This window comes from Coenobita brevimanus, chromosome 46 (genome assembly GCF_032717465.1).
Source record: "Coenobita brevimanus isolate Jiangsu-jjx chromosome 46, ASM3271746v2, whole genome shotgun sequence".
In the NCBI taxonomy this organism is placed as follows: Eukaryota; Metazoa; Arthropoda; class Malacostraca; order Decapoda; family Coenobitidae; genus Coenobita; species Coenobita brevimanus.
In genome coordinates, this window is record NC_136999.1 from 25,840,800 (window position 1) to 25,912,888 (window position 72,089).

A 72,089-nucleotide genomic window follows, 5' to 3' on the forward strand; every position below is an offset into this window, starting at 1 on the left:
GTAGGTGTGAGGGTTACAGCTACCAATGTTTGATGTTATTCTGCTCAAAGCCAGCTAAAAGTTAGTGTTGTTACGTTGAACATCAGATGTACGCCAACAAAACTAAGGGTTCTACATTATTCATGGCCTTATAAAGAAGATGGGTTGGAAAAAAAAAAATAGTACTCAAATGTATGTTCTACTCCTGTCTATCAGGCGATTTCTAGGGACGTATTAAAGAGGGTTTACGTGGAAAAATTGCCTTTATGCATATATAAAGACGGTGAATAATTCGATTACGGGTAATAGGATTTCTGTTTAAAAAAAAAAAACAATTATGAAAGATATGGATAAATTCGCCATGCAACATTTCCACTCGGTACTCGGCTCTTCCACACGTACGATTGTAAACAAACACGAGACTGACGAGGTGCTTCGGTGATGGGATGACTTGGTTCCATGACTTTGACAAAAAGAACAGTTAGCAAAATTAAGAACTTTGCGCTGTGGCTGACTGCAAATCAGATTCAACTTTCAACACTGACCAGCACCCATTCATGAAACACGTGAAAGGATGGGCCAGGTTTCCATCAAAGATGGACGCCAAACGTCGTGAGATGTGGGGGACGCCATGTAGAAGAGGTGTTGAGTGCAGGGTTGCCAGGCTTTCCTCAGAGAAAAAAAGCCAACTTTAGCCCAGATGTGACTAAAAAAAGCCAACTACTTCGGCAAAAAAGCCAAAGTAATGGGTTAAAAAAGCCAACCTTCTCCATCACTTGCCTCCTTCACCCAGAGGAACGTTGTTTCTCATTCATTTCTGTATTTTCTGCAGGACTCCTATGAACATTTCCACTTCTTAGGCATGGGGTTTTCCCCTTGAGAATATTGATCCACTTCTAAAAAAATAAAAACAAATAAATAAAGCCTGTCAGATCTCAAAAGGCTAAGTACTGAACTGACATTCACACACTAACAATGACAAACATTAAAAGCCATAGGCCTACAAAATAAAGCTCCAAGATGGTTCAGACGTGATTACAGACATGACATTATATCAGTTCATAGGCATAAATTGTCAAGGCATCAGACCTGAAAACAAGAAGACAAATTTTACAAAGGCAACAGAAGTTACACAAAAGCTATCTTTTGTAGAACAGACAGAGGATCCTACTGAAACTCAACAAATATACATGCAACTACAGGTTTCATAGCCTAGGCTAAGTCCAGTGGTAGACTTGGATGTAGAGTCACAACTTAAAATACAACACATGCCAGACAAGCATCAACATATTTAAGTATTCCTACGTCAAAGTTTCTCCAATCCTTAATTTCGCTGCACAGAACCCGAGAGCCAAGGATCAGCCTTTTCCCCCCGGTGCCTTGAATCAAAATAATCAGTATGATATACAGGGCTAGGCCTAAGTTTTTTATACTAACATCCCCACATCCCATTTAGGAGACACCCTTTCTGAAATAGTAGCAGTTGGATAATGTAGTCTAATAGGCTTAGGGCTTAATAACCTAGATTTAATTCTTTATATTTTATTTTATTATTGATTTCGCCTAATTGTATAATTTTTCCTAGGAGTTTTTACAGAAGGATAGAGGCATACTATGACGTGAGAAGGAACCTTTAAATAATATAGACAAAATGTAGTACTGTACATGCCAGAGACAGTACCTGAGAGTTCGTTGTATTCTGATTTTAGTCGCTTTTACACAGAGTTGATTACAGTATAAAGAAAACGGAATATTACATTTTCTCTAACTTATTGTATGGGGAACTATATTATTTCTAACTTCAATTCGTAGTTTTATAATCAGCATCATATTTCACTAAGAAAATATTGAAACAAAACACTTATCAGAGAAAAACAGCCCAAAAGAAGCCAAACTTTAAAAAAAAAGGTCAACCACTTAAAAAAAAAAGCCAAAAAGAAGCCAAACTTAAAAAAAAGCGAACCAGCTATTTTCTCAAGCCAAGTACTTACAGCAACAACAACAACAAAAAAAAGCCAAATTTGAGGAAGTTGGCTTTAAAAAGCCAACCTGGAAACCCTGGTTGAGTGGAGAGCAACCAGGAGAATATGTCGTACATTGCTCCGGCAGCAAATTTTAAAATATGGCAAAATTTGTGCATAAAAGCATTTCTCCATATATTTATCATGTTAGTGTCTCACACCAATTATATGGGATGTTTACTGAATAGTAAATTGTATGCAGAAGTTAATTCCATGGAGATGATGATTCCTGCTTTACGAGTTATTATTTTTTTTTCTTCTAGTTCCACTTACCAATAACATGACTGTCAAAGGCATTTGAAAAATTTTGTGATCTGAGGAAACTACATCAAAGCACAAAGAAAAATTTATCTTTGAAACCCGCAAAACGTATATCTGAAAGAAGTTCACAGACTCCCACCAGATGGCAGGACCACTCAGTGCACTGGACCATGCTACAAACTTGCATCCTTTCCACGGCACTTTTTCATGACTAGTAACATATACTGGCGTTATTTTCTTATTACACCTCAGCATTCAAGATGATGAGGTGGAATTTTTAGGCCAAGATAGAGTAAAAAAAAAAATTGTATAGCAACAATATTCCCATCTCCAGATCACTTTAATCTCATAGAAGGTGTTAGATATGATATTCAGCATAACTTTCAGCATCAGGAGACTCCCAAGTTGAATATAATGTCTGACAGCAGCAACATTACTGAAAGATGGTCTAAAATTTATGTGTAATTATACTGTGTCATTTTAACCCTGAATTCTTCTGTCCTTGCATGTCAGTTGTATTATATCCTTGCTATCTGACGATTTTTTTCTTTTAGCCCAGAAACAGTTTTCGAATTCCGAAACTCACATACAGCATTTTCAAAATCCCCTTACTACGTTAAGTGATTCTGAATGTGATAATAATCGTCCGGAAGTAACAAAACTACGGTAACATTATTATGTCCCTAAAGCTGGATCTCTCTCTCTCTCTCTCTCTCTCTCTCTCTCTCTCGTTTATCGAGCCTCTGTGGTGCAGTGGTAGAGTGTGCATTTTCGTACACTGAAGAACGAGGGTTCAAGCCCCGCCAGGGTAATAAACTTTGGGAGAGTTCTTCAGGCCACATACTGCATTGGCAGACACAAGGGGTGCTGTGATTGAACCAGTGTTACATGCTATAAAGTATGCTTGCACCCAGTCGGCTTGTGTGGGCCGATTACACTTGCTTCACAGACTACACACACGTCCAAAGCCACCCCAACACTACAATTACATTTATAAGCACTTCTCACCCTACATATAATCTCTACTAGACAGCCTAAACCACTTGGTAGAGACACATTGACTGTACCGTCCCGACTTCGGTCGGGATAGGCCGGTCCTGCAGTGGACACACAAACGGCTGAAGAGATTATATATATATATATATATATATCGTCCCCGTTTCGGTAGGGATAGGCCAGTCCTGCAGTGGACACACAAACGGCTGATGAGATATACAGTGTATATATATATATATATATATATATATATATATATATATATATATATATATATATAATCTCATCAGCTGTTTGAGTGTCCACTGCAGGACCGACCTATCCCTACCGAAGTGTGGATGATACAGCCAATGTATCTCTACCAAGTGGCTTAGGCTGTCTAGTAGAGACTGTATGTAGGGTGAGAAGTGCTTGTAAGTGTAATTGTTGTGTTGGAGTGGCTTTGGATGAGTGTGTAGTCTGTGAACCAAGTGTAATCAGCCCACGCAAGCTGACTAGGTGAAATGATACTTTAGCATGCGACACTGGTTCAACCACAGCACCCCTTGTGTCCGCCAATGCAGTACGTGACCAGAAGAACGCTCCTATAGTTTATTACCCTGGCAGGGTTCGCTCTTCAGTGTATGAAAACGCACACTTTACCACTGTACCACAGAGGCCCCTATATATATATATATATATATATAAAATGATAACAGCAGAAGACATGATAACAGCGGAAGATGACATGACACCCCCAGGAGGCAACAACAGAGGGGTAGGTGCAGTGTATGGGGTGTCTGTACCATATTGGCACAAGTCCTGGGTAGCAGTGTGCCCCTACTCCCCAGAACCTACCCGACCTGTACACCTCAGCTTTAGAGATGGGCTCAAGCCGCTCCACTACTGAGATGGCCTCAAGCCGCTCCACACATGAGATGGCTTCCAGACGCTCCACATTCGAGATGGCCTCAAGCTGCCCAACTAAAGAGATGGCCTGAAGCCACTCCTTCACTAACGAGACAGCCTCAAGCTGCTCGACTATTGAGACGGCCTCAAGCCACTCCACAAGGACTACCCACAGAGTCAGTAGTGGTCCTGAGGACAAGATACCGGCAACGGCCTCCAGCCGCTCTATGCAAGCACGTCGTCCTCCCGTGTCCACCTGCCGTAGTACCAGTCTCCAGCCAAAGAGTTCACAACTGACAGCCTGGTGGCACGGCCCTGTAATGTCTCCGGGGCTATTCTCCCTGCAGCCAGCCCCTGAGGAGGACCTGCCCCTGATGGACCTCTCCCCAGAACTACGCCGCAGCTCCCTCCTGACAGTGAAGCTCCCCGGAGTGGACTGCAGCCCTCAGGTCCCCGACGGCGCTCTCTGCTCCCCAGGGAGAGAACCACCCCACTCCCAGCCTAGACGACGTGGACCCTCCACCCAGTGGCTCAGAAGGCATATGGAAGAGTTGTTTGGCCCTTACCCCACAAGCCAGACCTCTGTCCTCAGCCCCCAGCACCCAGGACCCTTCATCATGCCCACAGGGAGCAACATCGACCTGCCCAGACTGTAAAGTGATTCAAGTGCGTAACAGGACGAGGACATATAGTGAAAGTGCCAACAGTGAAATCATTAAGTGACCGTGATCAGACAGTGACTTGAAGTGCAGTGTGATAGGAGTAAGGCTCCCGTACCCAAAGTAGTGACATAAAGATTCAACAAACTTCCCCTCCCCCTCCTGCACTTGTGCCAACCTAGATTCTTCCCCCCCCCCCTCTGTGTGCTCCCTGCAACAGTCAAATCAGTGCTCCCCCCCTCAGTGAACATCATAATGTTGGACTTATGGACTCTCATGTAACCCGGAGCCAGTGTTCCTAGTGACTGAATATAAATAAATATCCCGAGGCACCTAGAACCACACTGTGAACTGTAACACCCAATACTGTGAACTGTACTGTGAACTGCATCACCCTATACTGTGAACTGTACTGTGGACTGGATCACCCTACACTGTGAACTGCGCTGTGAATTGTGCCACCCTGAATCGTGAACTGTGTCTGTCATGTATCCTGCGAGATACACTAGCCCCAGAATTGATGAGTCAATAATATTGTGAGACATCTTATTGCCCTTGTAGACCCTTAGTGAATATATGTGTAAGGTGTTGCCTTGAGTTTTTATGCCCTGTTCCTCCTATATTTGTAGTTTCGCCCCAGTCTTGAAAAGAACCCAATACTAGGCCAGGCGTTCTTAGGACGAGAACTTTGGGGGATGAAGTACGTGAAAGGGTACAGCAGGGAAGAAAGGTTGTTGGTACACTGAAAGCAGTGAAGAGAAATAGGGAGGTGAGTATGGAAGTTAAGAAGTCACTGCATGATGGTATTGTGATCCCTACCCTGACGTATGGAAGCGAGGTGTGGACCTTGCAAGAGGGGAACAAGTCAAGAGTGAGAGCAGTGGAAATGAGTTACTTGAGAGGAGCATGTGGAGTGACGTGGAGGGACAGGTTGACGAATGAAGAAGCGAAGGAACGTTGTGGGGTAGATGTGGATGTGGTTGAGAAGATTAGGAGAAATACACTGAGGTGGTTTGGACATGTGGAGAGAATGGAGAATGAAAGACTGACTAAAAGGGTGTATGTAGGTGAGGTGGAGGGAGGGAGAGGGAGGGGTAGACTGAGGATGAGGTGGAGGGATGGAGTTGAGAGGTATATGAGGGAGGGGGGGGTGAGTTGGGGGGAGGGTAGTCAAATGGTGGGTGACAGAGTGACTTGGAGGCGTTTTGTGTGCGGCCACCCTTTGCTGGATTAGGGCGTTGGGATATATATATATATATTTTTTTTTTTTTTTTTTTTTATGTGTCCGACTCTGGGCACAGGCTTCACAGCCTGCTATCAAGGCCCAGCAGTCCTCCTACATACCATACACCGCTACATGTCACCACTTCGGCGCTAACACCCACCGTCCATATTGAATACATGCTAGGGCTGTCTCATACAGGACTGTGTGTTGGTATTAGCGGGGGTATTTTTACGACATGACGGCGGGTCTTCTGGTAGATCAGTAAAGCCTGATTTTAATGAAATTCAAATCCTTAAAATGTTCCCTGCCCCAGCCGGGATTCGAACCTGGGTCCGGTGGGACTGCAGGCCACCTCTCTACCGATTGAGCCACCGCCTCCCCCAATATATATATATATAGATAGATAGATAGATAGATAGATATATTAAATATATATATATATATATATATATATATATATATATATATATATATATATATATATATATATATAATCTCATTAGCCATTTCTGTGTCCACTGCAGGACCGGCCTATCCCGACCGAACTGGGCATGATACAGCCAATGTATCTCTACCAAGTGGCTTAGGCTGTCTAGTAGAGATTGTATGTAGGGTGAGAAGTGCTTGTAAGTGTAATTGTAGTGTTGGAGTGGCTTTGGATATGTGTGTGTAGTCTGTGAACCAAGTGTAATTGGCCCACGCAAGCCGACTGGGTGCAAGCATACTTTATAGTATGCAACACTGGTTCAACCACAGCCCCCTTTGTGTCCGCCAATGTAGTATGTGGCCTGAAGAGCGCTCACAAAGTTTATTACCCTGGCGGGGCGCGACCCTCGTTCTTCAGTGTACGAAAACACACACTTTACAATTGTACTGCACAGGCTCCATATAATATATATATATATATATATATATATATATATATATATATACATACTGTCTTGCTTCCCAATATGCGGGATATTAGTAATCAAACCAAATGAGAACTCGACTCAGGAAAAAAATAAAATTTTAAATATAAGAAACATGATTATAAAATACGAATCCATCGTCTGAAAGCAAGGGAAAAACGGTGTTCTCGCTCAAAATGCAAGTATCTAAAGCCACCACCTGTTGACTGATCGGCTTCCCACCCTTTCCCTCCCTCACGGTGTCTCTCAGTTCAAGTCTCAAGACTCTTAGTCCGTATCTGGCCGCGCCACACTCATATATTGTGGTGTTTTTTTGCAATGTACAAGACCCTCTCTTGCCCACCTGTTACGTCATGGCCCCATCACTTAATTTCAAGAATATGAGGATTGCTTTGGAGCTGAATATGAAGGTAATAGAGTTGAATAAGCATGATAAAATAGACTCAGACACGGGACGTGAATTTGGCTTAAATGAATCGACAGTGAGGAGCATTCTCAATATCATGGAGCAGTTTTATGAACCGTCAAGACTTAAGGAGGCCAGCAAGTGGACGGGCGCAGTAACTTTGCTAATTGTGCAATAATACAAATGAAGCGCTACCCTGCATACTACATTCTCAATTCTGTTATCTCCTTTTGAGCAAAAGTCTTTTATAAAATGATTGTCAATAATGGGGAAGTACTGTAAATGACAAAGATAGGGTGAGGTGTCGACCATATACATTTTCGATTAATTCACTGGTTTCTAATATCTGAAATTTCCAATATGCGGGGCATTTTGTCGACAATATTCTCGCATAATAGAAGACCTCCCCCCCCCCTCTCTCTCTGAAGTATTATGTCATCATCATCATCATTATCATCATCCTGACCTCCTTTTCCATCCTAGGGCAGGGTGAGGAGTAGCAACGTCCAGACAGCCCAAATTTGCCCAGTTCAATGGGCCACGCCTCCATTCACTCACCATTCAAGCCCCTGTAATCATGGCTCTATCTTATACACCAAAAACATTCACCACGTACTGTAACTTCACATAAACGTATCCGATAGAGTCAATCCGGACTCTGTCACGTTAAAAAAGGGGTGTTAAATCCCTGATCATGTGCTTCTAATTACAATATTCATCCAGCCAGCTCGATCTCTGGTCAGTCCCCTAGACTCATCGCCTTCCAAACCTCTCTCCCTCACACACTCATCCACGATATCCCTCCACCTTCTCCTTGGCCTATCTCGCCTCCTCTCTCCTTCCAGATCTGTCCGCCATACCTTTTTTCACCACTCATTTGTTATCCATTCTCTCCACATGACCATGCCATCTTAGTACACTCTCTTCGAGTTTGGTGTCCACAGACTTCCCCACTCTACATCTTTCATGAATCACATTATTTCGTATCCTATCCCCTTTCTGTACTCCACATACATTCCTCAGCAGTCCCATCTCCTCTGCTATCACTCTTGACTTTTCATTTTCATGCCACACCATAGTCTCACATCCATATATTAAAGTTAACACAAACACTCCTTCATGTAAGCCTCGTGCAGCTGCAACACTCAAGCCTCTGTTTCTTATCAAGGCTCTCATTGCACCAGTTACTTTGCTTCCTTGTATCACTCTTTACTTCTGCACATTATCCTCTCTTTTCTATCACTGTACCCAGGTATTTGAATTCTCTCACCAAATCCAGTATCTCTCCATTCATTGTAACATCACACTGGGAGTCACGTTCTCTCTACTGTATATAACAATTACTTTACTCTTTTCTACATATACTGTCAGTGCACGGCGCTCACGGACATCAGCAAAATTCTGCACTCATCCAGCAAGTTCTTGTCCGGTATTTGCAAGTAGTACTGCATCATCAGCATACAACAAGTTTGAGATATTTCATTCATCACCATTCATTACCAACGTCATCCCCGTTTCCATTACTCGTGTTTTTACTTCTCTCATCACCCCATCCCCATATATATATATATATATATATATATATATATATATATATATATATATATATATATATATATATATTTCATATACATAAATAAATATATATATATATATATATATATATATATATATATATATATACATATATATATATATATATATATATATATATATATATATATATATTTCATATACATAAATATATATATATATATATATATATATATATATATATATATATATATATATTTCATATACATAAATATATATATATATATATATATTTCATATACATAAATATATATATATATATATATATATATATATATATATATATATATATATATATATATACATATATATATATATATATATATATATATATATATATATATATATATATTTCATATACATAAATATATATATATATATATATATATATATATATATATATTTCATATACATAAATATATATATATATATATATATATATATATATATATATATATATATATATATATATATATATTATATATATATATATATATATATATATATATATATATATATATATATATATATATATATATATATATATATATATATATATATATATATTTCATATACATAAATATATATATATATATATATTTCATATACATAAATATATATATATATATATATATATATATATATATATATATATATATATATATATATATATATATATATATATATATATATATATATATATATATATATTGAACAACCATGGGGACATCACTTAACCTTGTTGCACGCCCACACAGATAGTGAACCATTCACTTGGATGCCCATTTACCTTTGCACCTGTTTCACTACCATCAAAAAAACTTTTGACAGCACCTGGCAGATTGCCATCTACACCGCACATGCTCAAACCCTTCCACAATCCTTCTCTGTCTACTTTGTCGTATACATTTTCCAGATCCATGAATGTCATGAGTACTTCATAGTCCTTCTCACAAGCCTACTTCACTATCAGTTTCACTGCAGATATTTGATACACATCCTCTGCCACTCCTAAAGCCACCTTGTTCATCACTCACTAGGACTTCTGATATCTCTCTTATTTTCTCTTTAACATTCTTCCATATACCTCCCCTACTACACTCATTAAACTTATGCCACGATAATTCTTCCACTCACATGGCTCGCCTTTATTTTTGTACTGGGGTACAGTCACAGCATTTTTCCACTCTGCTGGCACAGTTTCACTCATCCATGCTTTCTTACAAATCTCCAAAAAGGACTTCATTCCGGTCTCTCCACTACACTTAAACATCTCTGGATACACCTCATCAACCCCAGCTGCCTTCCCATTTTTCAGCCACTTCACATTGTTCTTCACCTGTGCGATTATCACATTTACTGGCACTGCATTCCTTCTCTGTACACCCCCCAAACCAAACATGTTTACAGTGGCTTTGGTTTCTCTATTCACATACATCAGGCTTTCAAAATATTCTTTCCATGTGATCCTTACTTCATCTCCATGGAAATGTACAAGTGAAAGTGGAAAGAAATGTGAAAGTGTGAAGGATGTAAGTGTTAGATTATTAATCTAACACTTACATCCTTCACACTTTCACATTTCTTTCCACTTTCACTTGTACATTTCCGCACCTCTTTCCCGAATAACTTCCAATTTTCAGAGTAATTTGCATTCATTTTTCTTTCTAGATCTTCATTTACTTTCTTCTTTCTCTTCTTTATTCACTTTATGTGCTTCTTGTCCACAATGTATTCAGCTCTTATTTAAATTGAACCCCTGTCCAGTAATCACTCTAGCCACTTTTTACTCTTTTCCTCCACTGCTCTCTTAACCTTCTCATCTCACCATGCCGTACCTCTCTTCTTTGTTGTTACTCTTGCCACACCACACACCGCATTTCTAACTATGCAATCCCAATATGCATTCCACAGGCTGTTCAGATCAATTTCATTCCAGTTCACTGATTCTAACTCCTCCCTTACTTTGGTCCTGTATTCATCTGTCATTTCTTTGATCTTCAGCTTCTAGACTTTCAGTTTTTCTCCCTCACTGCTGCTCTCTCTTCTGGTCCACTTCACTACTCGCAGCTTGATCTTGCATGCCACAATCATATGATCTGACAGACCTCCACATCGTCCTCTCACGGCCCTCATATCAGCAACCATTCCGAGCAATAACCTCTCACCGAGCACATAATCAATTAGGCTCCTTTCAACACGAAAGCCGTTCCCTCTATACCATGTACAGTACTTTTATGTGCTTCTTTGAGTTTGAAATGTGAGTTAGAGATGCACAACGTCCTTTCCTGACACATATCCTTCAGTCGCTTACATTATCATTTTCTCCAGGTAGTCCATTACAACCCATTATATCATCCGCAGGACCAGTGCCTAATCTTCCATTCATATTGCCCATTACGATCACTGTGTAGCTTCTGAGAGTTTCTCCCACTGCTTCATCCAGCTCGTCCCAACACCTGTGTTTCTCTCTCCCACACACTCCTGTCACCACACGGTCCATACCCTACAATTACAGCCACTTTCACCTTCTCAAACTAGAACTTGACATACATACATTTCCAGCTGACACATTTGTAATCTCTCATTCCACACTGCCACACTTCATTCATCAACAAAGCAACATCTTCCTTGAATCTTCCTCGACCTTTCATGCCCGACCTCAAACACTTTACACCCTTCCACTCCACTTCATACCCTTCTTTCTTTGTTTCACACAATGCCATCACGGGATGTCTCGCTCTCTTGAACACATTCACCACTTCCACCTTCATGTTCTCCTCATTCACACCTCTCACATTCCACATGGCCATGCGAATCTGCCCATTTGGTTAGGGCCCTGGGCAGGTATTGGGCCCTCCGAGGCTCTCTGGAACATTTCCCATGAATAAGTGATTTTAGATAGGTGAATCTGGGGTACACTTAGGCCGGCCAAAAACCCCGGTTATATAGTTATCACCCAGCACAGTAAATGTTTCCTGGCTACAGGAAACCATTTGGCTTGATACTCAGTGTAGAGACCATAAGGCATCCCTACAATGAGTGGGTAAATTATGGGCTCCCCCATATACGACATGGTAAGCGGGGGCGTCATTTCAATTTTCCTTGGGGAGGGGGGCATAGGCTATTTAGGAGGACCCCCTACTCCCACCTCCCCACATGAGGGAGGTGTCCAGCAAGCACTTTGAAGCCACATGCAAAGCTATATTTAGAGAATTAAATCAGTAAACAAATGTATATACTGTATATAATTAATCATTAAACCAATTACTTCCTGACACACACACAAATCAATATTCTAGCATTGGCAGTATTTCTAAGTGAAGCTGAATATGTAATCTAAAGTGCATGGTAAAATACGTATAGTTGCATTATATACTAATGAACTTGGCCAATAGACCAAATAACAATTAAAGTATTATTATTGGTGAAAGCTTAAACTGACTTCATTCTTATGGCCTAATGAAAAGATAATGAATAAAAAACTGAAAATGAAAAGTTGTAAACTTGTAACTGAATTAAAAATGTAAAGCTTTTAGCTTACTAGCACCAAAATACCATGAACCATATAAATTAATGTGCTAAAGTAAGCTCTACACTAAGAGGTGGGAGATGATGGTTTCTAAATCTGGAAGACGCCCAGGTAAGAATAGTATATTAATTTAAGAATTCATTAGAGGAAATTGAAAACTAAACTACGTATATTTATTGCATTGAATAATGAATTAAGTACTGCAACAGTGGATATCTCCGTGATCTCTGCTTTGCAAAGTTATTTGTAGTGCCCTTAGTGGGCTACGTGCCATGGTGAATAATGCCGTATATTCTACCTAAAGCAGCTTTATACTGTACCAATTCCAAGAGATTATTATACTTCCATGGCAAGATATCATACATTAATTTAGCATGTGAGGTGGTGTGTGGGGAGAAGAGAAGACGAAAGGGGATCCAAGGAACAGCACGGTGGAATGAAGAGGTGAGAAAGGCTGTGGCACAAAAGAAGAAAGCATATAGTGAGTGGATGAGAAACAGGGGTTTGGCAGAAGTTGACAGACGGATGAGAGAGTTATATATAGAGAGGAAGAGAGAGGTAAAAAGATTGGTAAGAGAGAGTAAGAAGAGAGTGGATGAGGAATTTGGAAGGAATTTGAGTGTAAAGTGGAGGGAACGTAAGAAAATGTTCTGGAAAGAGGTAAAGAGAGTTAGACAGGGTGTCAAAGGAGTTAGTTAGAGAGTGAAAAATAAAAATGGTAGATTACTGGTGGAGAAGGGAGAAAAAGTGAGGAGATGGAGGGAACACTTTAGGGTATTGTTGAATGTAAAGAATGAAAGCAATGCAAGTGTAAGTGGCTGGGGCATGGCTGGGAGAACGAGGGATGTGAGAGAAGAGAGGAAGAAATCAGTAGGATGGAAGTTGTGGAAGCACAGAAGAAAGTTAAAATGGGGAAGGCCCCAGGAATTGATGGAATCTTCTGTGAAATGCTGAAGCATAGGGGAAAAGATAGTAGTAGAATGGATGTGGTAGATGTACAGATTAGCCTGGGAGGAAGGTAGAGTCCCGGAGGATAGGAAGTCAGGTATAATTATTCCCCTGTACAAAGGAAATGGGGAAAAAGAAGTATGTGGTAATCATAGGGATATTTGTCTTCTTAGTGAAATAGGAAATGTATATGGTAGGATACATACTGACAGAGTTAGGGAAATAACAGAGGAATTAGTTGGAAAAGAACAGGGAGGTTTTAGAAAGGATGAGTTTATAGTAGATTAGATATTCATTCTTAGCTCTTCAGAAGAAAAGTTTCTAGAGAAGGGTGTCACGGGGTGTTGTGAATTTATGAACTAATATAATAATTATATGTTGCTTAAAAATGGAGACAATGAATTGACTTGTGAAATCAAGCAGTAAGTTTTACTTTATGCTGGCTTACTTCGCCAATTCTCTGAAGACGAGAATTTTATAAGCCTTCTCAACATTACACAGCCGAGACTAATCACACACGAATGCTGTTTGTTAGTATTGTTAGCCTCTAGAGAGTGTGACTCCACCCCTGACAATCAATAAATAATGCTATTAATGATAAACAGATGAGAAATAGGGGCGTGGAAGAAGTTGAGAGGCGGAAGAGAGAGTTATATGTGGAAAGGAAGAGAGAGGTGAAAAGATTAGTAAGAGAGACTAAGAAGAGAGTGGATGAGGAATTTGGAAGGAATTTGAGTGTAAAGTGGAGGGAGTGTAAGAAAATGTTCTGGAGAGAAGTGAAAAGAGTAAGACAGGGTGGAAGTGAAGTTAGCAGGGGAGTGAAAAATAAAAATGGTAGATTACTAGTGGAGAAGAGAGAAAAAGTGAGCAGATGGAGAGAAACTGTTGAACGTAGAGGATGGAAGTAATGCGAGTATAAGTGGCTGGGGAATGGCTGGGAGAAGGAGGGAGGTGAGAAGACAGGAAGAAATCAGTAGGATAGAAGTTGTGGAAGCAATGAAGAAAGTTAAATCGGGGAAAGCCCCAGGAATTGATGGAGTGTGTGGTGAAATGCTGAAGCATGGGGGAGAGATAGTAGTAGAATGGATGTGTAAGATGTGCAGATTGGCCTGGGAGGAAGGTAGAGTCCCGGAGGATTGGAAGTCAGGTATAATTATTCCCTTGTACAAAGGAAAAGGGGAAAAAGAAGTGTGTGGTAATCATAGGGGCATTTGTCTTCTTAGTATAATAGGAAAAGTGTATGGTAGGATACTTACAGACAGAGTTAGAGAAAGAACAGAGAAATTAGTTGGAGAAGAACAGGGAGGCTTTAGGAAGGGAAGAGGTTGTGTAGATCAGATATTCATTCTTAGATCTTTAGTGGAAAAGTTTCTAGAGAAGGGAAAGAAGTTGTATGCGGCTTTCATGGATTTGGAGAAAGCATATGACAGGGTGGATAGACAAGGATTGTGGATAGTGTTAAGAATATATGGAGTAGATGGGAAGTTGTTGAATGCTGTGAAGAGTATGTACGATGGTGCGAAGGCTGCAGTGCATGTGGATGGTGAACTATGTGAATTTTTCTCTTTGAAAGTTGGGTTGAAACAGGGATGTGTCATGTCTCCATGGTTGTTCAATCTGTACATGGATGGGGTAATAAAAGAGGTACAAGGTAGGGTAGTGGATGTTGGAGTGGCCCTGGTGAGAGAGGATAGTGTTTGGAAACTCCCTGTACCGTTGGTTGCAGATGATACTGTGTTGTTGAGTGAAGACGAAGGGGAGCTGCAAGGCTTGGTGGATGAGTTTGAGAGAGTGTGTAAGAAACGGAACCTAAAGGTGAATGTAGGGAAGAGTAAAGTGATGGTCTTTGAGAGAGGTGAAGTCAGTGAATGTGCAGCGAGGTTGGATGGTGAGGAATTGGAAAATGTGAGTACGTTTAAGTATTTGGGTAGTGTGATGAGTAAGGATGGAGGTTTGGAGGGTGAAGTGCTTGAAAGGGTACAGCAGGGAAGAAAGGTTGCTGGTTCCTTGAAAGCAGTGATAAGAAACAGGGAAGTGAACATGGAAGTGAAAAAGTTACTACATGACAGGATTGCGATACCAACTCTAACGTACGGAAGTGAAGCTTGGACATTGTTGGAAGGACACAAGTCAAGAGTGAGAGCAGTGGAAATGAGTTATTTAAGAGGAGCCTGTGGAGTCACGTGGAGAGACAGGCTGACGAATGAGGATATAAAGGAGCGTTGTGGTGTGGATGTGGATGTGATAGGAAGCATTATGAGGAACACACTGAGGTGGTTTGGCCATGTGGAGAGGATGGAGGGTGAAAGACTGACAAAGAGAGTGTATGTGAGTGAGGTGGAGGGGGGAGGAGGGAATGGGAGGCCGAGGATGAGATGGAGGGATGGGGTGGAGAGGTATATGAGAGAGGGGGGTGTGAGTTGGGAGCAGGACAGTGAAATGGCGGGGGACAGGGCGACCTGGAGGCGATTTGTTTGTGGCCACCCCAAACGGGATTGAGGCGTCTGGCAATAGATAGATAGATAGATAGATTCTTGCTGGTGCATTAACTCCTGGCTGGCACAAAGGATTTAAGCTTGATACAAAAGAACTGGCCTGTACCAATTATGAATAATACAAAGTGTTGTGCAAACTAGGAGCGGTAACTAAAATAAGCTAAATGTGGAGGAATGAAACATGAGTTTGACTACATTAAGCTTAAAGAAAAGAACTGTAAATTTATTGGTTATAGTTTAAAAAATTTACGTTATATGAATCTCAAAAATGAATTCAAAATAACAAGAATACACTCACTCCCTCACTCAAAAGCTAAACTCTTAACCTAGGAAAATGAAAGGGAATACTGGTCAGTGGATGGGGCTAGGCGGAAAGACTGCGTGCCAGTGCAGGACGGACACTGCAATATGCTAAACCTCTTCGCCGATTCACCGTCTAGGTGGAGATTTCAGGAACTCACTGTACACGGCGGCGCTGCTGCACGCTGGGCACAACGAACCTGCTCTCACGACGATCCAGTCCTGACTAAATTCGAATTATGAAAGTGGACGAGGGCCGGCGTGTTTGCTTCAACTGTCAACGGAAAGGAAGTGAGCGATATACGCTCACAATAAATCACTCAGTGAGGGCGCTAATGTCGCACGCAAAGATGATCACTTATGAAACAGTGAAAAATATTCTGAAAACCGACCCAACCAAGTGAACGCGAGGATGGTTGATCTGAGCGATATGCAGTGGGAACTCCACCATTCGTGGTTTTCCCACTGATGAAAAAAATATCATGAAATTATGAATACGCTCGCGCGAACTCATGACAAAGGGAAAGAAGTTGTGTACGGCCTTCATGGATTTGGAGAAAGCATATGACAGGGTGGATAGACAAGGATTGTGGAAAGTATTAAGAATCTATGGAGTAGATGGGAAGATGCTGAATGCCATGAAGAGTATATACGAGGGTGCTAAGGCTGCAGTGCGTGTGGATGGTGAACTGAGTGAATTTTTCTATTTGAAGGTTGCATTGAAACAGGGATGTGTCATGTCTCCATGGTTGGTCAATCTGTTTATGGAGGGGGTAATAAAAGAGATACAAGGTAGGGCAGTGGATGTTGGAGCGGCCCTAGTGAGAGGGGGCAGTGTTTGGAAACTCCGTGTACTGTTGTTTGCAGATGATACTGTGTTAAGTGAAGACGAAGGGGAGCTACAAGGCTTGGTGGAAGAGTTTGAGAGAGTGTGTAAGAAGCGGAATCTAAATGTGAATGTAGGGAAGAGTATAGTTATGGTCTTCGAGAGAGATGAAGTCATTGAATTTAGAGTGGGGTTGTATGAGGAGGAAATGGAAAATGTGAGTGCATTTAAGTATTTGGGTAATGTGATGAGTAAGGATGGAAGTTTGGCAGGTGGAGTGCTTGAAAGCGTACAACAAGGAAGAAAGTTTGCTGGTTCCTAGAAAGCAGTGATAAGAAACAGGGAAATGAGCATGGAAGTGACAAGTTACTACATGACAGTATTGTGATACCATCTGTAACCTATGGAAGTGAAGCTTGGACCTTGTTGGAGGGACAGAAGTCAAGAGTGTGAGCAGTAGAAATGAGTTATTTGAGAGGAGCATGTGGAGTCACATGGAGAGACAGGCTGACAAATGAGGAAGTGAAGGAGCGTTGTGGTGTGGATGTGGATGTGATAGGAAGCATTAGGAGAAATACACTGAGGTGGTTTGGTCATGTGGAGAAGATGGAGAGTGAGAGACTGACGAGGGGAGTGTGAGTGAGGTGGGGGGGAGAGCGAGGGGGAGGCCATTGATGAGATGGAGGGATGGAGTGGAGGTATATGAGAGAGGGTGTGTGTGAGCTGCGAGCAGGGCAGTGAAATGGAGGGGGACAGGACGACATGGAGGGGATTTGTTTGTGGCCACTCCTTACGGGATTAAGGCGTCTGGCAAGAGATAGGTAGATAGAACTGTGTTCATACGTACTTTATCAGCCCTTACAGAATGAACTCCCCACGGTGTCTGCTGTCTGATTTGGCTGGCCGCTGGTTTGTGGTGCCTATCTTGTCCAGACCATGTTACCAAGATACAAAGAATACATTCGAACTTTTAATTCCAACGTCGAACCACAAAATAAAATAAAACCTTGCTTTCTTGTATAATTCTGTTTTTATTTTTTTGTAAAGCATACATGTCACATAAGTGTTTGTATCTAAGAATTTGTCATATAGATTTTGTAAAAAAAAAAAAAAAAAAATGCTTACTTGGTTCTGATACCACCCTGCCGCCCCCCCCCCCATACCGTCCCCTTTTTCCCTCACGGTCCCATGGTACTTCACAGTTCCTCTGGATTCCACCTCCCACTTTGGGAACCACTGATCTAAATGAACTCTTAAGACTCCTACCTACAGGTACGTTCTTCCTAAGATGAAGAAAAACTTTTAATGATAGCCAGAATGCAATAAAAAAGGCAGCTCGATACTGAAGTTAACTGAACAAGGGGCTAGGAACATATTTACATTGACATCCTTTAATATACCTAATAAATTATTGTGATTATTACACACACACACACACACACACACACACACACACACACACACACACACACACACACACACAAGATATATTTCACTCAAAACGTACTGAGGCTAAATACAAATTATTTTTAATTTCATGATGTTAACTTTGTATTTTTTTTATTAATTGTAGTTGATTTGGAGGCCCCCTCAGAAAGCTTGGGGGGGGCAAGCGCCCCTCACTGCCCCCCCCCCAAATGACGCCCCTGATGGTAAGTATATAAAGCTTATATATACAACAGGTTCCCAGTCATCACACAACACACTTTATGCTGTACTGTGTGGCAGTGTAGTGGTATTGTAGTCAGGTGGTGTGATAGTGTGTTTGCGTGGTGTGGTGTGACAGTGTAGTGTTGTGGTGATGTGGTAACGTGATGGTTTGGCAGTGTGGTGGTGTGACAGTGTGGTGGTTTGGCAGTGTGGTAGTGTGGTGGTATAGTACTGTAGCTTGGCTGTATGGAAGTGTTGTGATGTGGCAGTATTGTTAGGTGCATAGTTAAAACCCCACCAAAACTAAATGGAAGAATCTATGCATCAGTGTTAATACTCACTCCTGCAGAGGAAAATTGGTTTTAATTATGTGCCTAACAGTGTGTAATACTTTTAAGAGATCATCAAAAGTTCAGGAAACACAACCAAGAATGATTAAAGGTCATTAATCATCATAAACCTCACACTTACAAATTTTTAACCCCTTCACTCTGATGATATACTATATTAAATTCTTGCTGCTACCAAATTATTTTAATATGAAAGGCTTCTTATAATGTAGGGATAATAAAGCCAGTATCTAACTCCTACAAGCTTATCCCGAGCTGAATAAAACTGTCATATGGGAGGAAAAATGTGAAATAAACATTTACGTGCATATATATATATATATATATATATATATATACACACACACACACACACACACACACACACACACACACAGTAGGTACCCACAGTACGCGAGTATATGGGCGGCAGAGGAAGTCACATACTAGGAATTCACGTACTCTGAGTACATAAACTTACAGGAAAATTACATATGGGCGGCACCCCCTTTCATTGGCAACCCTTGAGACTCCTTTCAGACCTAAGTATTGTACTGTACAGGGAAACTAAGACATATTACCTAAGATAAAATAAACCAACAAGATTATGGCTTTACTAAATCAACAAGGATATGGCTTAACTAAACCAACAAGAATATGGCTGCGCACCTTAACCCAAGAGGACAACAGGTTTAATGGAGGTAAGAAGGGGATCCAAGGCAGGGTGAGGGACCTAGCATGGGTTTCGGGAGAATTCAGCATCAAGTCAATTTGCCATCACAAAAAGACAATTCGCCGTCATTAATGATGACAGCTATAGGTAACGCTAGAATATGTATGCAAAGGAGACTACAGCGAGGAAGAAACAAGTTAATTATTGTCTGACGATGAATTGACTTGATGGCGAATTTTCTCGGAACCCTGGCATGCACTTGCATCACCTGCCATACCACCTGACACACCACTTTCGTCACCAGCACTTTCAACACTTTCACTAGCTAATACACTCACTTCGTTCATAAACCCTTCAAAGTGAAGTCATCACTTCCTCCACTCGCAACTGACTGTGTTCGATGTTCTTGAATTCTTCCTGGAATTTAACTAGGGCACACAGTACCCGGCTGAGCTCCATCATCGGCAAGTCTCCACTCTCCATCACTGGTGGTTGGCGTTTCTTGGGGCAGCAATGTCACGTGCTCAGGGTAAACCCCAGATTTGGGCCACTCTTCGCTGCCGTCTCGCCTACAACGAGTTCAGTTCACGTACTATTAAAAAATACACTAAAATTCGGGAAAAAAAATAGGTCCTCACGTACAATGAGGATCGTGTACTCTGAACTCACGTACTGTGGGTACCTACTGTATATATATATATATATATATATACATATCTGAATGTGTGTGTGTGTGTGTGTGTGTGTGTGTACGTAAATGATGCAGTGCTTCTTGTAAATACCGGAAAAGAGTCTAATAGACTAGTGCAGAGTTTTGTATATGTCTGTGTGCCTCTTGCCATGAGAGTAAATGTAGAAAAGAATAAAATGATGGTTATTGAGAAAGAAGGTGACTCCCAGTATGACGTTGCAGTGAATGGAGAGGGACTGGTAATTGGTGAGAGAGTTCAAATACCTGGGTACAGTGATAGAAAAGAGAGGAAGATGTGCAAAAGAAGTGGAAAGTAGAGTGACACAAGGAAGGAAAGAAGCTGGTGCTATGAAGGCCTTGATGAAAAACAGAGGCTTGAGTGCTGCATCTACACGAGGCTTACAAGGAGTGGTAGTACCAACGTTAATATACGGATGTGAGACTATGGTGTGACATGATAATGAAAAGTCAAGAGTAAGAGCAGTGGAGATGGGACTGCTGAGAAATGCATGTGGAGTAGAGAGAGTGGATAGGATATGGAACAATGTGATACGTGAAAGATACGGAGTGAGCAAGTCTTCGGACATTAGAATCGGAGAGAGTGTACTGAGTTTGTTTGGTCATGTGGAGAGAATGGATGACAACAGAGCGGTGAAAAAGGTATATCTGAGCGAATTTGAAGGAGGGAGGAGGCGAGATAGGCCAAGAGGAAGGTGGAGGGATATGGTGGATGAGTGTTTGAAGATGTGAGGTATGAAAGTTGGTGAGGCTAAAGGACTGACAAGAGACCGAGCTGGTTGGATAAATTTTGTGCGAAGTGCATGATCAGGGAATTGGCACCCCTTTTTAACGTGGCAGCGTTCGGATTGACTCTATCAGAGAGATATATGTAAAGCTACAGAATGTGATTTTTTTTTTCGGGGGGGGGGGGCTATCTGATGGAGCCAGGATTCCGTGGGCTTGAATGATCAGTGAATGGAAGCGTGGCCCATTGAATTGGGCAAACTTAGGTTGTCTGGACGTTGCTACTCCTCACCCTACCCTAAGGTGGGAAAGGAGATCGGGATTATTATGATGATGGTGATGATGATGACGATGATGTCAATAGGAAAGATAAAGAGTTATCAAGTTAGCCAGGTATATAGGTTAAATTGGTTAAAACCAGTTTAGATAATGTGGATCATGTGGGGAATAGTTGTCCATATAGAGTCGTGAGGCATTGGATACCTCATTGTGGGTTTAGGTGTTTTCTCTATCTCTCTTGCCTCTCTCTCTCTCTCTTATATCGTAGGTGAGGGATAGACACTCCCGGGTTACAGGGCTTTATTGTGACACAGTTATATCGTGGTGTACTGGATAGAGTAGCGTAGCGTGACGGTAAAACCTCCTCCTCTATCGAATCTCCTTGGCTTCCTTCTGCCTTCTATCGTTCTTTTTGGCTGTCTGACTATGCCCTCCGATTTCTGAGAATATATACTGCTTAGTGGGTCTCAGTGGGCGTGTGTATAATGTATTTTCCCGTCACATGGGCTAACCTGCTTGCGGCAGTTACCCTACCTGTTTGCTGCATAATGGAATTGTCGATCATCTGGAATATGTTTGCAATACATTCAGTGTATGCACTGTGGCTAGAGAATGTGTACATCTTTATATCTACACTGTACGTTGCGAGTGCAAGTGCTACATATTGTGCAATGATAATTATTTACTAATGTCTATAATTATTACACGACACATTAATGCATATTTATCGCTCGGTCATGTCAAACTGTCGCACCTACGATCTCTGTTGATATTACTATGTATACACTATACAGTATAGAGATATCGTACATTGCAATTTATCTACTTGTGAAACAATCAGGTTAATGTGCAGTAAATACATGGTATCTGTTATAATATTGTAAATCTGAATATAGTAACATAATTGCAGGGACATAGCAACATTTTGTAATAACATAATTGTAATATTATATATATATATATATATATATATATATATATATATATATATATATATATATATATATATATATATATGTGGTGGAAGGTGGTGGCGACCATCAACCACTCACTTGATGTAGTGGTGCCTACTTCTTCCTTAGCCTTTATCATTCTTTTTCTGTGCCTGCCCTCCTCTCTTCCTGTTCTTCCCATCTTTCCTGTCACTTCTTATTTCTTTCTTTCCTTTACAGGTGGCTTTACATTGAGTGACAAACGAAATGGTTTCCTGTAAGCCAAGAAAGCATTTACAACGCTGGGTGGTAACAATATATTCAAACCATACGAGCTTCCTACGTGTCAGCAAATGGGTTGGTGAAGGGTTAGTGCCCCTCCCCGTAAAACAAATAACTCAAAGTGAAATGGCCACTCCTTACGGGATTATGGCGTCTGGCATATATATAAATATATATATATATATATATATATATATATATATATATATAAATATATATATATATATATATATATACCTGCAATACAATGGCAAGTCTACAGTAGGCAGCTGTATACCTGATGGACTTGCTATCCGTATATGAGACAAAGTTACATAAAAGAAAATGATTTTTTTTTTTTTTTAATGTGTCCGACTCTGGGCATAGGCTTCACAGCCTGCTATCAAGGCCCAGCAGTCCCCCTACATACCATACACCTCTACATGTCACCACTTCGGCGCTAACACCCACCGTCCATATTGAATACATGCTAGGGCTGTCTCATACAGGTCTGGTGTATTGGTATTAGCGGGGGTATTTTTACTACATGTCGGCGGGTCTTCTGGTAGATCAGTAAAGTCTGATTTTGACATAAATATTGGCGAAATTTATATTTAAAGCAATATTACATGATATGTAACCCCATATTTCGTTATATATATATATATATATATATATATATATATATATATATATATATATATATATATATATATATATATATATATATATATATACTGTATATATGTATGTACCGTACAATATTTACAGAATTCACTCAGATAATCTGGCTTGTAAGACATATCCTTTGAAAACTGATTGAAAGTTTGCAGACCTAGCTTGCATTCTTTGCAAAGCCAATAGCAATATGGCAAATATGATGGAGAAAATAACAAAGATGACTGGAGCTGGGCTGTAAACGTAATATGGATTGAACATAATCCTATTGTATTCCTCCCAAGGTTGCAATGTTTTACTTATTAGTTGCATAGTTACAAACTTGGGTGGAGTCAACTTAACGTGTGAACTCATATTTAAATTAATCTTAGGTAATGGTTCGAAGTACTTACGTGTGTGTTTGAGAACAGGATAGTGTTTTTTTGCTGATGTATGGGTTGGAGGTATGTCTGGGCAAATCACAATGTAATGGGTTCTATAAAAGCCCACATTGCCCTCGACCAGAGAAAGGACTGTTTAGTTCAGTGGGAGCGTGCAGCGCGTTCAATGAACGACGGCCTGAGAACGAATCTCTGCCACACCAGTGATTAATTTTTTTGTTTCATTTCGGTTATTACATTGTTTGGCAGCGGTGTGGGATGTGAGGCGAGGTCTGGAGGGCAATGATGTTGTTGGATTGCTGGCAGCATCCTAATCCACACATCCTGGGGATGAGCTGTTCAGTGTTGTCCACAGCATCACCAATGGTGGCCTCCAGTGCTACGCTACCGTGAGGTCGAAGCTCAGCATTTAATCACCAAGGGGAGAAAAGATTGATGTAATAAGGTCTATGCAAGCCCACTTTGCCAAACAATTAAACGGAGATTTTCTGTTTGGCTTAGCGGTATCATGCACGCATTTGAATCTCAAGGGCCTGGGATCGAATCTTGGCCAGACCAGTGAGTAATTTGTTAAGTCTCATTATGGTTAATACAACAAAAATTTAAATTTGAGTGAAATAAAAAAAAAATGTGAATGTCGAATGAGTTGATAATGAATGAGCTTATCTGAAGCAAATGTGATGTTGCAATAATGATGGATGTCGTGATTATTATGGCAATTTCACAAGGGACTGTCTCAAGTGGCCGAAATGTGAAGATGTATACAAAACTGAAATCAATGCAATGTTGTGCGACATTTATGTTCAATCATTGTTTCGCTAGCGAAGATGGCAGTGTCCTGTTTCTTGGAGACCATGATGACTTCTCTTTCGGTGTTGATGGTGACTCATGAGTCATCTTATTTAGAAGGAAAGGATATATTTGACAGACCGCGAAAAAAATAATTTGTTATGAATGGTACACGAACTGCTATTGATGCTGGTGTGTGTGTTGCTTCTAAGTATGGATCATATAACACCAGATTCCTTTCCTCAAAAAAAGGCTTCACAGCATGCTTATGTACTCCTTGACTGATTATTTGACGTAGATTGTAAATGGAAAGTAAATTAATGGTGATCTTTCCATAATCAGCATTATCAATGCCTTTCATGAAAGACTGATAATGAACTCTGGTATTGTCTAACCGAAGTATTAGTATGTCACTGTGTTCCATTTACAACGCTGGGTGGCAACCATATATCCAAACCATACGTGCTCCCTACGTGTCAGCAAGTGGGTTGGTGAAGCTAGCCCTGCAGGAGGCTCGTGCTAAGGAGGCTGAGTTTCAGGCTCGTGCTAAGGAGGCTGAGTTTCAGGCAAGTGGTAAGGAGGCTGAGTCTCAGGCTCATATTCAGGAGGCACAGGCACAGGCTCAGGCACAAATTGAACTTGCTAGGATTCAGGCAGACCATGAGTATCGCGTGAAACATGGTGGAACTGGATCATCTAGCTCTGATGATTTTGATGTGGCTAAAAATGTTAAACTTGTCCCTCCTTTTAATGAATCTGATTTAACAAAGTATTTTCAGGTGTTTGAGAGGGTAGCTACAGGTTTTAATTGGCCCAAAAAGTATTGGCCAGTACTCCTTCAGAGTGTTCTCACCGGTAAAGCTCAGTAACTTATGCATCTTTGCCTCAGGATCGATCTGATAATTATGATGTAGTTAAGAGCTTGATTCCAAAGGCCTATGAGCATGTTCCTGAAGCCTATACAGTAAAATTTTGGACAACTTATAAGCAAGATAAGCAATCCCATGTTGAGTATGCAAAAATCAAAGAAGATCTGTTAGAGCAGTGGTTAAATTCTAAGAATGTAAATTCTGATTTTGATAAATTTAAGCAGATGATTTTGCTGGAGGACTTCAAAAGGTGTATTAATAAAGATGTAAGCCTATCTTGATGAGAAAAGAATAGATAATTTGTCTGATGCTGCAGTTTTATCTGATGAATATGTTCTCACTCACAATAGATATTCTAAAAAAAAAAAGGAAGCTGAGAGTAAGTACGTTGCCTCTACTCAGAGTGCAGGTAACAGGAAAGAGAATAAAGATGATGTTTCTCAGGAAGTAAATACCAGCTCCACCTCTAGATTTCAGAAAAGTAAATGTACTTATTGTAGTAAGCTTGGTCATACTACGGAGAAATGTTTCAGGAGACAGCGTGATGTGAACAAAATGGATCTTTAAATATTCAGTCAATTGGTCTAGTGTCCACCCTTGAGAGTTCCCAGAATTCTTTAACTGAGTTAACTGAACCTGCTTTGAGGGGTAAATTAAATTCTCATGATGAAGCTCCTCTTTTGAGCAGTAACGTGGGTGACACTCTCAAGAGTTCATATGCTAATTTCCTGTCTGATGGTTTTGTCAGTCCTCTGGACAGTAATGACAGGAAATCAGTTAAAATATATCGTGATACAGGTGCCTGCCAATCCCTTATGCTGACCCGTGTTCTAGGCTCTAATGTTAATTCCTCTGATGAAACTGCAATCTTACAAGGTGTAGGGAATAATTACTTCTCTGTCCCTCTGTGCAGAGTGAATTTAGAGCCTGGTTTTGTTAATGGTTCCGTTATGGTTGGGTTGGTTGAGACACTCCCAATGTCAGGTGTAACTTTCTTACTTGGAAATGATATTGGTGGAAGTCAAGTGTGTCCAGCTCCTCAGTTGTCTAGTGAACCAGTGACTGCGACCCAGGATTGTGATGTCCCTGATGTGTTCTCTGCATGTGCTGTCACTAGGGCTAAGTCTAAAGTTACTGGTGACTTAGAGGATAATGATGATGATGATGTTATCCTAACTGACACTTTTCTTGCTAATTTGGACCACTCACCAGATGAGGCAGTACCCCATAGTGTTGATAATTTGTCTCGTCAAGAGTTGGTTGAGTTGCAGGTTGCTGACCCTGAGTTGAAAGGTCTAGCTAACTCTGCTTGCAGTGAGGAAGAGTCAGCTGGTGCTTCTACTTGTTATTATGTAAAGTCAGGAGTACTTATGAGAACGTGGAGACCCCCAACATCATCAGCCGACTGTGAATGGAAGGTTGTACATCAAGTTGTCATCCCTTGTGTTTGTAGGCAGGATATCATTAGAGTGGCTCATGATTCCAGTTTGGCAGGACACCTTGGAGTGAGGAAGACTGTGGCACGCATTTTGAAACACTTCTACTGGCCAGGTATCTTCAGAGATGTTTCCTGGTATTGTAAGTCTTGTCACACCTGTCAAGTTGTGGGGATGTGTAATCAGACCGAAAAGGTTTCACCTCTAGTTCCCATTCCTCCTTTTGAGGCGCCATTTACCCGTGTGTTGGTGGATATTGTGGGCCCTCTTCCTAAGACTTCTTCAGGATTTTCTTATGTGTTGACCCTGATTGATATGGCTACTCATTATCCTGAAGCCATTCCACTTAGAAATATCTCAGCAAAGAACGTGGTTAAGGAAATGCTAGGGTTCTTCACCAAGTTTGGTCTACCCAAGGAGGTACAGTCAGACCGGGGAAGTAATTTCATGTCAAATGTTTTCAAGCAGTCTCTGAAAGAGTTGGGCATCACCCAGATCACGTCTTCAGCTTACCATCCCCAGACCCAAGGAGCATTGGAGAGATATCATCAAACACTCAAATCGATGCTCAGGAAATGCTGTTTGGAACATCAGAAAGACTGGGATAAAGGTCTTCCATTCGTTGTATTTGCCGCACGAGAATCTCCAAATGAATCACTGGGCTTTTCACCCTTTGAACTACTGTTTGGCCATGAAGTAAGAGGACCCCTTAAGCTACTCAAGGAATGCTGGCTGTCGGAGGAAGATGACGTCAACTTGCTGGAGTATGTGATGAAGTTCAAAGAACGGCTGTCCACTGCTTTACAGCTGACAAGAGAGAATTTAGGAGCTGCTCAATAGATGGTGAAGACTTGGTATGATAAGAAGTCCAGGTTACACCACTTTCAGCCAGGAGATCAGGTTTTGATTCTGCTACCGGTGCATGGGCAACCTCTTCAAGCCAAGTTTAGTGGTCCTTATTTCGTGGAGAAGAAACTCAGTGATGTCAACTATGTCATCGCCACACCAGATCGTAGAAAGAACAAGCAACTTTGTCACATCAACATGCTAAAGTTATATCATAGATGGAATGAAAATAACCCAGTCTGCACTGTAGCTGTTCCACCCGAGTCTGCAAGTGAAGCTCTCCCATGCAGTATGAGCCTGAGTGATAGTTTGGGGAAGAATCCTGATATCATGAATGATCTCCAGACTAAGCTTTCTCATCTAGCTCCCGAGGAAAGGCAGGAGTTTTCGGCATTACTGCAGGAGTACCCGCAAGTGTTCCGTGACACTCCAGGAAGAACCACTGTGTTGATGCATGATGTTGATGTTGGAGACGCAAAGCCAATTAAACTGCCTCCTTACCGTGTGAACCCAGTGAAAGTTCCTCTCATCCAGAAGGAGCTTGGCTACCTGTTGGACCACAAGATGATTGAGCCCTGTCAGAGCGAGTGGAGTTCTCCTGTCACTCTAGTCCCTAAGCCAGGTGGGTCACAGCGGCTTTGCATCGACTACAGACGTGTTAATCAGATAACCAAAACAGACACTTACCCTCTCCCTCGTGTGGAAGATTGCATAGACAAGATCGGAAAGGCTAGGTACACAAGTACCTATGACTGAACGTGCTAGGGAGCTCTCATGTTTTGTAACACTAGGAAAGACTTTTGCATGTTCTGTAATGCCATATGGTATGAAGAATGCACCAGCCACTTTTCAGAAGCTCATGAATGTTGTAACAGAGGGTTTGGCAGGGTGTGTTGTTTATATTGATGATGTATTAATCTTTAGTGACAACTGGAAAGATCAGCTATGCCATGTCAGTAAATTTCTTGAGCGTTTGGTTCAGGCTAATCTTGAAGCTAATTTATCAAAGTGTGAGTTTGGTCAAGCTAAAGTTCAGTACCTTGGGTACGTAATTGGTGATGGACACGTTGCACCACCAGGAGCTAAGGTTCAGGTTATAAGTGATCTTCCCAGACCTAAAAGTAGGAAAGAGCTACAAAGATTTTTGGGAATGGTTGGTTATTACAGGAGATTTGTTCTTAACTTTTCTATTCTTGTATCACCACTTACAGACCTACTGAAAAAGGGAGTTAAATTTGTCTGGACTGATAACTGTGAATCCTCTTTCAGTAAACTTAAAACTATCCTATTAAGTCAGCCAGTGCTCGCTACTCCAAATTTTGCTAAGCCTTTGAAGATGGCTGTTGATGCAAGTGATACAGGAGCTGGGGCTGTTTTGCTGCAAGAGGATGATCAGGGTATTGAACACTTTGTATCTTATTACAGTAAGAAGTTCACTCCACCTCAAAAGAACTACTCGACTATTGAGAAAGGGCTTTTGGCCTTGATTTTGGGTTTACAGCATTTTTCATTTTATTTGTGTTCTGGTTTTGACCCCATAATTATTTATACCGATCATAACCCACTGAAATTCCTTAGTAAGTTTAAAGATAAAAATCAGAGATTGACAAGATGGAGTCTACTTCTTCAGGAGTATTCATTAGACATACAACATGTCAAGGGGAAAGAAAATGTTATTGCAGATTGCTTATCTAGACTTTAGACAGATTGTTTTAGAGTAATAAGAAATTTCCTTTGTAAATTTCTTTTTCTTTGTGGGGAGGTGTTACATAGCCTATGATTTCATCATCCTTTGTATAATTCTAATGTACAGTATGCTGCATGTTTGATCACGATTCGCTACGTGGCTTCCATAGTGACCAGGCTTGCGTGTTCTACCTCACTCCCCCCTTCTCCCCCTGATAGTAGAGTAAGTCGTTCTTTCTGTTGTTCAGAGCAGGAGTGTCAACTCTTCGTCCTCTATGCCTTCATTTGCGCGTCCTTCTTACAAGTTGAATCAAGCTCTGCCGGCCCCCTATATAATGAGCTCAGTCTCTGCATTAGTTGCCACTTAGATCTACACCTCATTCTGTTCACATCTCTGTCCTCACCTGTATGGTATATTATTATTTTTGTGAGTGCTCAGGAAGTCTCCAGCCATCTACCTGCTGTATAATTTGAGTATAAGTGTTATTACCATTTTTCTTGTACTGTATAGCATAAGGCATTGATTCGTAAGCCTGGTAAAGTTTTTACTGTCAGCCAGTATTAGTAATATTTTGTATCTGTAATAATATTATTTTTTGCTTTAACTGAGCATTATCCGGTTTTCTCATTTTATCAGGGCTGACTTAGATAAATTTGCTCTTGCTAAATTAGTGTTAATAGAGGCTATTGAAGTTAACCATATATGTAACCTGTTTTGCCATTACATTATCCTTATGAGTCCTGAATGTTTAGTTGTTAGTTTGAGCATTATACTTTAACTTGTAATTTTTCCTAAGTCTTTTGTTTTGAACCTGGAACTTTGCAGGACAGTAGTGATTTTAGTACTCTCATTTGAAGTGTTCATTATCTCTCTCTGTTCCGTAACAATATATATATATATATATATATATATATATATATATATATATATATATATATATATATATATATATATATATATATATATATATATATATGTGTGTGTGTGTGTGTGTGTGTGTGTGTGTGTGTGTGAGTCATGAAAGGAGGTTGTACAGTCGTGGTCATTAATAATCACCTATCCTCCGGTACCCAGTGCCTCAGGCTGGCTCCTTTACGCGCGGCACGTTGCACTGGAGAAAGAGGGGCTGAGAGGGAGGGGCCAGAGAAGGGAAGGTGCGTGGATGGACGAGTGTTGATGCGGGCGGTGGAGTGAGGGAGGGGAGAGAGGGTAGGTAGGAGAGGGAGAATGATGTGCGAGGTGGTGGTCACATTATTTGTCTATTTTCTTTCATTCTGGGCATGATATACAGGAGCTAATATTCGGCAGATTATGCTGCATTACACCTTGTATATCGGCATCAGATAACAAGCTTTAGATAGGTGGTGATATCAAGGGCTGGCTCGTGAGAGAAATATACTGACGTGCAGCTCAAACATTAGTGTAGGTCCATGGAGATTGTGTGGGCCCAGATATTCAACGCGTGGGAGCCAGAAAACAAGAGGACACGGGCCCTCCTCCTCCAGCACACCAAGGACGAGTGGGAGCTTTTCAGAGGAAACCAGCAAACCATCAACATCATTGTTTCCTCGGTACGGCGAGAGCTACAAGAGGTTATTGTGGCAGGAGGCCACTGGAGTACTTCCTAAGGCTTTCCTGGTTGCTTTGGCTTGACCAGTGTCGGTAAACATTGACATAGATATATTCTGGGAGTCTGAGTAGGATTTTGTTTCATTTTCTTTCTAACAGACTATGAGAGATATCATTCTTATATCCACCCATATGCACAAACATCTATTTTATTTACCTTTTATGCACATTTATTGTAAATAGGCTATTCATACAGAGGTGCCATAAAATACCTGATATGATGGTGACTGTATAGGGGGAGTATATAGAAAGAGGATGATCATATTTACTGTGGACACAGCCTGTCAAAGGTTGTATACGATATTTTGTTCCAAAATTTAATTACATGTAATGGTAGATGACGTTTCTTATTTAAACATTACGGAAGTCAAAGCCATCCAGATTCCATTCTGCGTCAGAAGTCAAAATTCACTGATAAACACAAATACCTGGCTCCGCACTAATGTTTGATCTGTTACGTCAGTAGATTTCTTTCACGAGCCAGCCCTTGATATCACCAGCTATCTAAAGCTTGTTATCTGATGCCGTAATACAAGTTGTACTGCAGCATTATCTACCGAATATTAGCTCCTTTATATCATGCCCTGAATAAAAGAAAATAAATTTTGTGACCACCACTGCGCATTTCATTCTCCCTCTACCTCCCTTCCCTCCCCTCCTTCCTTTCCCTCGCACCATCACTCGTCCCCCACCAGCTTTCCCTTCTCTCTCTGGCCCGTCCCTCTCAGCCTCCCTTACTCCACTGTGACATGCCACGCATAAAGAAACCACCCTAAGGCACGAGGTACTGGAGAATAGGTGATTATTTATGACCACGACTGTACATTTGTAGCTCGCACTTCAAACACAAAGATGCACATATGGTATACGAGGAACGGCTTTGGTGTTGAAAGAAGCCTGATTGATTATGTGCTCGTAGAGAGGTTGGTGCTGGAAACGGTTGCTGATACAAGGGCCGCGAGAGGACGATGTGGAGGTCTGTCAGATCATATGATTGTGGTACGCAAGATCAAGCTGAGCGAAGTGAGGTGAACCAGGAGAGAGAGGAGCAGTCAGGGAGAAGTACATAAAACCGAGAATCTGAGGATGAAAGAAATGTCAGATAAATACAGAACCAAAGTTGCGGAGGTGTTAGAATCAATGAATTGGAATGAAATGGATCTGATCAGCTTGTGGAATGAATATAGGGACTGCTTAGTTAGGAATGCTAAAGAGCTGTGAGGTGTGGCAAGAATAACAACAAAGAAGAAAGGCACGGCATGGTGGGATGAAGAGGTTTAGAGAGCAGTGGAGAAAAAGAGGAAAAAGTGGCTAGAATGATTACAGGACAGGGGTTCATTTGATAAAAGAAATGAATATACTGGGAGCAAGAAGCACATAAAGAGACTAGTGAAGAGGAAAAACAAGGTAGCAAATGATGATCTAGAAAGAAAAATGAATACAAATTACTCTGAAAATAGGAAGTTATTCTGGAAAGAGGTGCTGAAATGCAGAAGTGAAAGTAGAAAGATTTGTGAAGGATGTAAGTGGTAGATTATTAACCCACGGGGATGAAGTAAGGGCCACATAGAAAGAATTTTGTGAAAGCCTGATGAATGTGAATAAAGAGAGCAGAGAGGCTGTAAATATAATTGGTTTTGAGGGTGTGCAGAGAATGAATGCTGTGCCAGTAAACGTGACACTCGCACAGGTAGAAGGACGCTGTGAAATGGCTGAAAAATGGGAAAGGAGCTGGAATTGTTGAGGTGTACGCAGAGATGATTAAGTGTAGTGGACAAAGCGGAATGAAGTGCTTTTTGAAGGTAGGCATGGATGAGTGAAACTATGGCAGTAGGGAGGAAAAAGGCTGTGATTGTACCCCTCTACAAAAATAAAGCTGAGCGAAGTGAGTGCAAGAATTATCATGGCATAAGTTTATTGAGGGTGCTAGGGAAGGTGTATGGAAGAATTATTTAGAGAAAGTAAGAGAGATATCAGAAGTCATGGTGAGTGATGAACTTGGTTGCCTTAGGAGTGGCAGAGGATGTGTGGATCAATTATTTGCAGTGAGACACATAGTGGAGAAGGCTTGTCAGAAAGACTATGACGTGTTTATGACATTGATGGATCTTGTAAAAGCATACAACAAAGTAGATAGAGAAAGATTGTGGAAGGTTTTGCGCATGTGCGGTGTAGATGGTAAGCTGCTAGGTGCCGTCATGAGTTTTTTATGATGGTAGTGAATCATGTGTAGGGGTAAATGGGCATCTACGTGAATGGTTCATGATCGGTATAGGGGTGCGACAAGGTTGTGTAATGTCCCCATGGTTGTTCAGTATATATAGCCTACGGATGGAGTGATGAGAGAAGTATAAACGAGAGTAATGGAAAGGGGGATGGTGCCGGTACAATAATGAATGGTGATGGATGGAATATATCAAATTTATTGTATGCTGATCATGCAGTACTACTTGTAAATGCAAACAAGAACTTGGACGACTAGTGCAGAGTTTTGCTGATGTCTGTTAGCGTCGTGCCCTGAGAGTTTTTTTTTTTTTTTTATGCGAGGAAGAAGGAACCAAAGGCCGAGCCCTCACGAACGCTCCTTCCAAGAAAAAAACAAAAACAATACAAAGGAGTGCCAAATTCAAGATCCATTAATTTCGAGATGCCTGGACACACTGCGTTTGAAAGACTGGAGATCATAGGAAGTAGGAAATACAGACAGAGGGAGACAGATCCAGAGTTAATGTAGAAAAGAGTAAAGTGATGATTATAGTATGAGAAGTTGACTCCCAGTGTGATATTACAGTGAATGGAGAGAGACTGGAATTGGTGTGAGAGTTCAAATACCTGGGTACAGTGATAGAAAACAGAGGAAAATGTGCAAATGATGTGGAAAGTAGAGTGACCCAAGGGAGAATAGTAGCTGGTGCAATGAAGACCTTGATAAGAATGAGGTTTGAGTATTGCAGCTAATGAGGCTTACATGAAGGAGTGTTAGTGCCAACTTTAACATATGGGTGTGAGACTATGGTGTGGCATGAAAATGAAAAGTTAAGAATGAGAGCAGTGGAGATGGGAATGCTGAGGAATGTATGTGGGGTACAGAGAGTGGATAGGACACAAAATAATGTGATTTGTGAAAGATGTGGATTGAGGAAGTCTGTGGACACCAGAATCGAAGAGAGTGTACTGAGATGGTATGGTCATGTGGGGAGAGTGGATAACAGTAGAGTGGTGAAAAAGGTATATTTGAGTGAATTTGAAGAAGTGATGAGGCAAGGTAGGTCAAGGAGAATGCAAAGCGTTATGATGGATGAGTGTGTGAGGAAGAGAGGCTTGGAAGTCGGTGAGGCTAGGGGACTGACAAGAGATGGAGCTGGCTGGATGAATACTGAGACGAGTGCATGAACAGGGATTTCGCACCCCTTTTTAACGTGACAGCATCCGGATTGACTCTACCGGATACGTTAATTCGAAGCTACAGAACGTGATGAATTTTTCTGGCATATCAGATACAGCCAGGATTCCAAGACCTTCAATGGTGAGTGAATGGAGGCATGGCCCATTGGACTGAGCAAATTTCGGCTGTCTCGATGTTGCTACTCCTCACCCTGCCTTAGGGTGGGAAAGGTCAGGGTGATATATATATATATATATATATATATATATATATATATATATATATATATATATATATATATATATATATATATATATATATATATATATATATATATATATATACTGTATATATATATATATATATATATATATATATATATATATATATATATATATATATTCATTTTATCTCTCTCTCTCTCTCTCTCTCTCTCTCTATTCATTATATCTATCTATCTATATCTATCTATATCTATCTATCTATCTATCTATATATAATATATATATATATATATATATATATATATATATATATCTATATATATATATATATATACACACACACACGAGGTGTTACCCAAAAGTTACAGTAATTTGAATATTGTAGGAATATAAGTTACCTTACCTCCTAGTTCTCACTGTCACCTTCGAAGTAGTCACCTTGGGCTTGAATACAGTGGTCCCAGCGTTGTGTCCATGAATCGATGCATCCCTGGAAGGCATCGGGGATGATAGTTTTTTGCGCCTCCTGCATTTCTGTCTGGATCTCCTCAATCGAGTGACATCGACGCCCTTTCAGTCGAAAATTCAGCTTGGGAAACAGGAAAAACTCACATGGGGTAAGGTCAGGCGAATAGGATGGATGGGGAATGCCTACCGTGTTAGTGGAAGCCAGGAATTAGAGACTTCACCAGATCCTGCTTCAGAAATCTGCCACTAGGGTCGCTTCCGTCGCCCAGCTCTGATGCGGGGTAGGCTCTGTAAAAGCAGCCAGTGCTTAATTTCTTTTTAATTTTGACACAAAGTAAAACACCTCAAAACACATTTTACTCATCAAATTACCCAGATGGCATGACATGCTACAAAGAAATTGCAATATGGGAACCCTTTGATTATATATAATGTATTATTAGTGTCATTTTGTAAACTCCGCTTTCGTCAGTGTACTCATCTCTGTTAGCATAACACAGACACAAAACCTAGGCAGTTTTACTAGAACCATCCATAAAACAAGATAACAGTGATTATAATACTTGTCATTCGTTAGTATCCACAAAAGAAAATAGATGTGTAGCCACATATTTAGCAACACCTTCGATATGCTGCCCTGCTTGACGTATGACTTTTCCTGACAATACGGACCTGTTGGACATCTCGGTCATCTTAGTAACCAAAGTCTAACACAAATAATTCTTTTAAATGTTTCCCTGGCTCCACTGCACAGTTTAGTAAGTTTAAACTTCAACTCCTTGTACTATGTTATGATTAAAGTGTCATACCGCACTGCCGTATGTTTGGATTAATATGGCTGACTTACCAACTAAGCAATCGTTCAGTACATTATTTTCAGTGGAACTGCTTACTACTTTAAAGCATGCTAAAACACACACATCAAAAGTCCTGAAGGTAATCCTTTACTAACTGCACACGATTTATTCAGTTATATGTAAACAGACAGTACACTATTTTGGTCCCCAAGCTAAGATTCTCTGAAAGCCTGGTTAATCTTTCTTTGCAGGTATATATATATATATATATATATATATATATATATATATATATATATATATATATATATATATATATATGCGCTTGATTGAATAGGAAAAAAATATTCCTATAAATAGTAGTATTATTATAAATTTAGTATTAGGTACAATTTCACAAGTCTTTAAAACCTCGCAAAAATATTTAATCGAGGCTGGGCGGCGCTAGACCACCTGGTGACAGACCGCTGAAACAGGTTTCGTGAAGCCTGTAATTGCAGGACAACAATTGATGTGTGGGCGGGGGCGTTGTCATAATGCAGGACCCAGTCCCTTTTGATCCACTGTTCTGGACGTTAGCGGCGTATGTTCTCCCTCATACGCTGCAGTACTTCACAGTAAAGCTCTCTGATGACAGACTGACCGGGTGGGACGAATTCTTTGTGAACAATCCCTTGGATATCAAAGAAAACGATCAACATCAACTTGTCACTTCAGCGCAATTGGTCTGCCATTGCAAAACCACCAAACCGCCTACACACCACGTTACAATAGTAAGCTAAGATCAACAATATGTCCACTCACAAACACTGCTGGGGCCACACTGACGCATAAGGCGTGCGCTGACTCCTACTACTGGCAAAAGGTAAAGCTGCAAACGGTGGGCTCCCTCTGTTCAGATTACTGGAAGTTTTGGGTAGCACCTTGTGTGTGTGTGTGTGTGTGTGTGTGTGTATATATATATATATATATATATATATATATATATATATATATAGATAGATAGATAGATAGATATATATATATATAGATAGATAGATAGATATAATTATAAATATATATAATTATAAACATAATTATAAATATATATATAATTATATATAATTATAAATATATATATAATTATATATATAATTATATAATTATAAATATATATATATAATTATATAATATATATATTCATTCATTCATTGCCAGACGCCATGTATCCCAGACGGGGTGGCCAAGGGCTTAGAGTTAATTGTTTTACAGGGAGGGGCACTAATCCTCCACCAACCCCACTTGACACGTAGGGATGCCAACAGCCTCTGGTGTTCCCAGGTGGTCACCCATCCAAGTACTAACCAGACCCAACGTTGCTTATGTTATTATATATATATAATTATAAATATATACATATTATATATATATATATATATATATATATATATATATATATATATATATATAAAGGGCAATTTTTACCTGTCTGTCAGTCTGTTCGTGAACTACTCCCTCAATTTTCATTTTACCTGGCCTTAACCTACATATTTGAAATCCTTATGAACCAAGGAAAGTTTTAGGGGGTCAAAATTCAGATCTGGGTCATTTGAGGTCACCGTTTGAGTATTCGCCTTTTTGGCTCGGGCAACGCCGGGTACCCCTGCAGCCCAATTTTTGGCATGGAGACTCACATGACCTCCCGTTCGGACATAGGCTATGTAAGGTTGACTCCGAGGTCATTTGAGGTCACCAGTCGGAAGCTATTTTAGGTCACTGGTGATAGTAAACGTACACATAAATCTTGCGTTATTCTGTGAAAGCTGAAATGGAAAGTTCCTGGACCTTTTATAATCCCTTTTCAAAGCATGAGAGGTACAATCAGGGAAAGTTCCGCATTACCCACCTCACGAAGCACTGGTGTGAGACTGGTGAATGTGAAGCAGCAGCCACACCTCATGAACCTGGTAACTGTGAATGTGAAGGAGGGGGAGGCGGGGGATTGGTGACAGAGGTGGGTTTGGTGATAGGTTGAGAATCACGTGTAAGTCTGCAATGTATGACTTGAATGGTGTGTTTGAGTTAATTTTGTAAGGATAGATGGTAATCTGATGCTAGGATTTTATTTAAAATATTACGTTGATGTCTGTAGAGTTAGAGTTGTCAGGAAAGTTATTGAAGTTTGCTGGGCTCGGACAGAGGTTTGAATGCTTTCATTCCTTCTCGACTTTAACATGAGACGTTTCCTTAGGGGATATTAGTAATGGCATAACATATATTTTGTGTTGACTCGAAACCAAAGCCACTATATATATATATATATATATATATATATATATATATATATATATATATATATATATATATATATTTATAAATTTTAATTATTTATTCTTTGTCATCCCAATATAAACATCAGCTTGCATACATTTCCAGTGTTATTCTGGTAATTATTCATCTTGAACTTAGAGTCTAGGGTAGTGTGTATAAATAATAATATTATAAAAAATCTATATGAGGGATTAACAGACTTTTCGTTTTCTTATTGACAAAATGACATGGGAAGACCTGATTATAAGATTAGTCTCTGTAACTCATTCCTATCGAATATTACAAAAAGAAGGCTAAGAAGCATACCTTTGACAGTAATCATATGTGCAGTATTGTAGACGGACTCAGAAAACAGTGTGATACCATTCAAACAACATACGCTTTTGCTTTCTGAGAATACTCGTATGTCGGACGCATTATCATTAGCTATTGTCATTGTGACGTGAGCGATTCTCCAAACCCTCCCACCCCCGGCACCCTACCTCCCACTCACAGTTACCAGATATGTGTGGTCTGGCTGCTGCTTCGTGACTATTCGTCGACCACCAGTGCTCCGAACGGTGGGTAATGCGGAACTTTCCCTGACTGTACATGGATTGAACGAGAACAAATAGGATTGGAGTGTTAGTCTTATTTGTCTTATGACCCAAGGGAGGTTTTAAGACCAAAACGACCGATGGTTTGGGGGAGTAGGGCAGAGCAGTAAGAGTCAGATAAATAAAGAGAGGGAACAAGAGAGAGAGAGAGAGAGAGAGAGACAGGGGGGGGAAGGGACAGGAGGAGGAGAATAATTAAGGAGGGGGAGGGGGAACGCAACGTACCCCTGCTTATATATATATATATATATATATATATATATATATATATATATATATATATATATATATATATATATATATATATATCTTTTAACAATACCGTGATTTGCCACCATCGGAACTTACTCTCACCCTTACTTACCCTTTTCCTTGCCTTTCCTCCTTTCCTTAAAATGTACTTCGAGTAGACCTTCGTTACCTTAATTTGCATTTGACTATAACACTTTGCATTCAGTCTGCCTCAGCCTCAACAAATAACAACAGAATCAGACCGGATGAAGTTTAATACTAAGTTGGCGAGCGATATGCAGAGTATACACTTATCGTTGGTGGTCTAGTGGTTAAAACGCCGCAGTCGGAGTGATGGCCTAGCTTAGGATCAAGTGCCTTTTGGTGAATGGATGTTTTCTCACTCTTGTAAGGTTACCTAGAGAATTAGGCTGGCCACCTACACTTTACTATGGTGGTAGACGATATCCTGGCGCAGGAGTCGACTTTGTTAAATGGTGAGTTGGGATCTTTTATCATGTAATGCCATCCAGGGGAGAAGGTTCAGCAACTGTCCTTAAATGTGTTTGTCCCTCGCATTGGATTCCCACACCTCTAAAGGGGTAATACGGGACTGGCTGTTATCGTTTTTCAGTCTCATCCTGCCTAAAACTTTGTTCGCATTGGGGTCTACCACTTTGCTCATCTGAACTGACTGCTTTCATTGTGTGGCACTCTTCTAGCAACAAACTCACATCCTTATTGTATGCAATTTTCTAATGCAAGAATTAACAGTAACTCCCAGTCCTTCATGTTTGCAAAAGGTTAACTCTGGAGATGTCTTCCTCTGCCTGTATTTCCCACTGTATAAAAGCTCCAGTCTTTCAAACGCAGTGTGTCCATGCATCTCAAAGTGAACAGATCTTGAATTTGACTCCCTCTTATTATCTTGTCCGAAACGGAGTCTGGTGAGGTACTGTTTTTGGTCATTTGTTGTTTGTTTCTTCGATTGTTGGCAACAATACAGAAAAATGGCTGAATGAAATTATATGAGCTTTCAGGATATGTGAGTTCTGGTGCCAAATGGAAGTGATTAGGTTTTTAAGGTAATCGAGTGATCTTGAAAAGTGAAAATCAAGGCCACGAATTTCTAGAGGGCTATAAGTTGAAACCGGTTTAAGATAGAGATATTTACTATTATCAGCTTACAGAAACTCCTATATGGGCTTTCATTTGGCACCAAGACCTTTGACCTTGAGTGACCTTGAAAGGTCAAACTCAAGGTCACGGATATTCAGGGGGCTGTAACTCGAAACTGGTTAAAAAGAGTGAGATATTTATTAATGTCATCATAGAAGAAGTCCCATATGGGCTTTCATTTGGCACCATGACCTTGAGTTAATTGACAGAAAAAAAGTTCCACTTCATTTGCGCCATTACCTTTGTCTTAAACTGTTCTTTGATATTAAATGGCAGTACTGATTCACTATTTAACAGCAATAAAATAACTGCTGTCGGGCAAGGTCTGTGCCTAGCACCAATTGACTTGTTTTCATTTTTTCTTTGAGGGAACAATCTTGCGGGCTTTTGGTGACTGGTACCTGTTTCTTTTTTTATACAATTTAATCGCATTCCTAACATACCCTCATGAGGACTGTACCTAATCCTTCAAAAAATATATAATATATGGTGAGTGATTAATACAGTCAGGCGTAAGTGCTATAATTGTTACCCGTATGGGTACACACACACACACACACACACACACACACACACTCAAAGTTTGACGGTGTATCATGCTACAAGGAGGTGCAAGGTGTTTACAATTAAAAATAAACTGCATAATGGACTCTGCATGTGGGCATTACCATATCAAAAGGAGGAGCCTCTGCAACAATGGCAATGCACCCTCCTTGTCATGGTAGACTAGGGGGGTTTCTAAAGGAAGGGGGAGGACACTTCGAAGACGCATCGTCTTACTGAAAGTGTCAACCACTTTTAATACAGTGACTTCATTTTTTACACTGTATTCTTGCCATCACCATATGATTTAATTTTACCCTAGGATTTTTTTTTAACTGAAATGGGCAGATATCACCTACTGAGCACTTTAGATATTATGATGAAAATAATGATAATAATAAAAACCACCACACCACCACCACCACCAATCATCCATCATCCAAAATAACTAATAGTTCTTCTTCTTCTTCTTCTTTATTATTATTATTATTATTATTATTATTATTATTATTAGTTTTATTATTATTATTATTATTATTATTATTATTATTATTGTTATTATTATTACGCTCCTCGTGAGGCAACACAGGATTAGATGATGTATATATGTATTATTATAAGAAGTAGTAGTAGTAGTAGTAGTAGTAGTTGTTGTTGTTGTTGTTGTTGTTACTGTTGTTGCTGTTGTTGTAATTAACCCATTTTGCTGCCTGAGATACTTCCTAAACTGAATTAAATCATCTGCCGGTAGTCTGGTTAACAACAAAAATACGTCATCCATTATAATGAGCTGACCCTCTGTTAATTTGGCAAAATCCTATCCAATGAAGGAGGGGTCAGATGCTATTGTCAAAATGGGTGTCGGGGGGGGGGAGAACCCTCCAGGGGCTCCAGTTCTATGCAGTAATCGCTTCTATATAGCTGGAGGGGGACACTTTCACAGGATGGCATCAACATACATTCCACATTTCCCTCCCTGTCCCCAAAAGGAGGATGGAGGACTGCCGGGGGAGGGCAACCCAGCCTGCAGTTCACCAGGTTCACATCCAGATGATCTTGGTACCATCACAACCGCCACAACCACCATCACCACAACACCAACTATAACAGCAACAATAACAACTTTCATTTTGTTCTTAGACAAGATACCAATTCTAATTTATATCAAATTGTCTGATGCTGGCAAAAATAGACAAGGAAAGTTTCTGTTTTTCTTAAAGAGCTACTTGAGATTGTTTTTTTTTTTTTTAACCAATGGATGACAAAAGGTCACTCTTTATGATGCACATAATCGTCTGTTGTTGGGAAGAGCAAGGGAGTTAAAATTTCTGTAATCATCAGGAGTGCTTCATGATCCAATCTGGTCTCTGTGCACTTGTTCTTGTGAAGGGGTTTCAGGTTTGTCATCTCGGTATTACAGTAGAATGGCTGAATGTATGAGGAATCTGTTTACACTGCCAAATGCACAACAGAGCTTCGGTGCCAGTGGAGCCTAATTATTTCTTATGTTTTAATTTGTAGCATCATTATTGTTAAAGTTGAAAAATTTTCGGTGGTTCATGTTTTCTACCCACCCGCCAGGAGTTGCTTCAGTAACTACAGATGAGTGAATCAAAAACTATACATCTGCCTGCAATAGTTTTTGCACCATTGCGCACATATCGATACCAGTGATATAAATACTGTTGAGCAAAACAAGATTTTGTGCAATATTTGACTATTCAAATGAGGGCTCTTTTCCAACTGCAACCACTGCTTGTTGAAACCGACTAATAGCAACATTGACAACGGATAACCCCCGCTCGACGCATTCTGCGTACTGCATAACGAATGGGGACAAGTATTAGGCCCAAAACACCCCGTCAAAAAAAAAAAAAAAAGTCGACCTGATTCTGATATGGGCCCACATGTGACCTAAATGCAACTATCCTCCCAAGTTTAATCACAATCCTTTATTGAGTTTCGGCTGTGCTACACACATTGACAGACACAGCTACATTATTATTATATTACACATTTTCACTTGCCATAAGTGGGGCTTTCCCACAAATTGAAAATTAAGTCAAATTTCCACGATATTCAATAAGTTTCAGTTATGAGACAAGAATGAATATCTTCAGTTACTAGTCAGCTGACCCTCCAACCTGACTACAATTGACAGTCAGCTGCAATGAAAGAGGTTTTGGATTTTTGTAAGAGTACAGCAAACGAGCTATAGTTCAAAAAATCTGAGGCACATTGATATTTCATAATATGATATTCATTACCTTCGTCATGGAGATTATGTTTTACCCCACACTGGTTTGTGTGTTTGTTTGTCTATCTGTTAGCAGGAATGATCAAAAAGTTATGAAAGGATTATGATGAAATTTTGTGGAAGGGGAGGCCATGGGTAAAGGAAAACAATAAAGTTTTGGGCGGGATCTGGATCTGCATACAGAGTATCTCGCACACTATCTCCAAAAGTATTCAATGCATTTCAATTAAATTTTGTGAAAAGGTGGGCCATGGACCAAGAAAGAATATTTTAATTATGTGGCTAATGTGGATCTGGGTCTGGATCCCATTTCCATGGATTAAATGCATTGAAGTTCTTGGTGTTTTACTTAAGAATACCCTCAGTTGGACCTCTCATGTATAATCACTTGCTATAATCACCTCAGTGAAGCTTGGATTATTATACAGTATCCATAACATCTTTGGCAATGAGCAGTTAGCAATAATATAGAACAGTCATGAGCGCCCTCAGCTCAAATGTTGGTCACCCCTGTGGAGTGCATGTGGAAAGTTTGCACTAAAACAACTGGACAACATTCAGAACAGAGTCATAATGACTTAGCATTTGCAATTGAAATACCTTCCCCACAAATAAGATGGAATGTTGCCTCCCATGCATTATTTTACCAGTACTGTTAATGGCAAATGCTCAAAGTTGCGTACACTTTGTCCCCTCTGTGCCTTTCTCCATACTACACAGGCATCTGGTGGCGAGCATGACTATCACGCTGCCATATTGCAGAACTTCATCCTATCAGATTTATTTTATATCCCAGACTACTTCATTGGAAATCACTTTCTCAGATTAGTTTCCCCCCAAACTTTAACCTCCAAAAGTTCGAGTCCATTTGCTACGGATTTTTAAATGAATGGAGAACACTTGTAGTCTGGTTTATGTTTTTTTTTTCCTTCTTTTCATTTTCTGAAAAAAATTAACATCATTATAATCCTGTTTCCCCTTTTCGTTTTCAAGAAGTGACACCCTTTAAAATTTGTTCTTGCTACCTCCAAAGGAATATACATCCAGGTTTAGGTGTTGTGAATGGTCTGATGCAGTCTTCTTTTCACCCTTTCACAACTAGGGACGCCTGCATATGGTGGCACAAATGCGACCATGTGGTTCCAACGTTTGAGTATACAAACGTTCAATATCTCCTTCCCTGTCACCTAAAAGGAGGATGGTGGACTACAGGAGGGAGGCAGCATCAGGCTGCAGTCCACTGGGTTCACGTTTTGGATGAACCCAAGGCTACTACTACCACTACTACTACATACAGCCACTACTCCTGCTACTACTACTTCTACTACGAATGATAATAATAATAGAAAAATAAATAATCTATTTTTTCTTTCTATATACTTAGGCTGCTTCCCTCCAAAAAAGAGGCGTAGCTGAGACAGGACGACACACTTCCAATTTACTCACCAACGCACACACACACGTTTACTCGAACCTTAGCCCCAAAGGGAGAAGGAGCAGATCCTCACTGCACCACACTGCACGAAGGTTAACTGCCAGTGCAATCAGCGACATCCACAGCAAGGCCTGACAACAGAGCTGGTTTATCCCTGCCACTTCATAATGGACCCACCCCCTTATCCGTATGTGACTTGATCAGCTGATTAGACAAAATGTGGGAGAATATCCCCTCAGGGCCATGTCACATTTTTTCATTCATAATTTCTCTACTGTCATCTCTATCACGCACAGCCACCCTTCCTTGCTCTACAGACAACCCTCTCGCATCCTACGCTCTCTTCACACTGTCCATCCATCCTATTCATGGTCTTCCTGTCAGCCTTACCCCTCTCGCATCCTATCCAGTTATCTTTTTCACCAGTCACTCTTCATCCATTCTCTCCATATGCCCAAACCATAGCAACACTCTCTGTTCAACCCATTCAGCCATCTCCCGAATAACTCCAGTTCTCCTTTGCAGTTCAGTATTTCTCACTGGATCCACATGCCGTAGGCATTATATAGGCACTAGTATATACATCTCATATCAAAATGTGCAGGAGGTAGTGTCTGCTGGAGACATACACAGCTTCTCATTAGGGATGTCAATCCCTATAATGTATATCGACAATCGTATTGTCCCAGACCATCAAGAATGTCTTGACACATGATGTATCTCAATCTCTTTGTAGTCCAGACGACCAAGAATTCAAACACGTGGTGTAACCAGTTCTTGTCGGATAGTCCACGTGAATGGAAATCTACCAGACACTACATAACACACACACACAAACATCCTCTCTGAGCTGGATATAATGTCAGAGAGATTCCCTTTAGCGCAGAAGGGGTTAGAGAGACAGCCTGAGAATACGATTCAGGGCAGAAGGCAGGAGATAGGATCAGCTAGGAGGTTTTGCCGTCATGATACGTTACACAGTCAATCACACTTCGATATAACTGTGTACAATAAACTCCTTAACCCAAGAGTGCTCTGTAACTCACCTCGCCTATATTCACTCTAGTCGACGACACACCAATTTACTAAGCAGCGACAAGTTTGAGCCAGACGACTTCTCACGACTTTATACTGGCGGTGCTTCGACGATCTACAACCAACCTCTCTATCTCTCTACATCTACTGTATCTTATCTGTGGCGACGCTCATCGATACTGGCAACAGCGGTGAACAACGGTAAACAACGATAAACTTCGTTCATTGACGTTGGTGATAGTGGTAAAACGAACTTCAATCAAACCACGCCTAACGAGTTTATACGCAGCAGACAACTCTCTTCAACCACTACAAGGGTAAACAACAGCACTACAACGAAGCCAGGTTAACTATCAATCAACAATCACTGAACAAATTACAATGAAAACAATCTATGACTGCTCTACAACCAACAATCATCTGTCAAACTACAAGTGAATACAGTGATAACAAAACTACAAACCAAGTGAGAAACGACAAGCAACAACAAGGAAAGTGAGGAAGATTTGTTGAAGATTCCCTGCACATATAGTGCAGGCCGGGCCATACATTAGCCCGGTCAGTGGTGTATGGGCTGATTAAAAAACAGTAAGTGGGGAGGACAGGACCTGGGGAATGCCCAGCACACACGTCCTGTCTCCTGACTGGCTTTGTGGTGTGTGTGAGTGAGGTAGAAGGAAGTACATCTGTACTGTGCTAATAGTGTTATAACTAACCATGATGAAGTAGTATCAACTTAGCTGACCTCCAAGACCTCCACAGCCAATTCAACTCTCCACCATTTGTCCCCCCACCACTTTCCTTCACCACCTTCACCACCATCTTCTCCACCACAGCTACCAGAGAGAGACAGCTACTCGGCAGTGTGTTATCATTCGCTGATTGGGGACAACAACACCACTGACCTACATACTTACTTACCTACCTACAGTACCACCCTACCTCCTTACCCACCTACTTACGTATCTTCCAACGACACAGTGGGAAGGCGTGACGATGACAACGATACCGCAACATCTGCTAATCACCTGACCATCCCTCATCCACGATCCGACATCATGATCAGCTGCATAGCCAGTACAGTTAATATAAATGAGTCGAATGTTAACTCTATTAGTTTAATAGTACTACTTCATTTGTAAACAACCTTACGTATATATACAGCGATAGACAATCTGTATCCTTACATCAACATATAATACATATATATGAAAATCTAGTGAGATAGGAGAATTATTGATATTTTTTTTTTTTATGTGAGGAAGAAGGAACCAAAGGCCGCGAGCCCGCAATTATTGTTCCTTCCAAGAGAAAACCAAAATACAAGAGACACCCAAATTCAAGATCCGATCATTTCGAGATGCCTGGACACATTGCGTTTGAAGGACTGGAGATCATAGGAAGCAGGAAATACAGACAGAGGGAGATAGTTCCAGAGTTGACCTGTTGCATAAATGAAGGACTGGGAGTAACAGTTAACTATTGCATTAGAGAGTTGGACAGAAAAGGGATGAGGATTTGCTACTAGACGGGTGCTACGTGCCCGTCATAGAGGTGGAGGAATGCATGCAGACAGTTCAGAGGAGCAGTGACCATTGAAGTAGCGATAGAAAGGAGATAAAGATGCAACAATGAGGCGAAGAGACCGAGGTTGAACGGAGTAAAAAAAGAGGAGGAAAGTTAATGAGACGAAAAGCCTTTTACTCCACCCTATTGAGAAGAGCTGTATGCGGGGAGCCTCCCCACACATGAGAGTTGTACTCCACACAGGGGTGGATAAAACCCCTGTATAGGGTCAACAATTGTGCGGGGGTAAAGAAGGAATGGAGTCGGCTTAGCACATCTAATCTCTTGGAAGCAGATTTTACAAGAGATGTAATATGATCTTTCCAAGATAAGTCCCGAGTAAATGAAACCCCAAGCATGTTCAAGGATGATGCAGGATTAAGCTGATTATTATTAAACATTAGTGGGTATACCTGTGGAAAATTCTTTCGGGTTGGTAGGTGTAAAAATTGAGTCTTTGATGCATTAAAAACAACCAAATTAATTTACCTCAGTCAGAGACAGGAGCCAAGTCGGACATTAGGTGTGCCATAGCCTCATCCCTTGTTTGCTGAAGTAAATGCTGATATGGACGTTGTGGGAACCGAATGGAAAGGAGAAGGGTGGAGTCATCAGCGTATGAGTGGATAGGGTTAGATGTACAGCTTAGAAGATCATTGATGAATAAAAGGAAGAGAGTTGGTGATAGAACAGAGCCCTGAGGAACACCACTGATTATAGATCTAGGAGAAGAACGATGGCCGTCAACAACAGCGGCCATAGAACGACCAGAAAGGAAGCTAGAGATGAAGGCACAGATAGAAGGATGGAAACCATAAGAGGGCAGTTTGGAAATTAAAGATTTATGCCAGACTCGAACGAAAGCCTTTGAGATGTCAAGTGCAATGGCAAAGCTTTCACCAGATATGACTAGGAGTCTGAAAGGTAGGTGAGAAGATCGCCAGTGGAGCATCCCTGACGGAACCCATACTGACGATCAGAAAGAAGGATGTGATAGGAAAGATGCTTTAAATTTTCCTATTAAGAATTGACTCGAAAACTTCTGAGATACAGGATGTTAAAGCAATTGGATGATAGTTAGAGGGTTGGGAATGGTCATCCTTCTTTGGGACTGGCTGAATGAGAACAAACTTCCAGCAAGAAGGAAAGGTACAAGTTGATAGACAAAGGCGAAAGAGTTTGCCTAGGCAGGGTGTAAGCACGGAAGCACAGTTCTTGAGAACAACAGGAGGGACTCCATCAGGCCCATATGCCTTATTAGTATTGAGGCCTGTGATGGCAGAAAATACATCTGCTGAAGAAATTTTAATGTCAACCATGAGGAAGTCAGAGGTGGGAAGTGATGGAGGAACAGCACTGGAATCGTCAAAGGTGGAATTGGAGGAGAAAGTCTGAGTGCAGTGATCTGCTTTATCAGTAGATGAAATAGCTACAGAGCCATCAGAGTAGAAAAGAGGAGGGAAGGATGATGAGGTAAAGTTGTTAGAAAGGTTTTTGGCAAAGGTGCCAGAATGAGTGGGAAGAATTCGAGTTGGAGAGTTGAGAGCATTTAGTACGGATGAAATTCTTTTTAGCAGAGTGAAGAACGGACTTAGCATGATTCCAGGCAGAAACGTATAAAAGTTGTGATTCAGTGGTGGGTTGGCTTCGGTACCTTTTATAGACCCTCTCCTTGTTGCGGACAGCATTAGAACAAGCACGATTAAGCTAACGCTTTCTTGCATTAGCCAAAGGATATGAGAAAGGAATGTATGCTTCCATGCCTGAGAGAATAACCTCTGTAATGCGCAAGGCACACTCAGATGTCTCCCGGCCATGGAAACAATAATCACTCCAGGGAAAATCAAAGAAGTACCCCCCATGGGGGTAGGGGGGCTTTTCAAGAATACTCCCCCAGTATCCCTGCTTGTCGTAAAAGGCGACTAAAAGGGTTGGCGGAGGGTTAGCACCCCTCCCCGGAAAACAACTAACTACAAAAACAAACAATAAGCCTCGGACAAGGACTGACCAAACGACGACGACCAAGGACCCGACAAAGGACATGGTTATCGGAACGTGGAATGTAAGGGGAGCGAATGATGAGGTGAAAGAGAGAGATATTGTCCAGGTGCTTGAGGGTGCGAAAGTGGATGTATGTGGAATAACTGAAACAAAATGACGAGGAGAAAGTGTGAGAGAATGGGAGTATGGATGGGGTATATGTGCAGGAGTAGGTGAGAATGAGAGGGCAAAGGAAGGAGTATGTGGAGTTGTGAGTAAAAGATGGAAGAAGAGCATAAGACAGTATGGATCAGTTGGGTCAAGGATTGTGTGGGTAAAGTTGAACGTTGGAATACAAATGTGGGCGATTGTGTGTGTGTGTATGCGCCAACGCAAGATCGTGCTAGAAGAGTGAGAGAAGAGTTCTGGACAAATGTAGAAGTGTGCATGGAAAAGTTTGGAAAGAATGAGAGTGTTTTTGATCGGTGATATGAATGGTAAAGTTGGCAATGTGAAGGTGGATGGAATAGTTGGTGAGTGGGGTGTGCCTGCTGAGATAGATGAGAATGTGAGTGCGTTAGTGGACATTTGTGCTGGGAGGGGGTTGGTGATAGCCAATACCCTCTTCAGGCATAAAATGATCTTCAGGTATACATGGCGAATGATGAGAAGGGTGGGTGGTGAACTGAATGAAAGGAAGGCAATGATTGATTATGTGTGTGTGGATGAAAGGATGCGAAGATGTGTAATGGATGCAAGAGCTTATAGAGGTTGGGGGAGTGGACTTTCTGACCACTACTTGGTGGTGGCCAGAATTAGAATTCAAGTAAGATGGAGGAATAGAAGAACGGAAAGACGAGAGGAAGGAGTAGTTGCAAGGAGAGTGGAAAGGTTACAAGAGGATGAGAAAAAGGCAGAGTATAATAGAGAAGTGGAGGAACGATTGGGCAATTATTAATCGGAGCAGATGGGAGACGTGGAAGGTGTGTGTAGGATATTTACAGAAGAAACATGTGCAGCATGTGATGTGGTGTGTGGAAGGAAGAGAAGACGGAGGGGGGGTGCAAGGAACAGCGTGGTGGACTGAAGAGGTGAGACAGGCTGTGGCACAAAAGAAGAAAGCATACAATGAATGGATGAGATATAGGGGCGTGGAAGAAGTTGAGAGGCGGAAGAGAGAGTTATATGCAGAAAGAAAGAGAGAGGTGAAAAGATTAGTAAGAGACAGTAAGAAGAGAGTGGATGAGGAATTTGGAAGGAATTTGAGTGTAAAGTGGAGGGACTGTAAGAAAATGTTCTGGAAAGAGGTGAAAAGAGTAAGACAGGGTGGAAGTGAAGTTAGCAAGGGAGTCTATCTATCTATCTATATACCTAGGCTGCTTCCCCCAAGGAAAGGGAGGTAGCCGAGACAGGACGACACACTCCTCATTTACTCATCCATTCAAACACATTCATTCGCATCTTAGCCCCAAGGGGAGAACGGACAGATCCTCACCGCACCACACCGCACAAGGGTCAACTGCACAATGCAGTCAGTGACATCCGCAGCAGGGCCCGACAGCAGAGCTGGTTTACCCCTGCCACATCATAACAGACCCATCCCCTTACCCGCACCTGACCTGACTAGCTGATCCGACCAAATGCGGGAGAATATCCCCTCAGGGCTGTGTCATCACTTATTCATTCACAATTTCTCTCCATTTATTTCTGTCACGCACAGCCACTCTTCCTTGCTCAACAGACGTCCCTCTCGCATCCAGTGCTCTCTTCACACTGTCCATCCATCCTATTCGTGGTCTTCCTCTCAGCTTTACACCTCTCACATCAGATCTAGTTATCTTTTTCACCAATCGCCCATTATCCATTCTCTCCATATGCCCAAACCATCGCAACACCCTCTGCCCAACTCTACCAGCCATCTCCCGAACAACTCCAGTTCTCCTTCGCACTTCATCATTTCGCACTCGATCCATACGCGTCACTCCACACATACTCCTCAGACACCTCATCTCCATTACATTCAAACTTTTCCTCTCTGCTACACCCATATTCCATGTTTCAGCCCCATATAATGCAGTCGGTACCACAACACCCTCATACAACCTTCTCTTTACATCCATTCTAAGCGAACGACATTTAAACACTTTTTTCATTCCTCCCAGCACCTTTCCTACTTCATTTATTCTAAACTTCACTTCTGCATCTATTCTTCCATCCACAGCAACATGTGACCCTAGATATCTAAACAACTCTACCTCCTCAAGCAACTCGCCATTCAAAGCTATATTCATCCCCTTACCATCTACCAACCTCGTACACTTCATCACTTTACTCTTATTCTCATTTTCTTTCAATTTCCTTCTTTCACACACCCTTCCAAACTCCTCTACCAACTGTCTCAATCTCTCCTCTGAATCAATCACCAGTGCAGTATCATCTGCAAACAGCAGCTGCTTCAGATTCCACTCTCCACCATCAACATTCACCAGACTCAGACCTCCACCTGAAACTCTTTACCTCCCTTACAACACCACCCATGTAAAGATTAAACAACCAAGGCGACATCAAACAACCCTGTCGCAGCCCCACTCTCACAGGAAACCAGTCACTCACAGCATTTCCCACTCTTACACACGCTCTACTATTTACATAAAAACTTTTCACCCCTTTTAGTAACCTACCATCAAGACCATACAATCTTAAAACAGCCCACAAAGCCTCCCTATCAATTCTATCATACGCTTTCTCTAAATCCATGAATGCCCAAAACACATCCTTGCCTTTCGCTAAATACTTTTCACACACTTGTCTCACAGCAAACACCTGATCCACGCATTCCCTGCCTCTCCTAAAGCCACACTGCTCATCACCAATCACTCCCTCTGTACCCTCTCTAACTCTCATAATTAACACTCTACCATAAACCTTACCTACAACACTCAACAGACTTATACCCCTAAAGCTAGTACATTCATACTTATCGCCCTTGCCTTTATACAACGGGACCACACAAGCACTTGCCCAGTCAATTGGCACCATACCTTTCACAAAGCACACAGTCAGCAATCCTACTAACCACTCAACAATGGTCACTCCACCACTCTTCAGGCATTCAACAGCACACCCATCCATACCTGCAGCTTTCCCTGTTTTCATCTCCTTTACTGCCTTCTCCACTTCCTCCTTCGTGATCAAAGAATCATTCAATTCTCCCAACACATTTATTCCTTGCACCCTTCCATCTGCCACAATCTCAGCCACCCTTTCCTCCTCTACATTTAACAATCTTTCAAAATACTCTGCCCATCTCTTCCTTACTGCATCCATCTCATTTAACATCATTCCATCCTCTGCTTTTACTCATTCTTCCTTCCCAGACTCTCCCTTTTGCACCCTTTTCACCTCCTTCCAAAACATTTTCTTATTCTGTTGAAAATTCTCTGTCAGCCGCCTACCCCACCTCTCATCTGCTGCCAGTTTAGCATCACGCACAGCCCTTCTCGCCCTATTCCTCTTTTCCTTATACCTTTCATATGACCTCTCATCCTTCCTCTGCAGCCACACTTCATATGCACGTCTCTTCTCAGCCACAGCCATACTTACTTCCTCGCACCACCATTCACTTCCTTTTCTTACACCACCACCCACACGTCTCACACCACACACCTCCTCTGCATGCCCCACCACAGCACTCTTAAACAACTGCCATTCCTCCTCCACGCTGCCATTTTCCTGATCTTCCACTGCGTTCCACTCATCTTTGAATTTGTCCTGATACTCTATCTTTTTCTCTCTTTTATCCAACTCACTCACTTTCAAAACCTCCCTGCCACACCTAACCCTCCTAGCTCTCACCCATCTCTTACCTACTCTTAACTTTCCCTCCACCAGGTAGTGGTCAGACATACCTCCACCTTCCCCTCTCAGAACTCTCACATCCAACAATCTTCCTATTACATTCCTGGACACAACCACATAGTCCATCAAAGCTCTATCAACAATCCTTCCACCCTCCTGTCTCACCCATGTATACTTATAAATATCTTTCTTCTCAAACAGCGTATTTCTAATCACCATCTCTCGCTCAACACACATCGCTATCATTTGTTCCCCATTTACATTTCTTCCAGGCACACCATGCATACCAACTACACCTTCAACTGCTACATTTCCCACTCTAGCATTCAGATCTCCCATCATTACCATATTCACATTCGCTCCAAAACTCTGCAGACACTCATCAACATCATTCCAGAAAGACTCCCTCTCTTCTTCATCCCTTTCACTACCAGGCCCATATGCACCCACAAACACCCACAACTCATGTTCAAATTTCTCTTTCACCCACATCAGTCTCGATGACACCTCCTTCCATTCAATCACACACTGCTGTACTTCCGGACTCACTAACATGGCCACACCTTCTCTTGCCCTTCCTCTATCAACACCTGACAATCTTCCATTCATACTTCCAAACATAGCCTCACCCTTCCCTTTCATCTTCGTTTCACTCAAAGGTAACACATCCAACTTTCTTCTCACAAACATTCTTCCAATCTCCTCCCTTTTAGCCTCAATTGTACTACTTCCACGCACATTCATAGACCCAATCTTCAGGGTACGGGGATAACTCCATCCCCCATCCCTTTCTCTGGCCTGTCTCTTTTTAGGAACTAAAAAACAGAGGAGGGGGTCCCTAGTCCTCTCACCCCGCCCCTTTTAGTCGCCTTTTACGACATGCAGGGGATACGGTGGCAGTATTCTTCCTAACACAACCTAGCCGCAGAGTAGTAGTACCACCCCATAGTGCGGCCAGATTGTGTCCCCCCCGCCACAGGGGGAGTGAAAGGTAAAAATGGTAGATTACTAGTGGAGAAGGGAGAATAAGTGAGCAGATGGAGAGAACACTTTAAGGAATTCTTGAACATAGAGGATGGAAGTAATGTGAGTATAAGTGCCTGGGGAATGGCTGGGAGAAGGAGGGAGGTGAGACTACAGGAAGAAATCAGTAGGATAGAAGTTGTGGAAGCAATGAAGAAAGTTAAATCGGGGAAAGCCCCAAGAATTGATGGAGTGTGTGGTGAAATGCTGAAGCATAGGGGAGAGATAGTAGTAGAATGGATGTGGAAGATGTGCAGATTGGCCTGGGAGGAAGGTAGAGTCCCGGAGGATTGGAAGTCAGGTATAATTATTCCCTTGTACATAGGAAAAGGGGAAAAAGAAGTGTGTGGTAATCATAGGGGCATTTGTCTTCTTAGTATAATCGGAAAAATGTATGGTAGGATACTTATTGACAGAGTTAGAGAAAGAACAGAGAAATTAGTTGGAGAAGAACAGGGAGGCTTTAGGAAGGGAAGAGGTTCTGTAGATCAGATATTCATTCTTAGATCTTTAGTGGAAATGTTTCTAGAGAAGGGAAAGAAGTTGTATGCGGCTTTCATGGATTTGGAGAAAGCATATGACAGGGTGGATAGACAAGGATTGCGGAAAGTGTTAAGAAAATATGGTGTAGATGGGAAGTTGTTGAATGCTGTGAAGAGTATGTATGATGGTGAGAGGGCGGCAGTGCGTGTGGATGGTGAACTAAGTGAATTTTTCTCTTTGAAAGTTGGGTTGAAACAGGGATGTGTCATGTCTCCATGGTTGTTCAATCTGTACATGGATGGGGTAATGAAAGAGGTACAAGGTAGGGCAGTGGATGTTGGAGTGGCCCTGGTGAGAGAGGATAGTGTTTGGAAACTCCCTGTACTGTTGTTTGCAGATGATACTGTGTTGTTGAGTGAAGACGAAGGGGAGCTGCAAGGCTTGGTGGATGAGTTTCAGAGAGTGTGTAAGAAACGGAATCTAAAGGTGAATGTAGGGAAGAGTAAAGTGATGGTCTTTGAGAGAGGTGAAGTCAGTGAATGTACAGCGAGGTTGGATGGTGAGGAATTGGAAAATGTGAGTACGTTTAAGTACTTGGGTAATGTGATGAGTAAGGATGGAGGTTTGGTGGATGAAGTGCTTGAAAGGGTACAGCAGGGAAGATAGGTTACTGGTTCTTTGAAAGCAGTGATAAGAAACAGGGAAGAGCATGGAAGTGAAAAAGTTACTACATGACAGTATTGTGATACCAACACTAACGTACGGAAGTGAAGCTTGGACGTTGTTGGAAGGACACAAGTCAAGAGTGAGAGCAGTGGAAATGAGTTATTTAAGAGGAGCCTGTGGAGTCACATGGAGAGACAGGCTGACGAATGAGTATATAAAGGAGCGTTGTGGTGTGGATGTGGATGTGATATGAAGCGTTATGAGGAACACACTGAGGTGGTTTGGCCATGTGGAGAGGATGGAGGGTGAAAGACTGACGAAGAGAGTGTATGTAGTGAGGTGGAGGGGGGAAGAGGGAGGGGGAGGCCGAGGATGAGATGGAGGGATGGGGTGGAGAGGTATATGAGAGAGGGGGGTGTGAGTTGGGAGCAGGGCAGTGAAATGGCGGGGGACAGGGCGACTTGGAGGCGATTTGTTTGTGGCCACCCCAAACGGGATTGAGGCGTCTGCCAATAGATAGATAGATAGACTGCCTGAGGGCCTTTCATTCCACAGCTCCAAAGTGCCACAGACGACGTTTCTCTGGAGGGTCCATAGCCCGTACCAGAGCGATAGGACAGTCTAAGGTGATAAGATTGTGATCGGTGGAGCCCAATGGAGAGAGAAGAATAACAGCGTAAGCAGAAGGCTTAGTTGTAAGGAAGAGATCAAGTATGTTGGAGCTCTCTCCAAGGCGGTCAGGGATACGGGTAGGGTGCTGTACAAGCTGCTCTAGGTCATTAAGGATAGAAAAGGTGTAGGCTTGTTTACCAGGTGGATTAGTGAAAGGAGAGGTGAGTCAAAGGTGGTGGTGAACTTTGAAATCTCCTAGAATGGAGATTTCAGAGAAAGGAGAAATGGATAGAATGCATTCCATCGTAGAAGTAAGATAGTCAAAGAGTTTTTGATAGTCAGTAGAATTAGGAGATAAGTAAACAACGCAGATATATTTAGTCAGAGAATGACAGAAAAGCCGAAGCCAGAGTATAGAGAATTCAGAGGAATCGAGTTCAGGAACACGAGAGCAAGATAAGTCGTTGCATATATATATACACAACAGCCACCTTTGGCTTTAAAATAAGTATAGAGAAAGTAGGAGGATACAGAAAAGGGTCTGCTGTCAGTTGCCTCAGACAGCTAAGTCTCAGTTAGAAAAAGAAGGTGAGGTTTAGAGAAGGAGAGATGGTGCTCAACAGAGCGGAAGTTAGAGGAAAGGCCGTGAATGTTGCAGAAATGATGAAGAAGAGAGTCAGACGGTGGTTCCAGGCAGCTCGAGTCGCCAGTGCGAGAGGGGCGGAAGGTGGAGGCATTTATGGTCCCCCCCCCCCCCGGGGACTCCAAGGCCCCGTGTTGAGCTGCCATGATTTTTTTTAAATTTTGGAAAAGGAAGTGTAGTATGTTCTGTGCATGTAGTCTGGTGTCGATAGTTAGAGAAACTTGTACTGGAGAGCATGCTGGCCTACTCTCTGAGTTACTGAAACACTGAAAAAGTTCAGCAAAGGGGGATGGTAGGGACCTAGTCCCGAGGGCTGATGAAACGGGGGCTCCAGCTCTCCCTGTCATCAGCTTTCCATCCACCTTGGGAGTACTGCCCTGCTCGACTGGTGCTACAGTCTACTCCTGTAAGAGTACGCATGTATCCTTCATATTACGGTTACAAGGAAAATCTAGTGATAATTCCTAACCCAGTTTGAGCTAGCAACAGTATGATATTCTCAACCACAAATATGAGTACTTACACCCTATACCTACTGTAAAGATGAATTAAAAATGAGCAAACATATCAAGTTGCTATGAAGGAATATAATATCAAGTGATGTGTGGTACAAACGAAAATAAGATAATACTGTACGTAGGCTACTGTAAATATTATTTATTCATTTTTGTATAAAATAACAAAATATGGGGTTACATTATAATATTTAAGTATAAACTGTGCAACCTAACCAAGCCAATACACGTATGGTGTCTCAAATTAAAAGAACATCAAGTATGGCTGATTCATGATATGTCTATTGCTATTACTGTATAAATTATATACATATATATCAGTTATATAGCTACAGTGACCACACTTGTGATTCCAGCAATTATGTTAAAGTTGCTCCAGTTATGTAACTACAAACACTAGCATTACTGCAATTATATTACAATTGGTAGTTCTGTTACAATTTGTTACAACCACATTTTGTGACAGTTGCATTAAGACGATGTAAATATAATTTTAATACAACCACAATTATGTAAGGATCCCATTAACACGATGTAACTATAGTTTTTCTACACCAACATTTGTGAAACAGTTGCATTAACACAATGTTACCTTACAGCCACACTTGCATAACAGTTGCATTTACGCAATTAACTACAATTGCGTTAACATGATGTAACTGCAATTATTTTACAGTCTTATCACAATTATGTTACTTTTACAATACTATGTATTTCACTTAATTAGCTTACAAGTTGATTTGTATATGTTATGCAATAATGTGTTTAACAGTAATTAATGTCGCTGGTATGACAACTTTGCGTGACCGAGCGACATTATATAGGCACCAATATATATATCATTTCACAATGTGCAAGAGGTAGTGTCTGCTGGAGACATGCACAGCCTCTCACGAGGAAAGCCAATCCACATACCGTATATCACACTTTTGTCCCAGACCATGAAGAATGTCTTAACGCATGATGTATCTTGAACAATCTGTTCGTAGTCCAGACGACCAAGAATTTTGTGACATATTCAAACATGTGGTGTAACCAGCTTTAGTCGGTTAGTCCAGGTGAAGGGAAATCTACCAGACACTACACCACACACACACATCCTCTCCAAGCTGTATATAATGCCGGTGAGATACTCTTCAGGGCAGAAGATGTTAGAAAGACGGCTCGAAAATACGGTCCAGGGCAGAAAGCAGGAGATATGGTCAGCTAGGAGGTTTTGCCGTCACGCAACGTTACGCTGTCAATCATACTTCGATATAACTGTGTACAATAAACTCCGTAATTGAAGAGTTCTCTGTAACTTACCTCACTTATGATACACAAAGACACACCACGCTGATGATACTCTAGTCGACGACACACCATTTTACTATGCATTGGCAAGTTCGAGTCATATGACGCCTGACAACTTTTTACTGGCAATGCTTTGATGATCTACAACCAAGCTCCCTATCTCTCTACGTCTGTCCACGGTGACATCATTATTGACAGCAGCGGCAAACAACGGTAAATTACGAAAAACTACATTCATTGATCATGCATCACTCCACACACACACACACACTTCTCAGACATAACATCTCCATTCCATTCAGACTCTTCCTCGCTGCTACACCTCCGTGTTTCAGCCCGATATAATGCAGTCAAAACAACTACACCCTCATTTAGCCTTCACTTTACATTCTTTCTAAGTGAACGACATCTAAACACTATTTTCATTCCTCCCAGCACCTTTCCTAGTTTATTCATTCTAAACTTCACCTCTACATCTATTCTTCCCCCCACAGCAACATGTCATCTTAGATACTTAAAACACTGTACCTCCTCAAGCAAATCATCATTCAAAATTACTTTCATCCTCCTACCATCGACCAACCTCGTAAACATCACTTTACCCTTATTCTCATTCACTCTCAATTTCCTCCTTTCACACACCCTTCCAAACTCCTGTACCAACTGTCTCAATCTCTCCTCTGAATCAGCCAACAGTGTAGAATCATCCACAAACAGCACCTGATTCAGATTCTGCTCTCTACCATCAGCATTTACCAGACTCAGACCTCCGCCTAACACTCTCACATTCACCTCCCTTACAACAACATCCATATAAATATCAAACAACCAAGGTGACATCACACATCCCTGCCACAGCCCCACTCGCATGGGAATCCAATTACTCACAGTATTTCCCAGCCTTACGCAAGCTCTACTGTTTACATAAAATCTTTTCACTCTTTATAACAACCTACCATCTATGCCATACAGTCGCAAAGCAGTCCACAAAGCCTCCCTATAAGTTCGATCATACACTTTCTCTAAATCCATGAACGCCCAAAACACATCCTTATAATTTGCCAAAAACTTTTCACACGCCTGTCTAACAGCAACCACCTGATCCACACATCCCCTCCCTCTCCTAAAGCCACACTGCTCATCACCATTCACTCTCTTTGTACCGCCTCTAACTTTCTTAATCAGCACTCTACCATACACCTTACCTATAATACTCAACAAACAAATATCCCTACAACTAATTCATTCATACTTATCACACTTTCCTATATACAGTATATCGAAATTACACACTCACAATTGTGCTCACAAAACACACATGCGGTAGTGTTGCTAACCACTCAATAGTCGCTCCACCACCTTTCAGACATTCCACAGCTCATCCGTCCAAGCCTACAGCTTTCAATGCTTTCATCTCCTTTACTGCCCCCTGCACTTCCTCCGTCATGATCTAACAACAACAACAACAACTAGAAATAACAGAGATGGTCATTAGCAATTTTAATACCACAAGTTATCACTGGACCCAGTGATTTCAATGCCCTTCATATAGTGAGCACACTGAGCAAGGGTGAAAGCAACAGGATCCTCGCAGAGCAAAAATAGCAGGGTTCAAACTACTTTCTACTGACCCCAGGGTGATCTCCGAAACTACAGGACAAAATGGGCCCATAGTCATTTCAGACCTGCTTCCCGACCTTGGCTATGTCCCAGAAAAATTTCAAGTCTACTTTTAGCAGTTTCTGAGAATCCAATAGGCTATTTTTTTTTTTTTTTTTTTTTTTTTTTAATGTAACTGAAAAACTTGTACTGGGAATTGGATGATACTGGTTCAAATGAAGTAGCCAGCTGGGGGACTCAAATGGCGAAGTATGATGGACGTAGCTCTGAAATTGAGCAACTATGAGCAATTTACTTCATTGTAAGACAGAATAATAATAATAATAATAATAATAGTGATAATAATAATAATAATAATAATAATAATAATAATAATGTCAAGAACAATATAGCTAACCACTGGTGTGGTGAGTTACAGTTATAACCAGAAGCAGTGCCAAAGCACAGCAAACCCGTCCCTTGCTGTCATTTTAGTGCTGACATATAAACACAACAGGATATCTATTCAGAGATGTTACGTATCAAGTTTGGAGTAAATCGGGTGAAAATTTACGATTTTATGCCAATTAGAAATTTTAGGCCCAACCCACCTGATGTTGACCCCCCAACTGCCAACTGAGGAGTGATGGCTGTGGCACTGTGGAGCTCCGGATTGGGAGGCACTCAGGCAGTACTTCTATTATATTCCCTGGAATAACTATTGCTTCCATGGCTGAGAGCCATCTGGGTGTGCCTTGTGCATTCCGAAGAGTATTCTCTTGAGCATAGAATCATACATTACTTTCTCATATCATATGGCTAATGAAAAAAAAAAAAAAAAAAAAGGATTAATCATGTTTGCTCTGATGCTGTCCACAACAAGAAGGCCTACAAAAGGTACTTGAGCCAACCCACCCCTGAATTTCATCTCTTTTATGTTTCTACCCTGAAACCATGCTAAGTGTGTTCTTCACTCTGCCAAAAATAATTTCATTCGTACTAAGTACTCTGAACACTCCAACTCAAATTCTTCCCACTCCTTCTGGCACCTTTCCAAAAGCCTTTCTAACAACTTTACCACATCATCCATCCCTTCTCTTTTCCACTCTTATGGCTATGTACCTATTTCTTTTACTGATAAAGGCAAACTCTTCGCTCAGAATTTTTCCTCCAATTCCACCTTAGACGATTCTGGTGTTATTCCTCCATCACATCCCTCCTCTGACTTCCTCGTGGCTGACAGTAAAATTTGTTCAGTGGATGCATATTCCGCCATTACTGGCCTCAATACTAATTAGGCATTTGGGCCTGATGGGGCCTCCCCTGTTGTCCTCAAGAACTATTTCTGGGCTTACACCCTGCATGGGTTAACTCTTTCACCTTTGTCTATCAACTTGTATCTTTCCCTCTTGCTGGAAGTTTGTCTCATTCAGCCTGTCCCAAAAAAGAGTGACCATCCACATGCCTCTAACTATTGCCCAATTGCTGTAACATCCTGTGTTCCAGTAGTTTTCGAGTCACCTCTTAACAAAAAAAATTTAAAGCATCTTTCCTATCACAGCCTTCTTTCAGTATCGGTTCCACCAGCGATGTTCCACTGGCAATCTTCTCACCTCTCTCTCTGACCCCTGGTCATCCTCCTTTCAAAAACTTGGCGAAAGCTTTGCCCTTGCATTTGACATCATAAAAGCTTTCTATCGAGTCTGGCAAAAATCTATGATATCCAAGCTGCCCTCATATGGTTTCTATCCCACTATCTGTGCCTTCATCTATAGCTTCCTTTCTGGTCATTCTAAACCTGTTCTTGTAGATGGCCACCGTTCTTCTCCTAGAGCTATCAGTAGTGGTGTTCCTCAGGCCTCTGTCCTATCACCAACTCTCTATCAGTTACCTTCTAAGCTGTACATCTCATCCTATCCACTCCCCTGCTGATGACTCCAACCTTCACCTTTGCATTTGCTTCCCACAGCATCCATCTCGGTAGTTACTTCAACAAAGGAGGGATGACACTATGCCAGACCTAATGTCTGACTTGGCTCATATCTCTGATTGGGGTAAAAGTAATCTTGCTGTTTTTAATGCATCAAAAACTCAGTTCTTACATCTATCAATCCAGCAAAATCTTTTCCAGGAGTACCCTCTATTTTTTATTAATATCCAACATAATCCTGCATCATGTCTAACCCCTCCCGTCCAGCAGATGTTGTTGCGAGCGTTCCCTCCAGCCGGGCATTCCCGACAAAAATCTGTAAAATCGTCTATTCTTATACCCTCATATCTCAATTAATACTTAACCAAATGTAACAAACAAGGCCTCAAATTACTCAACATTCCTTCGACTTCAAGCTGTTTGCATCAGATGGTCCATGAGGTGCGTGTAGGGAGGGTGAGTGCGTGGGGAATTAGGACATTTTTTGTTCCTCTTTTGCACGTGTCCATATGCGTGACGGAGGTTTGGTGACACAACTAAGGCTTACACTAGCCCAGCACAATAATAACACTTTGATAACATTTCCAGAAGACCAAAATCCACTGCAAACACTATTTATGTGAATAATTTTCCATAATCGGTCGTACTTGGTGCTGGTAGGCCGGTGAACATAGCATCGAAGGCTACCACCCCGCCTTACAGACAGACAGACTCTTTCTCTCTCTCTCTCTCTCTCGCTCTCTCTCTCTCTCTCTCTCTCTCTCTCTCTCTCTCTCTCTCTCTCTCTCTCTCTCTCTAACACACACACACACACACACACACACACACACACACACACACAGAGGAGATGTATGTCTGTTTTGCACTGTCACTCGATTCTGGCAAAGGAATCCTGGGTATTACAAGTACGAGAAACAATACGATTATTGCTACTTCTACAACTACAACTACCACTACTACAACTGCTACTAAAAATACAGCTACCATTACCACAACTACTCCTTTTACTACAACTACCACAACTACAACTACTATTATTACCACACCTACTACACATACCACTACAAGTGCTACTACAAAAAAACTAAAAATAAATATTGGGAACAAAGTACCTGTAGTTATTTACATATTGCCCATAATCGTAAATACATACCACCATGATTTTCTCTTCCCTATGATTTGCACTTTTTCATCATCAGAAATATGTATAAACAAATATTTTCAATTTAATATATGGCAACGACCTGATCATGAAACAAACTTTTTGCTTTCATTATTCGCATAAACATACGCACAGCAGTTAAAACATTTTTTCTAATTACACAAAAAACAACATACCGGTATGTACAAAACTAACACTAACTTATGCCTAACACCCAGACGCCATAGACAGAGAGAGAGAGAGAGAGAGAGAGAGACACTTTCTCTCTCTCTCTCTCTCTCTCTCTCTCACACACACACACACACACACATACGGAGAGGTATTTTTGGCTTGCATTCACTCGATTCTGGCACCGCTGTGCAACTGGAAGTCTGGGTATTATAACTACCGCAAATAATACTATTATTATAACTACTACTAATACAACTATCACTACTACAACTACTACTAATACTACAACTACTACTGCTACTACTACTACTACCACCACTACTACAATTGCTACCACTACTACTACAAATAATACCACTACTGCTACAACTACTACCACTACTACTACATAAAACCTAAAAAAAAGTATAACATAAAACCTAAAAAAAAGTGAACAGAATAGTTATACACGTAGTCCATAATGGAAAATACTGTCTGTTCCGCTATAACAATTGTTTTTTCCTCATTAAAATACACACACGAAAGTTTTCAATAAAAAATACGGCACTGATTTCATCATGAAAATCTTTCTGCTTCCATTATTCCCGTAAATAGACAGAGGGGTGGCGCGAGGCACCACCCTTCCTCCTCCCTCCCACCTCCCTTTGTCCACCACAATTTCCACCATATTTTTTTTTTCCTGTGATTTGTACATTTTCATCATAACAAACATACACACACAGAAACATTCAATAAAAAATAAGGCACTGATTTCATCATGAAACAAACTTTCTGCTTCCATTACCCCCGTAAATAGAGAGGGGTGGTGCAAGGATCGACACATTTCGTTTCCCCCTCCCTTCTCTCTCCCTCCACCTCCTCCCTTTCTCCACTCCCTGCCTCCTCTTCCATCTCCTTATCCTTGCCAATATCCCCCTCTCCAGGATCGTCAATACCCTCTGAACCATTCCCATCATCAGAAATAGCAGACGAATGTACAGGGGGAAATGTTCGGCACACAGTGGAGGAGTCACATCCTCCACTCTCCGCACAAATATCGTCACTCATTATGGTGGTTGCTTTCCTGAAATTAAGTCACTTTCTCCACTCACAGTTGGCGATAATGTCACCTTGAGTTCTCTTTCCCTCTCGCACTATCACTAAGACTTTTTCTTTTCTGGCCTTTGGACTTCATTGGTGTTAATGTCGGCAGCTGCTGGCACTCAGCCAAGGATCCAGACACAAGGAAAGCATTTTGCATAGGTCTATCCAGTATGGAGGTACACAGGCGACTGAGCAGCACTCACATGCATGCAGGAGGGTTACCAGTGGCTGCGTGTGGTGGAAATAACCCACAGAATATTCAGACAATGTCGTAAAACACTGAACCTTGTTTACATGCACCCTGGACGACCCTGGGAGAACGTGTAAACATGTCACCTGGACAGGATGGGTTAAACATACTTGGGGTTTCATTCTCTCAGGATTTATCTTTGAAAGACCAATTATGACCTCTTTTGTATAATCAGCGTCCAAGAGAGTAGATGTGCTAAGCCGACTCCATGCCTTCTTTACCCTTGTACACTTGTTGACTTTACACACAGGTTTTATTCGCCCCTGTGTAGAGTACATTTCTCACGTGTGGGGAAGCTGCACACCTACTGCTCTTCTGAACAACGTGGAGTCAAAGGCTTTTCGTCTCATTAACTCTCCTTCTTATACTGGTTCACTTCATCATCTGTCTCTTTGCTGCACTGTTACATCCTTATCTCTTTTCTATCGCTACTTCAGTGGTAACTGCTCCTCTGAACTGTCTGTTTGGATCCCTCCAACACTATGGCGGGCAAGTAGCACCCATCTAGCAACAAATTCTCATCCTTTTTCTGTCCAGCTCTCCAATGGAAGAGTTAACCGTTACTCCCAGCCCTTCATGTATGCAACAGGTCAACTCTGGAACTGTCTCCCTCTGTCTGTATTTCCTACTGCCTATCATCTCCCGTTTTTCAGTGTGTCCAAGCATCTCGAAATGAATGGATCTTTAATTTAGGTCTCTGTTATTTTATTTTTGTTTTTTCTCAGAGGGAATAATATGAGGACTCCTGGCTTTTGGCTGCTTCTTCCTTGCATTGAAAAAAAAAAAAAAAAAAAGGAAACTAGAATATTTTGCAGTGATATGGTCACGATATTTGAAGATGCATTTTTTAAAAATGTAAAAGATATTGAAGATGGTGACTATAAGGTTGTGAAGTTTGAGAGAACTGTCTTGTAGAGAGAGACTGAAGAAGCTGAAACTACGAACGATCAGTGAGAGAAAAGAGACAGGAGGTTTGATTATGAAGGTAAAAGTTATAAGAAAACTGGAAAAGATGGATAGAAAATATCTATTTGTGGATGATTATGAAAGGACAAGAGAACATATGTACATATAAGCTGAAGATGCGTGGACGCTCATGTGATGTGAAAAAAAATTAGTTTCTGAAATAGAAGTATAGACATTTAGAACAGTTTTGAGGAGGAAGTGGTGCAAGCAAAAGAGCATCCGAGTGTTTAAAAGTATATAAGGTAATTTATGATATGGAGACAGGACAACACGAGCTTAGCTTAAATCCTATATACTGCAACTAGGTACACACACACACACACACGCACACACACACACACACACACACACACACACACACACACACACACACACACACACACACACACACACACACACACACACACATACTGGTCAAAGATTAAGCAACTATCAAAAAATCTATAGTAATCACTGGTATAGATGAAGAAGAAATAAGAAACAGAATTTGAAGAGACAAAAAGACAGTAAATATAATGAACACATCGAAGGAAATATCAGAGGATATCTGTGATAAAGATATAAAGGAAGACAAAAGGCTAGAGAAATATGAGGGAAATAAGTCAAGGCCGCTGAAAGTAACTTTCCAGAGTGTGAACACTGTGAAGGAAATACTAAAAAAATGTAAATAAACTCATGGAAAAAGAGGAATAAAAAATGTATGCATAAAAAGATGCCTACATTAAGAGGAACTGGGAATACTAAAAGAAAAGTGGGAAGAAGCTAAAACAAAAAATGAGGAAAGATCAGAGGAAGAGAGTATTTTTTTTTTTTTTTTTTTTACAAAGTAGTGGGATTACAAGTAAGAAAATGGCGCATAACCAACAGGGACTGAGAAAAGGGAAGATAATAAAATCAAACCATGTCAAATATGTAAACAACATGATTAACCCTAGATAGTTAACCTGGGGTCTCAAAAACCCCAGGCCTGGAACGATAAGTTTATCATATATGAACTTAAGGCCAAGGAATCTGTCCTTCCATTTACCTTCCTGACTAGTGAAGTCCTTCATGGGGATGATGGGGTCATTAATGGAACTGGCTCTGATTTAGCTGTATAGAGCCTTTGGGGTAGTTCAGTCCCCAGGCTACCTAACATGTTACCTCATATGTCATTCCTTGTGTGCAGTTAATTGTTTACAGGAAGTCCCAGCATCGGTCTACAGTAGATGACCCAAAAGTTTAAGATATTAGCTTTCAGTTTGGCTAGGTTAAACTAAGCATGTACAAAAAATTGCACTATTTTCCAAAATTTCAAACATTTATTTTTTCACTGATAATTTTTTTTTTTTTTGCCTCAGTGAAAGAATATGGCTTTTATTATTTTTGAAGTAATGCACATTCCAATAAACCAAACGCCTTTGGGGTTGATAAGACCCCAAGTTACTTAACATGTTACCTCATGTCATTCCCTGTGTGCATTTAATTTTCATTTGCTGCCTTTCTCTTCTGGCTTACAAAAAGTCCCAACATCGGTGTACAGCAGATGACTCAAAAGTTTAAGATATTAGGTTTCAGTTTTGCTAGGGTTAAGGTTTGAAAATTAGCTTGTACAACATTTTGCACTTTTTTCAAAAATTTATATATTTTTTTCTTTAAATATCTAATTCTTTCCACTCAATGAAAGAAAATGACGTGAATTATTATTTATTATTAAAGCACATTCCAGTGAACAAAATGAAAGTATTTTTTTCTCCCTTGGGGGCCTGTGTGACTGCAGGCCACCTATTGAGATAAAAAAAAAAAAAAAAAGGTTACCTATCTAGAGTTAAGTAGATGTAATCAGAGTTTTGGTGTTAACAAAGAAAAATCTAATAGCCAAAGAGATAGAACTAGATATACCCTCAAAAGAAGAACTGATTGCAGTAGATATTGACGCATTTGAAGGGAAAATAGTTGTGGAAAATGTATACATGCCACGCAAAACAAACACTTTGGAAAGAGGAGAATATGAAGACCTGGCAGGAAGTACATTTCATAGTTTAAGAGCCCTACTACATAGAATGGAAGAGAAATCTGAAAGAATTCTATTAACTGGAGATTTCAATACAAATAACACTTGGAATATCCTAGATGTAAAAAGCTATGAAAGCTGTTGGGATCAAAAGCTCCTGGATCTTGTACAGGAGTTTTTTCCTAACACTATACGTAAGGAAAACACCAGAAAAAAGAGGACTAGACGATCCATCATTACTAAATATTATATTTACCAGGCAAGATAATGCTATCGACAACAAAAATGCATCACTTCCATTCGGCAAAAGCGACCATACAATATTTGATTGCAACTTCAAGACTGCATATAATGCACATAGCAGTAATGAAAATTACAAAGTGAGCCAAAACTGCAAAAAGGGCAACTACCACGACTTAAAAAATTACTTCAGAGAAATAAATTGGGAAAATAAGCTTAGGGCAGTGGTTCTTAAACTTTCTCGTGCAGTGGACCCCTTTTATTAAAACTAATCATGTGGCAGACCCTTAATTATGACTAGATTTCCCTCCTACCCTACCTCTTGAGTTAAAAGGTGTTTGTAGGCTATAATATACTAAAATTGTTACTGAATTATTTATTAATGGCTTAAATTGAATCTAACTGTTCAAATTTTAGTTCACATAACTGTCATAACGTTATTCATTTTCCATGTGTTTTATCTGATACTCAAATTAGCCTGCGGACCCCTTGGAACGTTCCACGGACCCCTGGAGGTCCGCGGACCACACATTAAGAAACACTGGCTTACAGGACAAGACATAAATGTTATGTATAGAAAACTCTGTGAATTTTATGAAACAGGGGTCCAAAATGATATCTCTCAGCACAAAGAAACAGAAATCAAGATAAAGAAGTGGTTTAACACAGAATGCAATAAAAAAAATAAAAACAGAAAAGAAACTTGCCGTGGAATAGATACGGAAGACACATGACTGAGAGAGCATATAACAACTATAAACAGGCAAGAAACGATTGTACAAGAATAAGGAGAGAAGCTCAAAAACAATTTGAGGAAGACATTGTAATGAGAGTAGTGATCAACCAAAGCTTTTTTACAGCTACATCCGAAGCAAAACCAAAGTTAAAGATAAAATACAGTCCATCATAGATGAGAGGATAACCTGTATCCAAGAAAGAGATATCTGTGGCATTCTTAACAAAAATTTCCAATCAGTTTTTACAGAAGACAATAATTTTGAGAGGGATGACAAGGAAAGTGCATGCCCACAAATATTACGAGGTATAGGAATATTGGAAAAAAAGGAACAGCTACAGCTGACTAAGTTAGAAAAACGAAACGCAAATGGTCCTGACGAAATTTCAGGTTGGGTGCTACATAAATGTGCAGAAGACCTAAGGAGACCAATATATTAAATATTCAAGGAATCCTTAAGTCAATGCAAACTACCTGTTATTTGTAATAAAACAAACATTGATCCCCTATTCAGGAAAGAAAATAGACAGAATCCACTCAACTACCAAGCAGTATCCCTGACCATTGTTGTAAGCAAGTTACTAGAAAAACTAATAAGAAAAAATTGGGTAAACCATCTGGAAAGAGACGATATGATGACAGAAAGAGAGCTCGGTTTTAGAAAAGGAAAATCATGCACTACAAATCTATTAAGTTACTATGACAGAGTTGGAGAAACACTAAAGAAAAGAGAAGAATGGGTGAACTGTATCTGTTTAGAGTGTAAGAAAGCATTTGACAGTGTACTGCACCCGAGACTTTTATGGAAACTGTACTATCAAGGAGCAATCCATGGTGATCTGTATTGTTGGATGCAGGAGTTTCTCAGAAAAAGGGATATGAGAACAGTACTAAGGAGTAATTACTCATCATGCAGGGAAGTGACTAGCGGAATTCCACAGGGCTCAGTGCTGGCACCAATTATGTTTTTAGTATATATGAAAGATATAGACAGGAATGTTGGAAGTGGAAGCTATCGAAATATGTTTGCTGATGATGCCAGAATACAAAGGAGAAATACAAACATAGACTCATGCAGAGAGTTACAATAAGAATTAAATAAGCTTCATGAACGGAGCAATAGATTGTAAATGGAATTCAGTGTGGACCAATGCCATGTAATTAAGTTTGGTAAAGGTGGGAAAACACCAGATTGGGATTATAAGCTTGGAAGTTCAACTCTACATACATCAGAAAAAGAGAAGGACCTAGGAGTGGTTATCAAAATCAGACTATCACCGGCTGACCACATAAATGAGAAGGTATGAAACATATAAACACTGCTTGCTAATATGAGAATAGCAGTGACTATATAAATGACGACATGATGAGATAGATAATAACATCATTCATCAGACCAATCTTGCAATATGCATCAGTGCTCTGGATTCCTCATCTCAGCAAGCACATACATAAGATTGAAAAAGTACAAAGTGCCGCTACATGATGAGTACAATCCTTAAAAGATCCAAACTATGAAGAAAAATGAGTAATGCTGAACCTACCAACATTACATGACAGAAGGAAAAGAGGAGATATGATGACTCTATATAAATGCATCTCATGGAAAGAGAACCTAGACATCAATGAGTGAATAACCTAAGGAGAAGCATCAGCAAGAGGAGTCTGCAAGAAACTGCCTAAAAAGAGAGGTGCCAAATACGTAAGGAAATTATGTTTCCCAAATAGGGCAATTGATCAGTGGAATGCACTACTGAATGAAATGGGTTTGCCAAAACTATTAATAAATATAAGGATATGTTTGATAAAAATGGTTTAATACATGGGACAGTACGAGCTTGACTCATTTCTGTAAAGGTACAGTTAGGTAAGAACAATTAGGTAAGAAAAATTCGGTAAGAACACACACACACACACACACACACACACACACACACACACACACACACACACACACACACACACAAACACACACACACACACACATGCAAGCATAAATGCTCACACACACATACACACGCATGCAATGTAAACAGACACACACACACACACACACACACACACATACACACACACACACACACACACACACACACACACACACACACACACACACAAGAGCATTACTACATAAAATGGAAGAGAAATCGGAAAGAATTATACTAACTGGAGATTTTTATACAAATATAAATTGGATTACTCTAGATATAATAAGCCAAGAAAGCTGTTGGGACCAAAAGCTCCTGGATCTCGTGCAAGAGTTTTTCCTAACGCAACATGTGAGGGAAACCACCAGAAAAAGAGGACTCGATGTACCTTCAATGCTAGATCTCATATTTACTAGGCAAGAAAATGCTATTAACAATTTAATATATCACACTACACTTGGCAAAAGCGACCATGCAGTACTAACTTGCAACTTCAGGATAGCATATGACATAGTTAACAGCAATAAAAGTTACAACAAGAGTCTAAACTATAAAAACGGAAATTATAATGACCTAAAGAAGTATTTCTTAGAAGTTGATTGAGAAAATGAGCTCAGAGGACAAAATTTAAATGCTGTATATAAAACATTCTGTGAATTTTATGAAATAGGAGTCCAGAAGTACATCCCATAGCACAAAGAAGCAAAAATGAAAAGAAATAAATGGTTCAATATAGAATGTAAAAAATCAAAAGAAAGAAGAGATTTGTTGTGGAATAGATACAGAAGACACAATAGTGAAAGGGCATATAATAATTACAAACAGACAAGAAACGATTATACCAGAATAAGGAGGGAAGCCCAAAAACAGTTTGAGGAGGATAACATAAATAAAAGTAGTGATCAACCGAAGCTATTTTACAGCTACATCAGAAGCAAAACCAAAGTAAAAGATAAAATACAATCCATTACGGACGAGGGAATCACCTATACACAAGAGAAAGTTGTGAAGCACTAAATAAGAATTTCCAATCAATTTTTACAGAAGAAAAAAATTTTGAGAGGGCCTATGTGGAACATGCATGCCCACACATACTACCTGATATACAAATAACAGAAAAAGTAATACAGGAGGAGTTAACTAAATTAGACAGGAAAAGCAAATGGTCCTGATGAAATTTCATGTTGGGTGCTACGAGAATGTGCAAAGGAGTTAAGTAAACCATTATTTTTAATTTTCAAGAAATCCTTGAGTCAAGGTAAACTACCCGATATTTGGCAGAAAGCAAATATTGTCCCCTTATTGAAGAAAGGGAATAGACAAAATCCACTCAGCTACCGACCAGTATTACTGACCAGTGTTGTAAGCAAGGTATTAGAAAAGATTATAAGAAAAGCTTGGGTAAATCATCTAGAAGAACACAATATGATAACAGAAAGACAGTTTGGTTTCAGAAAAGGAAAATCATGTGTTACTAATCTGTTGAGCTACTATGACAGAGTAACAGAAACAATACAGGAAAGAGAAGGATGGGTGGACAGTATCTATTTAGATTTCAAGAATGCATTTGACACAGTACCACACCAAAGACTTTTATGGAAACTGTACCATCAAGGAGGAATTCGAGGCAAACTGTTCTGTTGGATGCAAGATTTTCTCATAAAAAGAGAAATGAGAACAGTACTAAGGGGAAACTACTCATCATGGAAAGAAGTGAATAGTGGAGTACCACAGGGGTCAGTGCTGACACCAATCCTGTTTTTAGTGTATATAAATGATATAGACAGTAACACTGGAAATGAAAGCTATCTAAATATTTTTGCAGATGATGCAAAAATACAAAGGAGAATTACTAACACAGACTCCTGTAAAGAGCTACAAAAAGAATTCAATAAACTTCATGAATGGAGTAATACATGGCAAATGGAATTCAATGTGGACAAGTGTCATGTAATCAAGTTTGATAAAAGTGGAAAAAGACCTGATTGGGATTATATGTTAGGAAATAAAACCCTACAC